Here is a 72,089-nt window from a genome sequence, read left to right as displayed (position 1 = left end):
ACCCGATTTAGCCTTTTTTTCATACCTTATGCAAAAACATATTAGTATATTTTTTGAAAATATTGAGAGGGATTGCTCTTTAAGTTCCGTATCTTTGGTTTGAAAAGTCATATAATCTTCAAAAGTATCCCAAATTAATGTAAATTTGATGTTCTACAACTTTAATGATGCTACAAAATTATGTTTCTATCATAGAGACTGAGAAAAATTAAAAAAACAGAAAAAATAAAACAACATAACCTTAAAAGTGTTGTCCTCGCTGAAAAACAGTGCATGCACAAGAAAAGATATTTATATTACCTACAATTTTGGTTCAGTAACTTATTCGATCAAGCCAATAGTTTGGGAGATATAGACCAATTCGCGTTTTAAAAAATGGCGGATTTTGCCAGGGGGTTGGTGTCCCGAAAACCAGGACTTAAGCTTTTCTAATACCCTTCTTTCAGGTTTGAAAAAATCAGCCTCCCTTTAATTCGTTCCACAAAATGCCTGATTTCTTTACTAACTTTCCTGTACTTAGACTATAGTTTTCAGATCAATAACTTTCGATTTATACATCGCATGACTTTCAAAAATATACCAAATTATTGGAAATTTGATGGTCTATAACTTTTACTGTTTAAAAAATTATGTAACTAGTACTGGGATTGTTATAATCTTAAGAAAACCGAAAAAAAAATAAATTAAAACAACATAACCTCAAAACTATTGCCCGCTGAGAAAAATAATGTACTACAAAGAAAAAGATAATTAAATTTCCAAGAACTTTGGTCTAACAACCATTTCTATAGGACTCATAGTTTTGGAGATATAGAGTGATTCGCGTTTTCCAAAATGGCGGATTTCGCCAGGGGGGTGGCGTCCCGAAAACCAGGACTTAAGCTTTTCTAATACCCCTTTTTCAGATTTGAAAAATTCAGCCGTCCTGTATTTCGTTCCACAAAATGCCTGTTTTTTTACTAACTTTCCTGTACTATTTGTAGTGAAAACAAAATTGATGGGCTACCCTAATGAAATTTGGTAAAAACCTTGTATTAGCTATAGAACGCCGTAACCACTCGGCCACCTCGTCAAGTTGTGGAAAGCCGGCAGATTGTAGTTAAAGTCAAATCAAATTCAAAAATGATTAAAACATTTGTTTGTAAGTTAATTTTGGGGGTAACTCAGTATTAAGCTTCACAATATTTATATAGAAAAAGTGTTAAGTGCAAAAATGCATTTCATCCGTTGGTAAAGAACATGAATATTTTTACCTTCATAGAGGTTGTAAACCGACTTAAAAAAAATCATTTCACAGTTGTAGATTTAGATGTAATTACTGTTACTGGTAGGTACCTTTTATTTTCATAAAAGCAGAGGATTACTCTCGAAGCGAGTTTGATTTTTTTTTTATTTCGAATAGGTAGTTAAAAATTTATTTTGTTTGTTAAAAAAAAGTAAATCACGACCTGATTGAATGAAAAGCCTTGAGGTCATAAGCTGTAAGAAAGGCAGTAAATGAAAAGGACTGTGAAGTTTAAATGAGCCTGCGAAAAAAAAACATCAACATGTAAACAAATGTAAGCAATTTGTACGAGATTTTAAAGGTTTGAATCAAGATATTGTAACCACAAATGCTTATTGTTGTCATATTAGGTACATAGGTACTAGGTATGTTTGAAAAAAAAACTGAGTCAAAATATAGTGTTTTTATAAAAAAAAATTTGGTCAAAGGGAGTTTTTTCGAAGAGATAATAAAATGTGCCAATGATTCATTTACTTTTTGTTTCGATGACAAATTGAACGTTTATACCTACTATCTAGGTACTTAGGTAAGTTCTTAGACGTTATACACGGTTCATTGGCTTTTTGGGACCAATTACTGTCTATTTGCAAAAAACACCCTTTCACACTCAATTTTTTTTTATACTTACTAAAACTCTTTAGTATTGCTATACAAGGTTTTTACCAAATTTCATTAGGGTAGCCCATCAATTTTGTTTTCACTACAAAAAAAAAACACCCTTTTTACCTATTATTATAGGAACTATAGTTTATTGTTTCCAATCTGAAAAGTACCATAATTGCTGAATTTCAATAGAATACCACTATTATATTACTCATTTTTTCAAATAAACCCACATTTTCTCTAGACCTAAAAAAACACCCTATTACATGAAAAAAAAATGTATAGACTTACTTTATTCGGAATTTCCATGAGAAAATGAATTAGTTAGGATAACTACCATTTAAAAAAAATCACCCTTTCACTCAAGATAATTTTTTAGATAGACTGTATAATTTCATAGTTCTTAAAATATCAAACAAAACAAAACCAAGTTTAAAAAATAAAGAAAATTTATGTTAGCTGTTATGCCACCCATCTTTTTATAATGAAATTTATTTTTCTCATAGTCTAACTAACGATTTAAAAATCAGGGCTTAAAATACTTACTTTCTTACTGTTTCCCTTAAGGTATGCAACGATTTTTATCGTAAAGTAAAGAAAAAAAAACTTTCATACTAATATCAACATTTAAAATCCACATGAAATTAAGAAAGACCCTACGAGCTATATCTATGTGTATATGTATGTATATACCTTAGTCATAATATTTTTGACTCGAGAGAACGCAAATCATACTTACCTCAGAGCAGTTCTGAAACCGACTAAAGCACTAAAGAAAGAAACATTTCAGGGTGTAGGCGTGTAGGTATTGCTGATTTGGATAGTGTATTTTCATCAAAGTAGCCGTCGAGGGCGGAGCCAAAATTAAAATCAACGTATACACATGCGATTATTCTTAAGAAAATCAATGTGTGATTTTTTTTATTTAGTATAGGTAGATAAATTTTTATTTTGTTTGTTTAAAAAAAATAGGTAGGGATCTGATTGGATGAAGAGCGTTGAGGGTTTTAGAAATGTAATAGTGGTAGTAAATGAAATTAAATGAATGTGAAATGCATCTCTCCAAAATTAAGGCTATATATAGATAAAATTAGCCGACGGAAATATGCATAAAAATTTTAGGATACAAATACCCACACTATTCACAATTTGTACAAGTTTTTAAAAATTCAAGAAATTGTAACAATAATGCTTATTGTTATCATATTCCTTTGTTTGAAACCCACTGAGTGCTTAATTTTTAAAATTCAATTTCAATTTTGAAAACATTGGGCAATATAAGAGGGGTCAAATGTGGGATTGAGGCCTTTAGGAACTTAGTGAGTAAAGCCAAACATTTTTGAGTGCGCTAATGATGCTTTCCAATTAAAAGTCTCGTCTTCCTAATTTTTTAACTATGATAAATTAAAACCATCTACATCGAATTAAGAAAAGATTGAGCTGTTTTTGCGGCACATTTAAAAATGCGGAGCATCATAGTTAGACCTAATTTTTGTTTTCTTTTTCGCCTTAAGTGGTTATTGGTTGTAGCAAGTAATATCTGTAGGTAGGTATACCTACTCAGATTTTTGAAATTTATACATATTATGGATGTGATATATTTTTGTTAGTTAGGTAGGACCTACCTATATAGGTACGTAATGGAAAAATTTGGTATCTAAATTAGATCTAAACATCACAGGAGAATCAAATTTCTGATTTTTCAGATTTTTGGATTTAATTCGTTGAGGTGCTACTTTTTTTTTGTCGAAGTGACGTCATCAAAAACTAGTTTTTGGCCTATAATACCGGAATGGATTGCGATTTAAAGTTTTAATGTATTTTTTTGCAGAGTATCACATCATGTTTATTATTTGGCATCTTTAGTTTTTTAAAAAAGATCATAGATAAAAAGTCTCCACAAAACTGCATCTGTTGCAGCCGATTTTATGGTCAAATCATGGAGCAACAAATTCAAGATTAGAGCAACTAATTAGCAACAAATTAACACTAAAATTCTGCATACTCAGATTTTGGAAATTTGGGGGTGTGGGTGCTATCTTGACGTCAAGATAGCACCCACACCGCTTTTAGGGGTGAGAGTTGACTAGTTTTTGGACTTTAAGGCTGGAATGAAAAGCGATGGAAAATTTTAAAGTTACTTTTTGCAGTGCATGAAATCATGTTTTTAATTTGGCATTTTTAGTTTTTTGAAAAAAATTATAGATAAAAAGTCTCCACAAAACTGCATCTGTTGCAGTCGATTTGATGGTCAAATCATGGAGCAACAAATTCAAGATTAGAGCAACTAATTAGCAACAAATTATCCCTAAGATTCTGCATACTCAGATTTTTGAAATTAGGGGGTGTGGGTGCTATCTTGACGTCAAGATAGCACCCACACCCTTTCTATCAATTTTAAGGGGGAAGGGGTGGAGCAACAAATTCGAGATTAGAGCAACTAATTAGCAACAAATTAGCAACAAATTATTGCATACTTATTTTTTTAAATTTGTAAGTTTTTCTTGGTGTGGGTGCTATCTTGACGTTTTGATATGTTCCACAAGTTCCACAATGCATTTTGGACATGAAGGAGATGGGTTTAAAAGTTGAATGAGACCTTTTTGAAAAGGTGTTGAGAAGCCCTTTAATTTGACACCTTTTTTGTCGCTGTGCGTTCATTTTTAGGGAATTTAGCTTTTTTGAGAAAACTGTTGAAGTGCATTTCAAGGTCAAATCTTGGAGCAACAAATTCGGGATTAGAGCAACTAATTAGCAACAAATTAGCAACAAATTATTGCGTACTCAGTTTTTTTAAATGTTGAGATTTTAATGGGTGTGGGTGCTATCTTGACGTCAAGATAGCACCCACACCTTTTCCATCAATTTTGAGGGGGAAGGGGTGGAGCAACAAATTCGGGATTAGAGCAACTAATTAGCAACAAATTAGCAACAAATTATTGCATACTCAGATTTTGGAAATTTGGGGGTGTGGGTGCTATCTTGACGGACCTCTGTTTTTATACTTAACTAAGTATACGGGAACTAGGCAACAGGAAACAATATTAGTTTACACTTTTAATGTCTTACACTGTCACAATTGTTTATGGTTTATAATTTTTAACACTTTGGTATAATGATGCAATTTTACAAATAACAATCTTAGAAACTTTTGCAAACAACAATCTTATAAAAATCCAAATAACACTTATAATTTGACTCGAAACGACCGTCCGCTTTGAATATCTGAACTTAAATGAAATCGTCAGAGAGAAATCTTTTCAATTTCAATCAGAATAACAGTTATTATTTTCTGGAATAATGAAAAAATTCATACATTTTAAGAACAAATACATACATTTTAAGAAAAAATACATAAATTTTAAGAAAAAATACTTAAACACCCAAAATGTAAGAAAAGTTTCTTAAATTATATGAATACTTTCATAAAATTGAATGAATTAATTCTTAAACCTTGGAAAAATATGAATTTCGTTCATAAAAAGTATGAACAGATTCTTAGATTTTAAGAATAAGTTCTTAATACCGAATGCAGGATAAGGATAACGGTAAAATGTTCGTTATTTTTCTATTAATGAAAAAATCCATACATTTTATAAATTTCGTACAAATATAATTTGGAAAATTTATTTTTTTTACTTTTTCTTCAGAAAAATTTAAATTTCAAAATAATTTAGTTTAATAGAGTTCGTTACAACGGTCTTATAAATCGTTCATATTTCTTACAAAAAACATGTCTCATACATAATTATGTAGGTATACATATGAATTTTTTGCTTATAAAATATAGAGAATTAATACAATGAATTTTTTAAAACCTGCAAAATATATATTAGAGAAACTAAAGCAAATTTAGGGAACCCTAGCTTAAAGATCCGAATTTCATGATCTTCTTTTTAAACTTCGTCGGTCAGTAGTTAGAAGCTGAACAAAAATTTCAAAAATTTTGTTTAAATTTCATAATCAAAAAGTTTGAATAATTTTGTTAAAATTTTTAAAACTGAATTATATCAAAAGATTGTCTTGATTATTTAAGGAAAAAACTAATGATGGAGAGGTGGGGGACAAATTTCCATCGTTCATGTGGGAGAAGCAATTTTCTCTCGAATCGACTTCAAACATAAAAAAAAAAAAAACAAAACTTGAACACAATGACAGTATTAACAATATTAATATACATACATTTGTTGAAAAAAATGATCCTCAAACTCAGTACCTACCTACCTATTAAAAAAAAAAATCATGCGTTTAATAGCAAATCTCGAAAGTTTTTTACCATTCGCCTTTAAATTTTTACATAACGTTTTTTTTTTGCATTCATGTACCTAAGTTCTTATATATAACGGTGAAATACGGAAAAGCTTGGACGGGTCAGATACCTAGTTATATTAAGCATTATTTTCTAAGGGAAATATTTCAAAATCGAGAAAATGATTTTAATTAGAAATTTGTTTTTCATTTCGACTTTCCAAAATGTACCGTCTTTAGGTATGTGCGTACCTATTTTAAATATACAAAATCGCATGATGTCCATGCACCTATATACATATGTGCATATACATAACATACACATTTATGTGTATATATAACAACAGGCATTCAAACAAAGAGTTCACAGTATGATAACCAATTCATTCATCATTTCAGATTTTCGCAAAAAAAAAAAATAAGTATACCTAACAACTTTTTGTGTTTGGCGCCGGACAAGCGCCAATCTTTTTTTCTGGAAAAACCTATTTACCAAAAACATGTAGATACCTACTCTATTCAAAAATTCTATATAGGTACATACAATCCAGACCTTCAAACAAAGAGTTCACAATACAATAAACATTTCCTGTATCCATTTTACTCATTTTTACAATTTTTGGCATGCGTGATTGGCGCCATCCTTTTTTTATGGAAAAACCTATTTACCAACAACTCTTTTCAAAAATTCTACATACATACACACGTCCAGGCAACACCAGAAACTGAGCGGAATCTTGTTTCTTGTATCAACAAAATAGAAGAGAATAAAGAGATAGATGCAGATCAGCACCATCGGAATTTGTTTGTTTGAGTTACAAAATCCTGTACAAGTGCATGTATGTAGGTACAATTCGTGAATTTCTGAGGAAAAAGTGCAAAGTTGCGCTGACCCGAATTTTTTAATGGTACTTTAAGCCTTAACAAATAAATTCTTAAAACTTGAAAAAAAAAATTAAAACGTTAAACGTTAAAAATGTTTTTCGATTACCTACTGAAAATATTCATACATTTTATATAAAAATACTTAAAACCTTAAGTTTAAGCGTTTGTTCATAATTTGTGTGTATACTACATACATTTAATGCACAAAATCTTAAGCTCCGGCAAAATAAATTTTGTTCATAAAAAAGAATGTATAGATTCTTAGATTAAATGAAATGTTCTTTCAAATTCGGACTAGAAGTTTATGAATTTATTCATAAACCTTTGTATTCGTTCTTAAAAAAAATTCATAAAAATATTTTCCATAGGAATTTTTTTATGAAAACAGATTCTTAAACTTTATGAATTGTTCTTAAAAAAATTTTTTTACTTTTCTAAAGGTTTTCGGTGTGCTGAACTCGAATCCGAAGTCAAAAAAATTCTAGCAGCTCGCGTTTTTGAAATATTACCGTTAGAAAATGCAAAAAAAACGTTTTTTTGACTACTTCGGACGTTTTTTTTTTCATGTAAGAAAATTTTTTTAAATTAAAATTGTAACAGTTCCTAAAAGACCTGTTTTTCTTCTTTCAAAATCTGTTTAAATCTTTCCGATATCTTTCGTATAGGTATAGATATCTTAAGATGAACTAAGTGTGTTTTGCTCAAAAATCATGAGGATGTAATAACTTTATAATACATTGGTAAGCCAAGCAGCACATGTGTTGTCGAAAAAATTTTAGTTGTTGCTTACTACATATTTAATACCCTTTTCAAAAATGTAATTAAAAGACTTTCATCAGCTCTAGTTTCTTAGTTTCAGCAAAGTAGATATAAAACAGAAAAAAACATGTATTTACTTAGAAAAACTTTATTTAAAAAAATAAATTAACCATTAGTTTCCAAAAAACTTCGTTTTAAGGCTCTCCTCTGGTGTGCTGACTTTGGAAAATGACGTATAAGAGACCAACAATAATCGGACATCATATTCGTATCCCAGAAACCCTGGTATAAAGTTATTACATCCTCTATGATTTTTGAGCAAAACACACTTACTTCATCTTAAGATATCTCGACCTATACGAAAGATATCGGAAAGATTTAAACAGAATTTGAAAGAAGAAAAACAGGTCTTTTAGAAACCGTTACAATTTAAATTTAAAAAAATGTTCTTACATGAAAAAAAAACCTCCGAAGTAGTCAAAAAAACGTTTTTTTGCATTTTCTAACGGTAATATTTCAAAAACGCGAGCTGCTAGAATTTTTTTGACTTCGGATTCGAGTTCAGCACACCGAAAACCTTCAGAAAAGTATATTTTGGTTCCGGCAACAAAAAAAAAGTTTAATTTTGTAAACCAGTGTAATTTTTTCAGTGTACATCGAGCAGTTGTGTGGCGCTTTTTCTACATTTAAGGATTTGCATTGCATCCATCGAGCAATTTGTATTTGTTTTACAATTGACTAGCTCAAAATGAACCAGGAGTCGCTTATATGCAGTCTCGAAATGTTTGCATGTAGGGTTATTGTTATTATTTCTTTTTTTATAAAGAAATATCAAAAATTATCCGAAATACCCCTAGATCGTTGAACCTCTGCTTTTTTAACAATTGATTCTTTGCCGCGATAAAAAAATAGATTTAACACCTGAGCATAGCAAGGAATAATATTAACCATTGGAAAAGCATAAAGAACGTTCTATTTCACACCGCCTACTTCCTTTAACGTACCTGCCGCACCATCGTAAGATTCTCCAATTAACTTATCCTTGCTCCTGCATCAAGGATAACACCAAGTATATTTATTAAAATTATGCTTTGTCAGCTAATCTGTATTGTGACACTCACTAACGTAAAACCACGCCACTTAGTTGTTCCCTTATAGCTCACGTCTGGTGTTCATATTGGTGTATCATATTGGATTAAAATCGAGCTTCGCTAACTTGCATTTAAATTTCTAATTTTTTAAACTGAATTCAGTTGAAAACAGTGATCAATAAAAAAAAAATTATTTTTTTAAGATGTGCTTTTATTAATAAATAAAAGGCGAATATAATTTCAATCAATCTTTTCAATTTTATTATTTCACAATGAATGTTACAACACGTCCGACCGAAATGATTCTGAATTTCAAACTGGAGAAACAAGAAACGGAAAGAATCTATCTCGGTAAGCGTGATGTTTGTATTTTGTACTCTCATGTCTACCGGCAGCCCTTTTCATGAATATTATAACTTATTTTTGTCATTTTTACAGTTTGCAATCATTACAGTCTTGCAATCTTAATAGACTTTTCTAGAACTTGCCCAAATTTTTTTTCATAGGCTATTGTTGATTTTTGTTGGTCTCTCTATAAGCAGGTCAAACAATTTATTTATTTTATTTATAAAAACGGATGTTGGAGATGCATATTTTATGCCTCAATACCACAAGGAACTGATCGACTAAGTGTCTGTGCAGCCATAGCAACATTCATTTTTTGAAAATCTGTTGGATCAATGTGGGAAGATGTTTACTTAGGACACATTTTTGTTGTGTTGTTTTTTTGGGCATTGTATAAAATTTCAATAATTTTCCAGCTTATGGATCCATCTAGTGTCACAAGGTCATATATCAAAAGGTTATTGCTAACACTTTTTATTAAATGTGTCATATCATACGTTTTGTATATTATTTTCCTTTATAATTGAAGTGAAAGTTTTGTAAACTAATATTGAATGTCCGGGGGACAAATCTGATGTGCCACCTGTTGCCGCTTTTGCTGCTGCTGGTGCTGATGAGTCCAATTTGGGGGGTTGTTTGTCTTTTGTTAATTGTTTTTTTTTTTTTTTTTTTCTTTTAAATAAAAGAACTTTATATTTTCTTTATGTTAATTGTATAAATTTTATTTAACTTTTAATTTGTTTTAATTTATAATTTTATATTTTGCTTTTTTTTGTTAGAACTTTTTTTTAATAATGGCGAGCTTGTGCCGGAGAAATAATGGAGATGAAAGAATATTTTAGAAGGAATTAGAAGGAAGGGCAGCCAATATCCGGCATAAAAAACTTGACGATATTTAGTGATGCCAAATTTAAGGTTGCGTGAACAAATATATTAAGATGCTTGTATACCTTTCAGTTCGTAGGACCTTGGTCACAACGTATTGCTCTTACATTGAGATTCAGATCATAGCATATAATCCAAACAGTATTTTACTTCTGTTTCAAATTCTAGTGTTCGAATGTTTGAGGGAAAAGCGACATGTGGTGATTATGTCAGCACATCGAAGAAGATATTTTGAGAGCTCCAGTTCTTGCTCCTCCATAAAAACTTTTTTTGTGTGCACATATCTCATGGTTTTTCTCCTTAACCATCTGTATGCGGCGACACTTTTGCCGATTTGATTTTTCTGCTTCTTGCTAATTAATTCCACGGCTCCAAAAGAAATGATGCACGCTTTTTGTTGTTTAATATAAATTCACTTTTTATTTACTTTTATGAGATATAAAACTTTTTATTTTATTATGTTTAAAGATTTGTATTTTTGGTACTTTTTTTACGTAGTTAAAATGTAGTTCAACACCATCCATCTCCATTTTAGTTGGATTTCCGTTTGTCCGTTTGATTTATTTATTTCTTTTGTTTTATATACCAGTAAATATAATTACGTACGCTCGATTTTTATTTAATTTTCTTTTTCACTTCACTTTTTTCATTTTTATTCACTTTCACTTTTTTACTTTTTAATTTATTTCACAAACTCACATTTTCTCGTTTTATTTTATACAATCACTGGCTCGATAACACCGACACTGAACTGGACTCACGGAAAGATCCACTACGAATGCCCTTTAAATTGTCAAGTGCAGAACAATGGCCAATGTTATTGCTTGCCTGTACTTGTATAAATGATCGGTGAGAGCAATCTATCACCTGATATGCATTTGCCTTTTCTCTCTCATTAAGAACATGCACTAACACTACAGTTTGTTACACCTTTCATTTGATTTATGACTTAAACACTCTTTATGTTCGTATGCTTTTTTAACTTTATCATTTTTGGGGCAAAGAAAAGAACGTTCGCAAAACCATTTTAAACATTTATTATGAATATTTTTAATATCGGGATATATATATTTTTTTCAATTAATTCATCCATTGTCTTTACTACAACACACAATGTATTTGGAAATTGTTAGCATGCAATAAGTGTTTTCGATTTTTTAATGCATTCGTTTTTTACGTCATAAGTTTGTGTTCCTCGCATAATCATCGGCAATATTTGACGAAAATCTCCAGTCAATAACACTGTAGTTATATCACCACAGTTTCTAACATCCCTAAGACATCTATCAAGAGCTTCAAGTTCAAGTGCTTTAATCCTATACAACTAAGCATAATTCTTTAAGTATATGCTTCAAATTGCTTTGCATTCTTAATATTAGGTACTGTTCTGCTCAGAATCAAAACGGGGGTTGATTTTGGTGATACGACTTACTTAATTTGGTATTGGTTGCGGCTGCGGCTGTGTCTTTAGTTTTTTTTTTCTTCTTATTGTTCTTGGGTTTTTTTTTTTTGTTGTTGTTTCGTTTTCCTTTGCCTATGTTTATATGGTTTTTGTTCTTCATAATTTTTTTAAAATAAAAACCACTTTTATTTTGTTTTATAAGCTTAAAAGTTTTTTCTTATAAAGATATATATTTAATATATTTGTTTTTGTATTCAAACGGCGCAATTAAAAAAAACATTATACATATTTAAAAAATCTCTAAAAATTCAAATTTCTTCGATTTCTTCCTATATTTTGAGCGAGCCAAAGATATTAATTAAAATGAAAATTGTAAACGCAGTATTTATTTTTGATAAGTAATGCAACTTTTAAAAGCTATTACATTTGAATATTCCATACTTTAGCATTTTGACACACCCTACTATCCATCTCTGAATTCTCACAATCTCTAGGAATGTTATTTCCTGCCAAAATTCTCTCCATCTCTCATATATCTCTCTTGGTAATGTCTCATCCCAACCGACGTTCAAACGCCATATGTCTTGGATAATAATTTTCCCTATGATCGTCACAGGAGCTATAAACCCATTAGGATCATAAAGTTGTGCTACGCTGCTCACTGCGCTTCTCTTTGTCATTGCCTGCTCAATTGCTGGTGTTTTCACCACGAAAGTGAATTGGTCCTTCTCAAGTAGCCACTTAAGGCCTAAAATTGATGCCTTTTCGTCATCTTCAAATAAGATTGACTCCTGCTCTTCATAATTCATATCCTTCACAAGAACCCTGGAATTTGATTTCCATTTTCTAAGCTCAAACCCTGCTCCTCTCAAATCATGATCGATATCTTTTGATAATTCGATCGCCTGCTCTTCGGAATCAGCACCAGTGGTGCAGTCATTCATATAAAAATCTTCCATAATTGCTTTGGCTGTGTGTCACTACTTTCTGTGACCCTTAGTTTCTTTCTTAAGATAAAAAGATAAAAAACCGATCTTTAACAAACTTCGCTTTTATTTAAATAAATAACTTAACTCTTATTTTATACAAAAAGCGTTTTTACAATAAATGATTGTTCACATAGTTGACTTGCCACCTCGTTTCTAGCTCTGCCTTTGAGTGATTGTTGCAGGCGCATTAAATTTTCTTCATTAGAATAGACGCATTCTTTTGTTGATTGTTCAAACATTCGTGTTTAAACACGGGCCATTCTTCTAACTCGCCTGTGAACGTTGGAAGTGCTCTATAGATTTTTCGAGCCGCTATTTGCCTCTGATCGAATGGTGGTTTATATTCACCGCTGATAGTTGGTTCACAGGTGCTCGAATTGAACTGATTAGGTATTTTGTCGATGGGATTGAATTCACGTGCTTGAGGATTCAGTTTGATTTTATTGACGCGGTCTGTAATGTCATCTACCTGGTCATTTTCATCATCTTCAGAGTCGAGATCGCAGACAGATGATTATTCGATTAGATCTTCCTGTTGTTTAAGGACATCGTGCTTTAGTTGAAGGTTAAGACGGTGCTCCTTCAATACTTTACGTTGCTTCTCCAGCAAACGCATCTTGACTCTCGTAGCTGTTGACATAGATGTTGATTTCGACGTTGTTGACCGTCCCTCTGACTCGTTATCATCTTCAGCAATCGTTTCGCGTGCCAGTTCTACCAGTTACTGGTACCATGTGCCCTGCTCTCTCATACTCTCTCATGAATTGTACATACATATGTTTCAATTCAGAATCTCCTACTAATCTTCTCTCTAAAGCGAAAAATCTTCGCTTTGCTGTAAGCTCTGAACTGCCCATTTCCTTCACCGATTCCTTTAGGGGAATTGTCACGACAAACCTGCCAGAGTCATCACGTGAAAACGTTTGGATGAAATTTTGCTCTACCTGCTCCTGCTCCTGTGACCTGCTCGATGACATCTCAATGTCATCCAACTGCCATAAACGCTTAAGCGATTCATGAAGTTGATTATTGTCCATGCACACGACATGTGACACCTGCTCTTGTATCCTGCTATGTATTTTGCTCTCATACCCTCCGAGTATTACCCTGCCAAATACAGTTTCCATCTCTAATATCCTGCTTGGCTGACGCCCTGCAACAGAAACAAACGTTTCTGCTACGAACCTGCACCCCAGTAATAAATCTACCGGCCCTGCTTTCCAATAATATGGATCTGCCAATATTGGCCCTGCTCTGTCTTTCTTTGGCGGTTGCAAATTGTGTTTAGGCACAATTGGCTGCCATTTGCTTTCTTTTGGTAGCACCAAAAAGTCCTACTTTACTGAAACCTGCGAATTGAACCATGGACTCACTAAGAGTGTGGTTTTGTGTTTGATATTGAAGGGCTCGCCTTCAACACCAACCATTCTTCTTGCTATTTGCTCTTTTGGTGAGGCCAATCTCTGGGCAAGCTGATAGCTAACCAGATTGGGCTGTGCACCTGTATCAAAAAGAGCCCTTATTGGACCATATTTCCTGCCATCCATCTCAATTCTTACCTGTGCCGTAGGCATCAAAGTAAAATTTACCTGCTCATTAAAAAATGTCGAATAAATTTTATTTGTATCTTTATTGTTCTGATTTAGTACATTATTATTTCTTTTAAAATCGCCCCAAGACCTACTTTCCTGCTCACTTCCTGCTATCTCCTGCTCCTGCGTCCTGCATTTGTCCAACCGAGGACGTTTCTCAGAATGGACGGTCAGTCAATCTCGCTTTTGCTTATTTTCATTGCTCCTTCTCTTCCTGTTGTTCTCCTGTGCATGAAAGACTGCATCGCCTTTCCTTATTTCCTTCGTAGGGCAAAGTACACTATTGTGCATCTGCTCATGGGCGTAGCTAGAGATTTTATCTAGGGTGGGCCAGATGTTATCATCGACCTGAAGCCATAACCATGAGTGTGCAATTTTTTTTAAAGTTGTTTTTTTTTTTGTTCTTTTTCTACCTTAATTAGAAAGTGTACCCCCATACAAATTCTTCAAGTTATACCAAATAACTGGAAAACGGCTCTAACGATTTTGATTAAATTTTGCAGGCGTAAAACTGCATTTTTAGTTTTTCTCAAAAAAGTCTAATAACAAAAAAAATTATTTAACAAAACTTTGCCCTGAATGTCTATAAAGGAAGCCCTTACAATCTGTAAACTAACATAAGTATTAGTTTACAGCAACTACGTGACACAGTCGTGCATTTTATTTACTTTGCTCCTTTAATTGGCAAATAATTCGCCACTTAATAACTTAAAATAAGCAAAAAGTTTATTTTTAATAATATATTCGATCGGTATTTTTAATAATACATTCGATCGGTAATGTAATCGGTAACTCATTTTTTTTGTTGAAAAATGTGTGTTTTTTGTTCAATGGTATCGTATTTTGTTAATATCTTTCAATATAAAAAGGAATCAACTCCAAATACGCAATATATTTTTGATAGTTACTGGTTTTTCTTTTTATATTGTTTAGTGTAATATGGTACTCCGTTTTTTAAAAGTTTGTTATATCGAAATGCAATTGGATGGAGTTACATCACTTTTATTTTGAGCGACACAAAAGTTGAATCCAGTCGCAATTTATGACAGCGATTGGCTTTAAAAACTGACCTTACCAAGTTTTCAATTTTATTTGCTTTATTTTTTTGTTTAAGGTGCTCTTGAAACTAAAGCCAGAAGTGTAGGTACATATAAAAATAAAAATTTTTAATTAAAAGTTGTTGTATGCGGGTAACTATACTCTAAAGCCATATTTTAAATATTTAGCAGAGGATACATTTTTGACATTTGAATGTCTGGTGAATAAAACATTATCTTTAGCTCAATTTAGCTGTGTGAATTTGGATACATTTTTAACGTAGATAAATATTTTTTTTTTGCAAATCGAAAGAAATAATGATTTAAAAAAAAGTATAAATATTAACAATTTACAAACTTCCAACACGCGTTGTCATGTGAATTTTATTTTTGTGTTGCCATTAATGGGTAACTAACAATTTTTTTCATCATCAATAAAATGAAATATATTGAAAAATATAAATTTTTCCTAATATACACTCATTATTTTTGTACTACTTTTTCAATTTTCTTTCTTTATTTTCAGTTTTTGATTAGTTATTGAAAAAAATACTCAAAAAATTCTGCAAAAATTTTTTCTCTGAAAATAAAAATTAAACCGGCTCCTAGAGCAGGATAAATTTTTGACAACTGAAATTATCCTTTCACCTCAAAAGTGTCAAAAATATATTCTCGGCTTAGTATTTAACCCGATTCACACACGGTCTAAGGCCGTGTGTGAATTGCGTTAAATAGTTAACAACGTGTAAAATTTTTGACACTATTGAGGTTAATAAAAAAAATTTCAGCTGTATGGATTATTATTGTTTAGAATTTTGTCTGCCTTTTTCTGGCATGAACAAAAAAAAAGCATCTGCAAAAAAAATTTAACTCAAATTTAACCAGGTGCCAGAGCCCAATAAATTTTTAACAGCTGAAAATTTTTTATTAACCTCAATAGTGTCAAAAATTTTACATGCTGTTAACTATTTAACACAATTCACACATTGAAAAAGCTAATTATTGAATCCGACCTTTTAGACTGCTCATATAAACGGGGTATTTATAAATATGGCTGACTAAGAAAAATATACATAAACACAAGGCTGGTTAAAAAAAATCGATTTTTTTTTTGATTTTATACTCCGATAGATTGCCAGACATCTCTCGAATATAATCACCAAACATGAAATTTTGGTATTAACGAAAAGGTCCTTCGCTTCGCAATTTTCCATTTTTTATATTATCCTTCTACTAAAAAAAATCATGTTCTTATAAATCGGCTTTTTAGCAGGTTTCTTTACATATTCTTGTAGGAAATTGAATGCTCTACAAAAAAGGCTTTGGACACCATTTTCGTTTATCTAACCGTTTAAAAGATATTTGACGTCCAAAGATCTTAATTTTGTAAAAAATTAAATTTAATTAAAAAATTAATTTTAATTAAAAAATTAATTAAATTATTAAACATACATATAATCCAGTTAAATAAGGGTTTAACCTCGGAATGAATGTTAGTAGAAATTTTTTTTGCTCAATATCTTCCTTTTGCCATTCTATAACATATCTCAAAAGTCTAGAAAAATCTCATGTCCGCTTGTCGCGATTTCAAGGTCATATCGCGAAATGGAGATTTTCAAAATTAGCAAAAATAGGCTATGGTAGTATATACACACATGATACATGATTTCAAGGTATTTTTTAATGCTGATTCCAAAAAATCTAAAATCAAGACAATCTGACGTCTCTGGAAAAAGTTATACCTGTTTTTCATCTGTCAACTCATATTATTATAACAGTTGCAAACTTACTGCCGAAAAACCCTTAAAAGTTATGGTAGATGAACCAAATTTTGCATGAAGATTTAAGAATCCATCATTATTAAAAATCAAAACAATCCATTACAAAAAATATACATACCTACGAAATAATGGTATTTTTTGATGGAGGGGCAAATTTTAGGATATGCACTAAAGAAGATTCTTGTTCATCTTAGGAATAAGTGCAAATAGGCTAATTTTTTCATTTTAATCTTTGTTTGGATATTCTTTAACTACCCTAAAAAATCTAAAAAAATCTCATGTCCGCAAGTCCTAATTTTCTTGGTTTGAAAATAAGGTGCAGATTTTAAAAAATTAATAAGAAAAGTTTAAATTTTTATATGTATACCAACATAAGCGACATGATTTAAAGGTATTTTTTAACACTAATTCCAACAAAACTCACAAACAAGTCAACCTGACCATCCCTGAAAAGTAATGCACCTTATTCATGTTGATCTGACACAAATATCTGAAGTGTAGTTTTCCAATTTTTTAAAATCTGCACCTTATTTTCAAACCAAGAAAATTAGGACTTGCGGACATGAGATTTTTTTAGATTTTTTAGGGTAGTTAAAGAATATCCAAACAAAGATTAAAATGAAAAAATTAGCCTATTTGCACTTATTCCTAAGATGAACAAGAATCTTCTTTAGTGCATATCCTAAAATTTGCCCCTCCATCAAAAAATACCATTATTTCGTAGGTATGTATATTTTTTGTAATGGATTGTTTTGATTTTTAATAATGATGGATTCTTAAATCTTCATGCAAAATTTGGTTCATCTACCATAACTTTTAAGGGTTTTTCGGCAGTAAGTTTGCAACTGTTATAATAATATGAGTTGACAGATGAAAAACAGGTATAACTTTTTCCAGAGACGTCAGATTGTCTTGATTTTAGATTTTTTGGAATCAGCATTAAAAAATACCTTGAAATCATGTATCATGTGTGTATATACTACCATAGCCTATTTTTGCTAATTTTGAAAATCTCCATTTCGCGATATGACCTTGAAATCGCGACAAGCGGACATGAGATTTTTCTAGACTTTTGAGATATGTTATAGAATGGCAAAAGGAAGATATTGAGCAAAAAAAATTTCTACTAACATTCATTCCGAGATTTACCCCTTTTTTCTCCTTATTTTACTGTATTAACAGTAAAATAAGGAGAAAAAAGGGGTAAATCTCGGAATGAATGTTAGTAGAAATTTCTTTTGCTCAATATCTTCCTTTTGCCATTCTATAAAATATCTCAAAAGTGTAGAAAAATCTCATGTCCGCTTGTCGCGATTTCAAGGTCAAATCGCGAAATGGAGATTTTCAAAATTAGCAAAAATAGGCTATGGTATTACATACACATATGATACATGATTTCAAGGTATTTTTTAATGCTGATTCCAAAAAATCTAAAATCAAGACAATCTGACGTCTCTGGAAAAAGTTATACCTGTTTTTCATCTGTCAACTCATATTATTATAACAGTTGCAAACTTACTGCCGAAAAACCCTTAAAAGTTATGGTAGATGAACCAAATTTTGCATGAAGATTTTAGAATCCATCATTATTAAAAATTAAAACAATCTATTATAAAAAATATAAATACCTACGAAATAATGGTATTTTTTGATGGAGGAGCAAATTTTAAGATATGCACTAAAGAAGATTCTTGTTCATCTTAGGAATAAGTGCTAAAAGGCTAACTTTTTCATTTTAATCTTTGTTTGGATATTCTTTAACTACCCTCAAAAATCTAAAAAAATCTCATGTCCGCAAGTCCTAATTTTCTTGGTTTGAAAATAAGGTGCAGATTTTAAAAAATTAATAAGAAAAGTTTAAATTTTTATATGTATACCAACATAAGCGACAAATGTATTCCAACAAAACTCACAAACAAGTCTTATTCATGTTGATCTGACACAAATATCTGAAGTGTTATTTTCAATATTTAAAATCTGCACCTTATTTTCAAACCAAGAAAATTAGGACTTGCGGACATGAGATTTTTTTAGATTTTTGAGATATGTTATAGAATGGCAAAAGGAAGATATTGAGCAAAAAAAATTTCTACTAACATTCATTCCGAGGTTAAACCCTTATTTGACTGGATTAATACAGCCCTATAATTCTCAGCAAGCGATATTAAAAAAAAAAATGTTAGTGGGAGCTAAAACCAGACTAAAAGTTCCGTAGAACTGTCGGTTTTTCTAGGGTGGGCCATTGATTTTCTAGGGTGGGCCTGGCCCACCCAGGACCCCCCCTTCCTAAGCGCATGCATCTGCTTACCAGGTCATCTTATGCACGGCCCCTGGAAACAGTCTCTGGGCACATGTCCGGTCTTCAGACAGTTCGGACAAAGCGCCTTCTCCTTCACAAGGACCTGCTAAGCTCTCAAGTTCAATGCCGCAAACTCTGGGCATCGCCACATCGGATGATCTGTCGAGCTGCACGAGTGACAAGGTAATGGCCCTTTATCGACTCGTGCTCCGCTGCTCGACCCTGCTCCTGCTCGCACATCGCTTCACCGCTCGCGATGTATCTGGCCTGCTCGGTCCTACCCTGGTGTTATCAACCCTGCTTGAGCGGTCTGTTGTGAAGACAACGTATTATCAGCCTTCCTGCTCGCTGTTCCGCCTAGAGATTCTGCCCTTTTGTCAAGGAAGGCACAGAACTCCTTCGCGGTGGGCTCTTCGGAAGTCCGCACTTCTTCCCACCTGCACGCCGTCTCATCGTCCAGCTTCTCATGTAGAACATGGATGACGAACATGTCCCAATGCCAGATAGCGATGCCTTCAAGTAAGAAAATTTATAGGAGGGCGCTATCCTATCGTTTTCGTGGATCGCTGCTACGAAACGGTCCCGGAAACCCTGCCATTTCGTTATATCGCCATCGAAGTAGCCCCAGATGTTCTTAACGTCGTGTGGTGAAAACGGAAGATTCATCCTGCTGATCCTGCTGCCATGTCTACCTTTTCCTTCAAGGCGGCATAGGCGTCAAAGTATTCGCCTCTGCTTCGGCAATTCTACGCTGCATCTCGACATTTATTAGAAGGTCGTCGGCACACGCAATTTTTGCCTCGGACACCTTGACTTGTGCCCAAGTACCTTCGCAGCTGCCACCGAACAATCCTTAAAGGTTGGGGACCGCACGAATGCCAGCATCCTGCTCATCGAAAATAAACCTGCATCAAGCGTATAGCTGTCATTAGATACCTGCTGTTGTTCCATCTCTTATTTATTAATTTATTATTTTTTTTTTTTTAATATCCCTGCTCGCTGCTCTGTAACCTGCTCGCTGCTCTGCTGAATAATTTGATAAAGAAAAAGTTTAATTGTTTATTTGTTAAGTATCGGAAAAGAAAATGATGCACTTATGCGATTGAAAATAAATATTAGAAAAAAACACGACTTGCTCCTGCGACTTGGTTCTTTCGAATGAAATAAATTTTATTTCATTCTCCTGTTTCCTCCTATGAGCTTGCTGTCGCGCTTGCTCTTGTGTGATCGCTGCACATTCGCTCTTGTGTGTCAGTCGCTTTTTCATTTTTCTTCTCCTTTCGCTGCACAAATGAGTGTGTTTTTCTCTTTGATCTATAAAACTCTCTTACCCTGCTCAAATTCTTGATGCAGAGCTTGCAACTGTCGCTTACACACATGTTGAAACATGATTTGTGTGCATAGATAACATTAAAAGTAAAAATAAAAAAAAAATCTTTTCGCTACTTACATATTGTGAGCACATAGTAAATATGAAAAATGTGCTGCCTGCTGTAATTACTTACTCATGTCGAGACATGATTCCTGCTCGTTTTTTGTGCTTGCCTACGTGACTTTTTGTCTACATGACTTTTCGTAGCACTTTTTTCGCAATTTTCGCTCGTTTTTTACCGAGATTTTGCTCCTGCTGCGCTGCACTTTTTAAACACATTGCACTAATATTAATTGCACGCACGCACAAACATTTTTTTTTTGAACAACGCACCCTGCTAATTAAAACCAGCTTCCTTCACGAGTTTCAAATTAGAACTGAACTTTCGTCAAATATAAAAACGAAACGAAAGCTACTCTTTCGTCAAGTTACATAAAAGAAGAATAAAAATATAGATTATAAATTATAGCATCGACTGCAGAGTTACCAGGCTCGTGCAGTTCGATACAAAGTAAGATAAAATTATAAATTATAAAGTATAACATCGACTGCAGAGTTACCAAGCTCATGCAGTTCGATACAATAAGTATGGAGAAGAAGAAAACTTCCCCTATTCTCTCTTCGCTCGCTTCTCGTTACACTTCAAAAAATTATTTCCCCTTTAGGAATAATGCTATAAATCGCTCTTTAAGTAACCCAATTGGACTTTTCCAATAAACCTTTAATTTTTCACAAAAACTCTAGAGCTCGAAAGAAAATCGCAAAAATAAATATTTCATGCTTTGAAACTCTTGCTGGGCTCGTATACCTACTTAAAGTTTGATCCTTGAATTGCTCTACACCGCCTTGTTCGATTTGCTGGTCTGTGAAACTAAATTACCATTCTGAGAATTTTTCTTCGTCCGAATCTTCCTCATTGTTGACTTCTCGAAGAATTTCTTTAAGCTCTTCGTCTCTAACAATGGAGTATTTTGCCCTTTTTTCTTCAATTATTTTAATGTTTTTTAATGTATATTTGTTTATAGTCGGTTCCCTCAACTTCCTTTGACTCGTCTCTGCAAGGGATAAATAGGAGAATTTGTTTTCGATAATAGTTTTTTTGCTTTTCGCTTTAAATTATTGTTTTTATATTTTATATTTATATTATATTGTTTTTTTTGAATTACAATAACTGCACCATCCGGCTTGAAGGACCAAAAAAATATTAAACCGGGAAGTAAATTACTTTTTAGTTCGGTTGTTAATTTAAGACTGAATTTGTATTTCTTATTATTATTATCGACTTTCGTAAGAATTCTCAGCTCCTAAGGAGCTGGAAAAGTACCTATCCCGGGCTATGCCCAGGGATTGGAGCATAGACCATGTTCTAGCCCTTTTCTTATGATTGGCTGGATCACGGTTGTTCCAAAAAGGTTTTGGTTTTTGGTTGAAAGGTAGAATCGATTAATATTAAAGAGCGAGAAATTCCCTTACCAGACGGCAGCTGTCTAGGATAACAGACTTTAACATGCTGTAAACAACTCTTTTAGGGTCACCAAGTCTTTCAAACGCTGAAATTGTGGTTTTCGGGACCAGTCCGGTTGTCGAGATAATAACCGGAATTGTCATGGCAGTATTTGCTCTCCATAGATCCCTGATCTGCCCCATGAGGCAGTAGCAGTATACTTTTGGATCTTTGTACTATAATGTCGATTCAAGATTGTTGTTGTTGACAACAGCGAAATCAACAAGAGTTATGTTTTTTTCCATCTTGTTGTAGTCAACTTCAAACAGGACCCCGCACTATTTGTATGAAAAAGTGGTTTTAGTCAAATGCTCCAATTTTTTGTAGATACGTTGCTTGCTTTTGACATCCCGAACAAAAGTCTCGTAGGTCACAACAAAATCGTAGATTTTGAGTTTTCGGTCAGTAAAAGTGTACCCATTCGTTAACTTATTTTGGTATACCTTTGCTTATGTTAATGATAATTTCTCTGTTAATACTAACAGTAAAAACTTGACAGAGGCCTTTATTTTTAGAAGACATGTTAATCTTTGTAACTGCGTTTACAAATTGTTGATATCTTTTTTGGTTGGTCAGATATTAATTCTTAAAGCTATTCATTTTTTCTTGACCATGATAATTTTTTACTTTGAGGCCAATTTTCTTCGCAAATGTGTGATAAACATAGTGTTTCTTATTATAGCTATATTTTGGTGAAAAAAAAGCATCCTAGGGTAAATAAATATAGTACAGAAAACAGGGAGCTGAAAATGGGTCATCTGAGAATTTTTGGAAAGGATTTGAATTTGATATTTCATATAAAAAGGTGCATTGAGACGAACATAAAAAAATATTTTTCTTGTCTCAAAAACGTGTGGTTTGGCCGCCATTTTGAAAAATGCCTTTTTGTGATTTTCAGGGCTATTGTTTATCGTAGAACAGATTTTTTTGTCTTGTTTTGTAGAAAAACGTATTCTAAATTTGTTTTATTAAATAACTTTTTTTTTGTAATGTTGCTCTATAAAAAGTTGCTCCTCAAAAACAACAAAAATAACGTTTTTTTGCCTTTTATAATTATAGTACTTCTTAAACTAAGGCCAATACATTTTTTCTGACTTCGGATTCAAAATCAGCACCCCAAAAACATTCAGAAAAGCATATTTTGGTTCTTCTGCAAAAAAAAAAGTTAAATTTTTTTGAGCAGTACAATCATTGTAGCCAACCAAAATATTGAATTCGTCACGTTATAACTGAAATAATTTTGGACGTACAAGAAAACTTAATATACCAAAATGTATGAAATTTTGAGTTGTATCAATGTTTTTACACTGAGGAAAAAAACGCAACGTAAAATGTAAAATGTTCAACGTTGATTTAATGTTGAAAAAATTAACATGAAACTTCTTCAAAATAAAATTGAAACAACGTAAGAATTTTTTTATTTTTGTCGGATTTTATCACTCTAATTTTCAACAGTGAAATAGCACGTTGGTAAAGCATTCGCCTAGTAACCCAAGAGTTGTAGGTTCGATCCCCAGCGGCTGCCCATTTTTTCTTCTTTTTTTTTAATAAATTGATGCTTTTTAAGTTGAAACAACTTTGATTTCAAGATGTTTTATAACGGTAAACCACTTAAAACTAACCATGTTTTACTTTGATTTTAAAATTTTCATCTTGAACGCTAAATCATTCCGAAACATAGTTGAATCAACGTGATTTTCGTTGATTTTAAGTTGTTTTTTCCCTCAGTGTATAAGAATTTTTTTGCCCAGATGAACCTAAACTAAAAAAAATGCAAAACTCACGATCATCTTCAAAAATTTTACATGTTTTCGTCATTAACTTTATTTAATACAAAAATTTTAGAGTACGTTTTTCTACACAACAAGACAAGCAGGAGCCGAGAAAATCACAAAAACGCATTTTTCAAAATCCGGTAACAATCACGGATTTGCCCCCGGTAAAAATCAAGGAGTTGCCCCCGGTAAAAATCACGGAGTTGCCCCCGGTAAAAATCACGGCGTTGCCACCGGTAAAAATCACGGAGTTGCCCCCGGTAACAATCACGGAGTTGTCCCCGGTAAAAATCACGGAGTTGCCCCCGGTAAAAATCACGGCGTTGCCACCGGTAAAAATCACGGAGTTGCCCCCGGTAAAAATCACGGAGTTGCCCCCGGTAAAAATCACGGCGTTGCCACCGGTAAAAATCACGGAGTTACCCCCGGTAAAAATCACGGAGTTGCCTCCGGTAATCTGGTACACTGGTCGGTTATATTATTAGACCCCTTACCGCTGGTGGGGGGAAGTCTAATAATTTAATTTTTTTATTTTATTTTCTTACTTAGCTCCGTTCTAACTCCTGGAGTTGCTTCTCCTTACGATGATCACGATTGAATGATGATTTTGTCGTTTGTATGGCGGCTTCTTATATTACTATTGAACTTAACTCAGTGTGAATTATTTAGCACAAAGAGTTATTTTCAATAGTTTTTTTGTCGAACGAAAACATTTGCAAAATGTTCGTATTTTGCTTACATACTTGCACTATAGTGATAATAATAATATTTCCTTTATTATTCACCACACTTCAGCTCATCCATAATATTACATAGCGAAACATATTCTATCCTTATTCACCACACCTCTCCTCATGTATGGTTTTATTTTCATAAAACATATTCACCACCGAGCTCTGTTGTTCGTTTCCAAATCGATACCATCAGTGTAGATCTTACTGATTGATAAGAAAATTTTATCAATTCTCCTTTGTTATCTAAATTCTTCTTTATCATGTGTGGTGGATATCGATTAGGGTGGGTCAAAAAAATCGAAAATTTTTTTTTTGATTTGGTACTCCGAAAAATCGATTGCTAGACCCCTCTAGAATAAACACACCAAATATGAGCTCTTTATATTAATGGGAAGGTCCTCCGCTTTGCAATTTTCCATTTTTACATCAAGCTTCTACTAAAAAAAAATAATTTTTTTATTAATTGACTTTTTAGCAAATTTCTTTTCATATTCTTGTAGGAAATTGAACGCTCTACAAAAAAGGCCTTATACACTTTTTTCGTTTATCTAACCTTTGAATAGATATTTGAGGTCCAAATATCGAGAAAATCTTTAAAAATTCGTTTTTTGTTCTTAATTTTGTAACAAATTGAAAAGTTATAATGATCAAACGCGTAAGACATATTCTTGTTGGAAATTGATTGCTCCACAAAAAAGGTCTTATTAACTTTTTTCATTAATCTAACCATTCTAAAGATATTCGAGGTCAAAGTTAAAAAAAAATATAAAAACATTTTATATTTTTAAAAAATTTCTAATTCATTGAAACTTTATTATTTTCAAATTAGCAAGATATATTCTTGTAGGGGCTTAAACGTTCTACAAAAAATTCCTTGGAATAAAATTGATTGCTTTAACCGTTTAGAAGATATTCGTAGATATTCGTATCCAAATCGCAATGCATACGGGTTATAAGAAAACTATTGAAATCAGTGAGCATTGGTTTGGATACGAATATCGTCTAAACGGTTAAAGCAATCAATTTCATTCCAAGGAATTTTTTGTAGAACGTTTAAGCCCCTACAAGAATATATCTTGCTAATTTGAAAATAATAAAGTTTCAGTGAATTAGAAATTTTTTAAAAATATAAAATGTTTTTATATTTTTTTTTAACTTTGACCTCGAATATCTTTAGAATGGTTAGATTAATGAAAAAAGTTAATAAGACCTTTTTTGTGGAGCAATCAATTTCCAACAAGAATATGTCTTGCGCGTTTGATCATTATAATTTTTCAATTTGTTACAAAATTAAGAACAAAAAACGAATTTTTAAAGATTTTCTCGATATTTGGACCTCAAATATCTATTCAACGGTTAGATAAACGAAAAAAGTGTGTAAGGCCTTTTTTGTAGAGCGTTCAATTTCCTACAAGAATATTAAAAGAAATTTGCTAAAAAGTCAATTAATAAAAAAATAATTTTTTTTTAGTAGAAGCTTGATGTAAAAATGGAAAATTGCAAAGCGGAGGACCTTCCCATTAATATAAAGAGCTCATATTTGGTGTGTATATTCTAGAGGGGTCTAGCAATCGATTTTTCGGAGTACCAATTCAAAAAAAAGAATTTCGATTTTTTTGACCCACCCTAATATCGATGCAGCGTTGTTGGCTGCTTTAGATGATCGTTAGATGGGATTTGCTCTTCATGCAGGGCACATCGTGGGAACATCGTATGTTATTTTACATTACCCTTTTTTTTATTGAATTGAATTCAAGGTTAGGTTAAATATATCAGGTAAAGGGCAGCAAATGTTAAAGCAAATTGTAATGCTTCATTACAAGTGTGAATGAGTGATCATTTAAAATATGTCTCATCTCCTTCAATCAATTCTTCTCAATTCTTTAAACATCACAGTTGTCACAACCTTCCTTGAACAAAACCACTAGAATGCTTTGTCTTTAAGTTAAAGAGATAAGAGCACCCTGAATTTGTTATGACTTAAATCAAATGCTCAAAGAAATCAGCCGTGGCTCCAAAATGACCAACGAGCTCTTTAATCTGACCTACCTTTTCTGTTTGTTTTTTTTTTTTTTTTTTCGTAAAAATAAACTTGAAAGAATGTGTTTTGTTTTAATGTTATTTGCGGTTATTCTACTTGCCCCTTAGCCAAACTAACCCCGGTTTCTCCTATGCTGCACCATTTTGGAAGTACTGACAAGTTCAAGATCTTAAACTTTTTAGAATTAAGGATGTTTGAATTTGCTCTGGCGTCGAAGTTTTTAACAGTATTACATCCATCGTTTCCAAATGGAGAATCTCTCCGAAAAATAAAACGGACACCATAATACTTAAAAATTTTGATTCCATAGTCATTCATGTTTTTAACGCATTCATTTGACATACAAAAAACTTTTTACTTTTATGAATTAATAAAAAAAAATAAATTATTTATTTACTTCGTCGAATGATTTTTTTCCTTATTTATAAGGTCGCACAACCCCATTTACTCAGTTTAAGATCAGAACAATTTTCTCACTTTTATTAGATCGGATTTTGATTTAACCGATATTATTTGTTTTCGAGCGAGCGGATACTGGGTATCCTACCGACTGCGCCAGTTAAGTAACAGATCCTCCGGGATCTTAAAAAAATATAAAACTTCTCCTGACGTGGAGACAAAATGAAAACGCACAACTTTTAGTTTTAAGAATCAGATCAAGACGATCTTTCTTTATTCACGGTATGTTAAGAACTAACTTAAAACTAAGATACATTTGATAACTTAACCTACGGTGCCGAATATTGTCTTTGAAATTATATTGGATTAAATTTATATGTTTATGTTGAAATGAGATGTTGTTCTGTTTATCTTATCCTTTGTTTAGTCTACGATTATTGTTTAGGCATTGGTATCTGAATAGGTACCAACTGTGGTGTGGCCATGGGAATGGGTACCTTTGTAACTCGCGCGCACTTTTTTACATTATCAAAACGATATTTTTTTACAGCATTTTTGCAGAATTTTGATTTACAGAATTTTGATGTACAGAATTTTGAAATACAGTATTTTGACCAACCAGAATTTTGCTACACAGAATTTTGACTTTCAGAATTTTGTTTTTACAGAATTTTGATTTACAGAATTTTGATGTACAGAATTTTGAAATACAGTATTTTGACCAACCAGAATTTTGCTACACAGAATTTTGACTTTCAGAATTTTGTTCCTACAGCATTTTGCACTTGCACATACAGAATTTTGACATACAGTATTTTTTCATACAGTATTTTGAATACAGAATTTTGCAACATACAGAATTTCGACCCCAACCCTCCAAAATGACCAACGAGCTCTTTAATCTGACCTACCTTTTCTGTTTGTTTTTTTTTTTTCGTAAAAATAAACTTGAAAGAATGTGTTTTGTTTTAATGTTATTTGCGGTTAGTCTACTTGCCCCTTAGCCAAACTAACCCCGGTTTCTCCTATGCTGCACCATTTTGGAAGTACTGACAAGTTCAAGATCTTAAACTTTTTAGAATTAAGGATGTTTGAATTTGCTCTGGCGTCGAAATTTTTAACAGTATTACATACATCCATCGTTTCCAAATGGAGAATCTCTCCGAAAAAAAAAAACGGACACCATAATACTTAAAAATTTTGATTCCATAGCCATTCATGTTTTTAACGCATTCATTTGACATACAAAAAACTTTTTACTTTTATGAATTAATAAAAAAAATTATTATTTATTTACTTCGTCAAATGATTTTTTTCACGCAAAATCATCCTATATCTTAATTAAATGCCTTCCAAACTTAAAATCACGTATTTTTTACATTTAAAACTTCATAACATGCTTACCTTACAATATAAAACATCTAACTAAATAAATATCTTTTAAGAAAACTAGTCATTTAAAATTAAGTAGATAATCACAAGTTAAAATAAAAAAAAAATCTAAAATTTGTTGAAATTTTAATTTAACTATTGTTAAATTTGTTTTTAAACAAAAATTTATCTATTTACATAAATGTAAAGATTCTTAAAAATATAAAAAGAAAGTACGTATCTGTTCGATTTTGAATAAGTCTGAAATGTGCATTAATTAAGTTCTTCCAGTATAAATACAAAAAATATTTACACTATATATTTCTTGTCTAAATGTTGTTTTATAGAAAACTATTATAGTTAAAAAAAAAATAGTTTGTAAAAGAAAGCATATCTCTTCAAAAAAAAAAATTGTTCATGTTAAATCAATCAAAATCAAAGTTATTTTATTTTAAATTTATAAAAATTGAATTACATAATCAAGAAAAAAAATATTATATTTAAGAATTAATGCTTGACAATACTATTTATTATATCATATCTTTATATAAATGTATTTAATGTTGCTGTAATTGCTAAATAAATAGAAAAAAAATAAAAATAAAAGAAATGTTTTATACACTCTTTGTGAAAATAAATATTTAAATATTTTAAATATGGCTTTGAAATTATTGCGTTTTAATTGTGGAAATATTAATGTGCAGAAAAAAGGTTCGTATATCGTATCTTCTTCTTTCCACTTAATTGTTTTGTGGAATAAATAAATAAATAAAGGTACAATTAAGCGTTTCTCCCATTTCTAGATCATAAAAAATAAACAAATCACGTTTTGCATTGAGTGCAGATCCTTTTTTGCCATTTTCAGTTGGCTCTTTAAATTATATATTGTATTGTATAAATACAAATTTCCCGCGGAATTAATTGGTATCGGTAATAAATTTTCGAGCTCAATTAAGCTGCCATTACGTAGCATTTTTTTTTTTTTTTGGAGAGCTTAAGAATACAATACAAGATTAAGCATTAAGGGAACGATGATATTCCAAGAAGACAAAGATAATTTGAGCGCAAGCTAATCTGTGGTCAGAGGCGTACGTTGAACTGATGGAGCCCCGGGGCATGTGAGACATCAAACGGCCTTTAAGCTCTGTTTGTAACTGCAACCAAATGTTTCTTTGAGGTTTGGTTACTGAGTTATTTGCATCAAAACTTTTCTATTTTACATTCCGGAGCAGATATCTGCGGGTCGCCGAGTGTCCCGCAATTTCGGGAATATCAAAACGAAACAAAAGTCAACGGTTTTAAAACAAAATGGTTTTACAAATTTCAGAACCTTTCAGAATACAAAAACTTAAATAATATGGAGAAATTACCTCATAAAAAAGTCGGATTTCTTAAGAAAAAAAAATTTTATCTCGGTTATTTATGGAATATTCTCAAGAGAATTGAACACACCAACTTTTAAGGTAACTTGCCGAAACATCGTAGTGCATTTTTTTTTACACTACGGTTCATTGAATTAGAGCCATGTAAAATTTTTTAGTATATTCAAGGTTCTGTAACAAAAGAAAAAAATGAGAAAAATCAAGATTTGTAGTCACGGCACATGAAAAACCGTCAAAGGGTGACCACTTTTTCTACTTTTTTTCAAATGCCCATAACTCACAAAATACATATATGGCTGCGATTTTTTTTATTATTTTTCTGATAACTGTCACCACCTACCCTATCTACCGTTTTCGTTTCGACGTTAACTTTTGGGACACCCTGTATTAAAACAACTTAAATGCCGAAATTAAATTCTTCGTAATTTAAATTTTTTCTACTCTTGTTTTTTTTTTCACAATTCTAAAATTAATCTTTTCTCTGAGCTTGCCAGTTTAAAAGTGATCGCCAGAAATTTTCTTTCTATTGCGCTCTCATTAGCCCCAGTGCTTTCGGCCAATTCGGAGCAGCCGATTCCGATCACGTCATTTTCAGCAACTCTTAGATCATTGGTTGCGAGAGCCCATGTCGGAATCAAACGGTCTTGCTTACTCGCACTCCCGCTCTCCCAGACTTTTGCGTTATCATCATGAAATATGTACGTCGTCAACTGGAATCTTCCAGTGGCGGGAATTCCATGAACGCATTCAGCCATTCATCTCCGTTTTTCAACAGATACAAAGAAAGAAAAGCATTTAAGTAAAAACAATCTAGATTATATAATTTCAGAAATAATGATTTTTGTCTACTGACTACACACAACTTAAATGATAGTTTTCAAGAAATAAAATGCTTGTTTTGTGAATGTCCTTTCATTATTCTTTTATTTAGTTTTTGCGAACTGCAGCAATACAAGTAAATGTGTTATAACAGTCACAATCATCTGAAATCAATTATACAATCAAATTAACAACTAATATGATCTCTTTCTATACTTACTGCTGCAAAAGTTTTCAAGTTTAAGGAAAAAAATCCTTTAGCTGAAAATTTAACTGGATCGTGCATTATTTGTAATGAAAAATCTTCAATGCTATATTTGTATTCATAGATTTGACCTTCTGCCTTGGCAACAATGTGAATTATTTCTTTAATCTATAAGAAAAAAAGAGTAATGAGAATAAAATAAAAAAAAATTGTTAGATTTGTAAGAACACAGATATTTAGGTGCCTAGAAGAATAAAAACTGGGAAAATTGCTTGGAACTTAATTTTTTGGTAATTCTTTGGGCACCAAGAATTAATAACTGTTTTTTATAGGGTTCAATACAGTAATTTGTTACTATTGAAATGGGTCTATTATCCCCCGTTAAGACGTGAAGGGCCAAAATAATTACTTAAACATTTTTATAAAACAACGGCAACACTAACAGTTTTGAATGACACCTTTTTCAAAAGCCAGAATATTATGTCGTTTTCGATTGGAAACACTCAAGGATTCACTCATTCTTAAATCCAATAAAACAGTGCGCCCATCTGTACATGAAGCTGCAGCCTAAAGGGGTGGACGGATTTTCTTGAAACTTATTACAGATGATTTTTGGGATCGGGTCAAAATTCTGGCTTCAAAATTCTGCTTTTCAAAATTCTGCTTTTTCAGCGAAAATTCTGTTTTTCAAAATTCTGCTTTTTTTCTATTCTGTTTTTCAAAATACTGCTTTTCAAAATTCTGCCAGCATTTTATTTGAACAAAAAAATTCTGCTAATTCTGTTTTTTTTTTTTTTTTTTAGCATATGCGCTGGCTAAAGAAAAATACACCTCATTAATGTAATTCAACATAGGTACTTTCCTAAAAATTTTTTTCTTTCAAATAAAATATGTATACTAAATGGAACCGATTTTGTATATTCCTTTTCTTATTCAAATTTTTGAATATTCATCTTTATTTGATAAATTAATAAATTTTTAGTTATTTTCGGAAATGTTTAATATTAAAAATCTTTTCTTAATATTTTCAAATTTATTCATTTATAAAAAAAAAAATTAATTCGCATTTAAATAATGACAAATTGTGTAGGTAAGTAATCAAATAAGCAGATAATTTTTCAAAAAGATGATTTTACAGAATTCTGCAAAAAATTAAGAAAGAAAACCCTTTTTTCCAGAGACGTCAGATTGTCTTAATTTTAGATTTTTTGGAATCAGCATTAAAAAATACCTTGAAATCATGTATCATATGTGTATATACTACCATAGCCTATTTTTGCTAATTTTGAAAATCTCCATTTCGCGATTTGACCTTGAAATCGCGACAAGCGGACATGAGATTTTTCAAGACTTTTGAGATATGTTATAGAATGGCAAAAGGAAGATATTGAGCAAAAAAAATTTCAACTAACATTCATTCCGAGATTTACCCCTTTTTTCTCCTTATTTTACTGTATTATAAGCGGAGCAACGAAGTTGCGTGAGTGGGACAAAAGATCTGAAAATGGAATTAAAATCCAGAGAAAACGCGAAGTGGACCAGACAATGTAATTTTTAGTTAAAAATCTGTTGACATTGGCCCCTGTTTGGTACTAAGCTGAGAAATGGGGTTGGGGTCGAAATTCTGTATGTTGCAAAATTCTGTATTCAAAATACTGTATGCCAAAATACTGTATGTCAAAATTCTGTATGTGCAAAATGCTGTAGGAACAAAATTCTGAAAGTCAAAATTCTGTATAGCAAAATTCTGGTTGGTCAAAATACTGTATTTCAAAATTCTGTACATCAAAATTCATTATCAAAACGATATTTTTTTACAGCATTTTTACAGAATTTTGATATACAGTATTTTGCCGTACAGAATTTTACAAAACAGAATTTTGCATGTCAGTATTTAGTTGATACAGTATTTTGACGTACAGAATTTTGTATTTACAGTATAATGACGTGCAGAATTATGGTATTACAGTATTTTGACCCCACAGAATTTTGTCGTACAGAATTTTGACAAGCAGAATTATGACCCGCTCCCTGAGAAATGAAGTTGTGTGAGCGGGACTGAGGATTCAAAAAGGTAGTAAATTGTGAGAACTGAGTGAGAACCAAGTCTCTCTGTGGATTTAGTTACTGTTGACTTATTTCTTTAACTCCCAACTCAATTTGTATTAAATGAAGATCTTTTTTGTTAGTGGTATAGGTTCTTTTTGCAAAATATATCGAAAACAACCTTTAAAATAAAAATCTAATAGGAAAGCAGTTGCCAACAAAACTTTTTAAGAGGTCTAAATTAGAAAACGATATCATTAAATGATATTGTTTTTTCACTAAAATTTTAAGAAAAATAATATTTACTTACAGTGTCTTCACAGTCTTGGCCAACCTTACAAATACTGGCCAACGAAATTAGTTCCGGCAAAACAACCACACACAATCTAAATAAAACATATCCCGCTTCATAAGGCTCATCAGTGCCTTCCAATACTAGAACAACCCAATTCAAAACCCAAACAATTTGTGCCACAGACGTCATAACCATAAAAAGTATTGACCATCCAAATAAACAATTTACATCATTTTGAACATCTCCAATTTTATGAAAAACACTTCTCAAAATATTAACTTTTTCAATATTTGCTGTTCGCGAAAATGTTACCAAGCAACTCAATTTCAGTAATTTTAACTTTTCGCCAACTATTGAAATTACATAAGTAAATTGTATATATCGAATACGAATCAATTGACTTGTGCCAATCCATAACCAAGGTATTTTAATCTTTTCCGAAGAAATTAATACTCCAATAAATATTAAAATTACACAAGCAATATTTGTAATAATCGAAGGAAGACTCTTCATGATAACTGTTCGATTTGATTTGCCAAAATCAATCCATTGATAGAGTTTCGAAATGAAGAGGTCATCAATGCTTGTGAGTCCTTGGAAAATGGTCGCTTCATTTTTGCGATGGATAAGTGATTGCCAAGCTGTGATTACATGAACCAATTTTAAACTGATGAATATTAGAAATGCAGCGTCAGAATTGTGTTGCAAGTTTAAAATGTTGCCTTTGATAAAAGTTACAATCATTTCAAATTGAAGAAGTATTACATAGCTGCAACTCCAGAGATATAAATATTTGTTCAATTTAACATTTGCTGAATACGAAGAAATACCAAGCAAATAAAAAAGTATGGAGAAAATTGATATTTTATTGCGATCCATTGTTGGAAAGGACTAATTGTTAACTGAGGGGTCAGTTTCAGTGGGTGACGCCTTGTTTTATTAATTAAATTAGGTAACAACATGCAAGGATGTACTTTAACTTGTAATGCAACAGAGTTTATAAATTCTTAATTTATGATTAATTTCAAAGCGATAGCAGATGTTTATTAGATAGCTCTTTGTATAATTTCATGGCATTAAGGATTAAGGAGTATTTCAATAAAAAACAACTAAATCTTTTAACTCCACGACTCCAGCTCAATACTTGACTTTTGAAATTTAAAGGACATTTACGGAAATATATGTATTTGAGTTGGTCAGAAAAAACTCCCACAGAAAAACATTTCTCATATCCTTTTTTTGGACATTCCAGTATTCCACTGCCTTTTCTGTTGTTCCGAAATTATAAGAATTTTACACATTTTTTTTTACTTTATACCATGGCCCGGCCAGGAATCGATATCCCACGTATTTCCGCATACCAGCCCATCTCTCTTCCAGTAGACCATGCTCCACCACTAAAGATGAGTGGAAAATAGTGAGGTACTTGATACAACAATTATTATTATTATTAGAAACGACTTTCCTCAGTTTGCTTTATTTAACATTTTTAAGGTAGTCTACCTTGTAAGTATGCATTTTTTTTCTAAAAAGGTTTCAAAAAGTTTCTTGTAAGTATGCAATGTTTCTAATGCAAGAGATTTATTGTAAGTATGCAATGTTATTTCTCTTGAATTAGAAACATTGCATACTTACAATAGATCTCTTGGAACGGGGCTTAAGGCGAGGCGATCTCTTACTTGAAAATACAAGGCTTCCCTAGAACGGTTCAAACACTTCTAGGTAGTATAATGGAGAAATTCCTTTTTTGAAAATAGTTGTCTTAAATTAAACCTATAAAAAATATAGCTTGCCGAATCGAAAAAAAGAAATTATCGAAGCCAAATTATTACTTGTTATGTAAGTCTATTCCAAACTAATGGAAAATCGCAGAAATTATAATTATTGACTTGAAATTATGAAAACTATCTTCCTGTATTATCGAAAGTATTGGAAAGAACACACCAGTTCGGTCTTAGAAACGAGCTCTCGACGATTGTACGTAGCGACCATGGTGCATTGTTCAGTGCTATGTAGTATGAGATCTGAGAGAGGGGTCTGGGCTCGAATCCAGACCTCCATAACCTAAAAACATTTTTTCCAGGAGTATTGCCTCTTGTAAGGAATTCGCAGTCTCCAAGAGTGTCATTTTCACACTAGGAAAAAATACTATCTAAAAACAAGCGGATTCCACATTAAATTAAGCGGATTTCTGTATGGTTTTCGGCCAAGATGACTTCCGTTTTAAATTAAGGGGTTATATCTAGTTGTAAGTGCGAAAAAACGTTCTTTTTTGCGGATTTTTTGTGAAGAGGCATTTCATTAGGGTAAAAGCGGGTGAGATGGCGCGGTGGGGGAGATGGCGCACTTTAAATATCTTTTACATTTATTGCTCTAAAAATGTATGAAAAATATTTTCAGCTGTCTTTAAATATTTTAAATCGAAGTAGCCAGTATTCGTTTTTTTTATCTATGATACAAAAAATAAAAAAAAATTTCAAAGCAAATCGTGTGATGATTTTTTTCAAATTTTGTTTCGCCCTTTTTTTTTTGTTCTGATATTTTGTGAGTCGTTGGGATCTTGATGTCCTTGATACACCAATACATACAAGATAGTATAAGTTATGCATTGCGTGTGAAATCTGAGCTCTAGTTCTATCTGCTTTTTATGGGTGCTTACGAATATGAATTACGCGCAAAAAGGTGAGATGGCGCAGTTTTTTGCGGGTGAAATGGCGCATTCCCTACTAGAATTTTTTAATTGAGTATAGTGTTAGCATGTGCCATATCACCCTACAAATATTTTTTTAAGTAATTCAGCCAAGTTCAAATTTTATAAAAAAGACGACTAGTTGCAATCTATTATACGGCATGCATTGGTGCTTGACTCCTTCACATCGTTCAACCATTTGTGCAATGAATTTGGCAATAGAAATCTAAAACAAACTCATGCGCCATCTCACCCACCCTATAGGGGGAGATGGTTTTTTTTAAACTTTTTTTCTATATTAATTTAAAAATATAAATTTAAAATATAAAATTCTGTAAAACAAACAATACGTTGGATATTGAATATAGAACATTTTTGCATTGTTAGAAATATGAAATGTGGTTTGCTTTGAAAAAAAAGACATAAACAAAAAAGGTATGCCATCTCACCCGCTTTTACCCTATACAAACATAAAGAATACATGTACATATAGCAAATTTAATGTATAAAAATAATTCGCTGTGTATTTAGAAAAATATTGGGTTCCGTTATTTTTGTAGTAGATCTCCTAGACGACCTCCAAAAAAAGCTGTCTGGCGGTGAGCAAGATATCTCTGATACAAATCACCCAAAATTGAAAAATCCAAAATATTCATTTTCAGGATAGACAAATGCAGGTTATGAACGAAGGAATAGTCAAAATTTTGATTTTTGACAAAATGGCGGCCTCTCAAAGACAGAAATCGTTTTTTTCACAAAAATTTACACTTTAAAATGGCATACAAAATCCAATTATTGTCAAAAACATTTTTCCTTCGTTCATTACCTGACAAAAGTATCAAAGAAAATTCAGTAAAAATTTCAAGCTGATCGGTCCAGCCGTTCCGGAGTAATCGTGCTCACCGCCAGACACATTTTTTTTGGAGGTCGTCTAGGAGATCTACTACAAAAATAACGGAACCCAATATTTTTTTAAATACACAGCGAATTCTTTTTATACATTAAATTTGCTATAGGGATATGTATTCTTTAGGTTTATATAACTAAATGCCTCTTTACAAAAAATCCACAAAAAAGAAGGTTTTTTTTGCACTTACAACTAGATATAACCCCTTAAGCGGACACAAAATTTTTTGAATGTGCAAATTTGAAAGAAATCCACTTAATTGAAATGGAAAATCATCTTCTTTTCATGCGAAAAAATTTTAATGTAAAAGAAAAACAACTATTGGGTCACTTAGTGAGCGCTTTATCATCAGCCTATCTCACTGTTGGAAAAAATTATGATAAACTGCAACTAAAGCTAAAGTCTGACCATAATTTTTAAATTTTTATTTTTTGTCGACTTTTTAAGAGGAAATTTCATATTAATATAAAACGAATTTTGCCTTAAATTTAATAGAATATAAGCGGATTCCACTAATTTCAAGCAGAAATCAAATTTTTTTAAGAGGGTGCTATTTAAGAATGACTTTTTTTCTCCGAGTAAGACTCTGCGGTAAATTGGTCCCTTCCATTCTTGTATTTGTAAGATAGGTTATAACATAAGAATGGTTGAGAGTTGTTATAGTCACTAGGCCTTGCTCTTTCATAGGGTGTTGTGCCACAAATTTATTTTTATAGAATCACAGAAGCGTCATTAAAAAAGCTTTTAAAAAAAATGTGTAAACTTGCTATGCAAGCAGAAGGGTATTTAAGTTACCTTGTTAAATGGTGCCTTTCTCTAGTTTGGCCTTCTCTTACTTGTGGTCGAACAAAAGACGCAAAAGTTTGTCAAAGATTGAAGTGGAATACACCTTCCAATAAACTATCTAAGCCGACTCTGTTTAAGAGTACCGGGGGGTATTCTCAGCCCCAGAGAGTCGGTATGGTTGGATAGGACAATACATCTGAGAAGGGCCTTCGGGAGTCCATGATCTTTCATAGAAGGATATGGTACTCAGAAGTCAGAAGCCGTTAATAGAGGGTCTCTGGATGCAAGGTGTAACCGCTAACAATCATAACTAATGGATTTGACTCACGATCTTCTTCCACAGGACCGACAAGGTTATACTGCGGGCTAGTAAGCTCACTTCCGTAGTTGTCTTATTTCTATGATTTCATGAATACTAAAGAATAAAGACCTCAGAGTTTTTATATTTAAAAATCAATAAATCAAAATTCAATAAAAAAATTTATTTAAAAAAAAATAGTCATCATGTTACCTATCAAGCCTACATTAAAACTCGATATTATTGGAAATCTTGGATTGCAACCTGAAAAGGCTACCGATTACTTTGTGGAATCTGTTCAACAAAACAAATTATTTGTGTGAGTACATAATTTTCCAATATTCTACATCTGGTAAATGTTTATGATTAGAAAACCACCCAATTGGGATTCGCCTGGAAATGGTGTCGAATTGTTAGCTCTCCAAAATGAACGGGAACACGTGAAAATGCTTCAACTTCAAGAAGAAATGCTTGACAATGCAAGACGTCAAGGCATAATTAATTCAAATCGAATTGATGAGCTTTTTAGCTTACAAGATCAAACTCGAAAACGTTTTATTGAGGCAAATAATTTTTTCAAAGATTGTGACGAAAAGAAAAAATTCGCAGAGTCTAAGGTTTCTGAAGAGAAGCAACTTCATGTTGAGTTGAAGAAATCTATAAATGCTTACAAGAATAATAATTGTATTTTGTCTAAATTTCGTGAGGTTCTTCAAAAAGTAGTTAAAGATTTTGAACCATTTGAGGTTGTTATCCAAGAAGTTGTTTCTTCGCCAGATAATAATTGGTCCTCAATCAAGGATTGTATGGATGGATGTGATGCATTGAGTAGGTTTGAATTGTGTTTTTAGTTTTTTTTTTTTTTTTGTAAGAATCTTTATTTATTCAGTGATGACACAAGTCGAAGTATCCGAACTTCAAAAGAATAAACTTCAAGAAATCGAAGAAATACGGCTTCAAATGATAAAAATAACAAACGAAGCTATGCTCACAGTTCTAGGTCTTAATAATGAACTCTCTGAGCTCGAAAGGGCTTACGCACAGACCCGATCTGAATGCTTGAAGCTAGAAAATATAATCGCAAATACAAAAGATTGTATAATTGAGAATACATTCACAAAGACTAGAATAGTTGATGAAATTTATATCATGTACAGATTGCTGTGCAAACGTAGAGGTAAGCAGATTTTGTTTTGAGTTATATCTTGAAGTCAAAGACTTACTTATGTATTTTATTTTTAAAAGGTCTTAGTACAGTGATAAACAAAGATGAAATTGAAAAGCTATGCGACTTCATAAAAGACGAAATCGGAATCATTCAAGGTGTCATAAAAGAATGTGTAAAAACGTAAGAATTTATATATTTTACTTCATGGTAAAAATTGAAAGTTATAGTTGAAAAATAAAAAAAAAAAATTGACTGTGCTTTTTAATATAGTAATTAAAACTGAAAGCTTTGACTCAGTATTACAAAATATCGACGACTTTTTAGCAGATTTGGCCAAGTAGGTAACATTGTAAAAAGACCCTTTTTTACTGTGACTATTCTATAAGCAAATGTGTCAAAATCAGAACTACTAGATTTGAAAAACGGTCTTTCTCTACAGAATCTACAAGGCTGCTGAAGTACCTACTCGGAAGTTAACATTGCTTTCGCGCTAAAAATGAACATCTATAATGGAAGTTATTAAGTTATTAAAACTTTTACCAATATACATTATATAAATCCTGCCAATAATTTCGTCTTCCGCAGTGCCATAAACATTTTTACTTTTTTCAATTTTCTTAGGGCCATATTATTCACTAGTTTAAAAAATACATCTGGATGTAAAAAAATTGAAATCTCAAAAATTAATCCAAATCCATGATTCACTATCGCACAGACAAAAAAATAGTCATTTTTAACTATTTTTAAACTATTTTCATAGTTAAAATCGGGATAACTATTTTGGATTTGGATTTATTTTTGACATTTGACAATTTTCCATCCAGATGTATTTTTTAAACTATAGTTAATAATATGGCTGTTAGTTACAAGGTTTTATTTTTCACGCCTTTGACTATAGAAACAAAACAAGACGGTGCGGTGGAGACTTTTTTTTTTGAAAAGCTTTCTCTTTGAGCTTTTTGAGTAAACATTAGACTTTCCTCATTCAAAAGCTGTATTTTAAATAATAATGATGAATTCCAATAATTAAGAAGGTGGAAAACAAGAAAATTCTTGAGGTAAAAAGCTGATTTTTGTGTTTCAAAAGCTAACTTGCGAAATAATTATAACTTTTCAACATAACTTGAAGGTTGAAGCTCTTTAATGTATTAGTTCAAAAAGCGGTTGATTTGAACGATTGTTGCATTAACCCTTTCGGACCAGCGTTACTCTCATGTAACATTTTTTAAAAAATTCGTAAAAAATATTAAATTAAACAATTTTTTAGGTTTCGATGGCTTAATTTAAAGATAATAATGCCTAGTTTCTGGATTATTACAAAAAGTTAGTCAAGTATAATACCTTTAATTTTTTTGTATCGAAAAAAGGACTGAAATTGACATTTTTTTTTTGCAAAAAAAAATTTTTTATATATTGTCATAATTTTGAAAAAAAGATACAAAAAATGTTAATGCAGAAAGTGTTTTGTTTTTTTGCAGTGGCATACATTATAGTTTCAGAAAAAGTTATTTTCTCAGTTCTCCGACTTTTTTGGTGGTCATAGGCAGTGCATGTGACATGAAAATAACACATTAGTTTTGCTATTTATTATTTTGGAAAATAACTTTTTGCTATTCATATTTCTTAGTTTTGACCCGATAATACAGAAAAAACATTTTTTAATATTGATTTTCATAACTTGGGTTCGAAATGGTTAATAAATTTACAGCAGCAAAATATATTTTTTTAAATAATGTCGAATTCCTTTCAAAAGAAGAATGCTCGCCACATTGTTTGCGACACGTAAAACGCATTGAGATCGATTTCAATTCGATTTTTTTTGTTGAAAGGAATTCGACATAAGATATTTTTTTGATGAAAAAAAAAACAAGATTGGTATCTCAAACTTTTAAATAACACTGGCCAACAAGGTTTTTGCCACAAGAACCAAAATATACTTTTCTAAAGGTTTTTGATGTGCTGAACTCGAATCTGAAGTCAGACATTTTTTATTGGCCTCCGTTTTTGAAATATTACCTTTAAAAAATCCCAAAAAACGTCATTTTGGCTGTTTTCGAGGATATGTTTTTAGTTTTTTTTAAAGAAAACTATAACATTTCAATTGAATTTCTAGAATAAGAAAAATGTGAGAAAACGAATTTTTCGTACGAAAAAACTTTTATTCGTAACGACCAATTTGGTTTTTCATATTTTTCTAATTTTAGATATTAAAATTAAATTTTTTTTTTTGAAAATTTTAACTTTAGTTTACTTACTGTAAATCCAATTTAAATTTAAAACTATAAGTTGAATTTACGTGAAATTCCTTCGTAAATAGAACCTAGTTATGTATGTTCGAGATCCCCACATAAGGGATACCTTTTTGGATGAAACAGGATGACTAATTACACTGGTCAACAAAATTGAACTTTTTTTTCCACAAGAACCAAAATATACTTTTCCATAGATTTTTGATGTGCTGTGTGGCCTCCGTTTTTTGATAAAAAGTGCTCAAAACTTTAAAATTGTCATTTTTTCGTTTTTTTTTTTTACTTTTTTGGCTTGTAACTTTTTTAATATTCAGAATATTAAAAAAATGTTCTTAACATAAAAGACGCGAAATTTAATTGCCTACGTTTCTCGCATACACAACTTTTATGTAGGATAAATAGAAATCGAGATATTCAACAAAAACTAAAATTCAAGATGGCGGCCGAAAGGTGAACTTCGCGAGTGCGAAAAATCGGGGTAATGATATTCAGCCAATACTCTATCGAATGAGCAAAAAAATTTGGGGTGGTACAAACTGCTGGGTCAAATTATAAATGCACTGGACTATAACTCCTTTTTTCGAAATTGAGCCTTTCAAAGGAAAAGGAAAAATAGTTTGGGTAATAAGTTTGTGCATAAAAGAAAAGAATGTTCAAAGTTTTGTTAATGTGCATTTTTAGATTAAAAAAAAATCAAAATCATTAATAACCGTTTTTTTCAAAAAAAAGTTACCCAAAAGATATATATTTTTTTTTTATGATATAATGCAAATAATGTACGTTTATATTAAATTTTAGTTGTTTGGGAAAAAGTCAGAAATTACAATTTAATTAATGGATAAAAGACGTCAGTAATTTTCATTTTACTATAAATGAACGTACGTATTTGCTCATGCATTTAAAAGCACTTTTATGTTAGTTTATTTGTAAATTTTGAGAACTGGCTCTATATTATGACATTTAGGGCAATTATTTTGTTAAATGAATAAAAAAAATTGTATTTTACCTTTTTTGGAAAAAAATAAAAATGCAGTTTTGTTGCATTCGCTTTAAATATTACGTCTGCAGAGTTTAATCAAAATCCGTTTTCGAGGTATTTGGTATAAATTGACAAATTTGTATGGGAGATACACTTTCTAAGCGAGATATAGAAAAAAAAAAAACTTTCAGAATTCCATAAAAATCATCTGTAAAAAATTTGATGAAAACCCGTCCAACCGTTTAGGCTGTGGAAATGTGTACAGATGGACAAACGGAATTGTGAAACCCACTTTTTGGGAGTTCTCCATCATCGTAATGTTGGTTTTAATTAAAACCACAATTTTTTTTCGACACGAAAACAATACTTGCTCTATCTATATAGAGCAAGAAAAAAAAAAAAACATAATAGTCTTTAAGACATCATAGCACAAAGTTTTATAGATTTGCATTACATTTACTCTTCGACTATACATATACAACTTCTTGTTTGACTTTGCCTCTATGTGCGTGAAGTTAATTTTGTCAGCATCCACTTAGTTTTGTTTATAGAAACATACTCATAACTTCTGCTGTCAACAGCCCAGCTGGACACAATGTAACAATTTCACATCAAAACTGACTTCACAATTTCACATAGATCCACAGGTGGCGACAGTATTGTGACGAACTTCTAAATGAACAATTTCCAAGGCTACACTTTCCAATAGCTTCACCTAACTTAAGCGAAGTATCCGATGTCACAGTCGAAGAAGTTAGTGAGGCTGTAAAATACTCCAAAAAGGGAAAAGCTGTTGGGCCAGACGAAATACCCTCAGAGTTTTGGAAAAAGATGGGAGACATCGGGTCTAGATGGCTCATGGTTCTTGTTTCCAAGCTTATACGAGGTGATCGAATGCCTAATCAATGGAGGGAAAGTTATCTTCTTCCAATATACAAAGGGAAGGGTGATACTCGAAGCTGTGATAATTACCGTTCGATTAAGCTGATGTCACACACCATGAAGATCGTTGAGCGAGTCTTGGGTAGCCGACTGCGAAAAATAATAAGGCTATCTGATGACCAGTGCGGGTTTGTTGCGGGTAAATCAACCACAGGTGCAATCCAGAGTATCAGAATCATTATGGAAAAACATCGAGATTCCTTGGAGGATTTGCATGTGGTATTGGTTGATTTTGAAAAAGCATTCGATCGACAACCACGAGATCTGATATGGGTGGCCCTCAGACAACGAGGAGTTCCGGAAACCTATGTGCGGATAATTATGGACATGTATGATGGAGCAGTTACTAAAGTAAGATGTGCAGCTGGAGTCACCGAAGAATTCGAAATCACAGTAGGTGTACACCAGGGAAGCGTCTTGAGTCCTCTGCTCTTTATTACCGTTCTTGATTACCTGCTTCAAGGCAAAGTGACGGACCCAAAAGTGCATCAGTTATTCTTTGCTGACGATGGAGCCATCATAAGTGAAGACCCGATATCCCTGCAACGAGCACTTGATGTATGGGTGGATGTTCTAGAAGGTAGTGGGTACCGCATAAGCGCGAAAAAGACAGAATACCTATGCTGCCCATTTTCTGATCCACACAGGCCTATTCCTGACATTTATTTGAATGGTGTAGTGCTTCCCAAGTGTGAAAAGTTTAAATATCTGGGGTCTATGATAAATAACGAAGGTACTTGTGATGACGATATCAATCATCGCGTAAGCGTAGGGTGGATGAAGTGGCGGGAAAATTCTGCTATCTTCTGTGATCGAAAAATGCCCCCTAAGCTGAAAGGAAGGCTCTACACCGCAGTTGTGCGTCCAGCACTCACATACGGTTCACAATGTTGGACAATGTACAAAAAGTATGAGAGTAAGTTAACGGCAGCTGAGATGAAGATGCTTCGCATGACAGCAGGAGTAACAAAGCTTGATAGAATTAGAAGTACGAAGATCCGAGGAAGCCTTCATGTTAAAAATACCATCTCCCAAAAAATTGAACACGACCGACTCAGTTGGTATTGCCATGTTCAAAGGAGAGATCCTGAGAACCCCGTCAAAAAAGCAATATCATATAACGTTCCAACACGAAATAAAAAGAAAGGTAGGCCTAAAAACTCCTGGTACAAGCAAATGCAAAAACACCAGCATTCAGTTGGCCTCAGAAACGGAACAATACAAAACCGGGAGGCTTGCCGCCGATTTCTGAGGTCAACCCGGCGAACCCCACAGGCGGATCACTAGTGTGAAGCAGTAACGTGGGAAGGTTATGATCCCCTCGACATCGAGATCATAACAGCGCCGAGAAAAAAGGAAGAAGAAGATTGATTGAATCAATTTAAGTGAAAAATGAGTCTCTATCAAAAATGTTAGGCAGTTCTGACAGGGTTGGCAATCCAAAATCCAAAATAAACAACCTCTTAAATTTTCTCCTGATATTTAGAAAAAAAAAAATGGTACCTACTTAAATAAACCTACATAATTATATTGTATAAGGTATAACTTCAACCCTGTTTGAAAGCATAAGTCTAGTCTACTCCTTATAACTTTATCGATGTTCATTTCGCTTCCCTGCTCACACTGTGGTCATCAAATAAATAAATTGTCCTCGATATTTGTTTTTTTTTTTTCTTTGCATTTGGAATATATTGTCTTAATTGAAGCCAATAAGTAAAAAAAAAAAACAAGAATATTTAGTGACCTTATGAGCTAAAACGACACATTGTTTTTGGTTCTTTGCTAGATTTTCCAAGTGAATTTAATTTTTTTAGGATTAAGTCTTCCATTTGGCAAAAAAGCTGTACGCTTTAGCCTTTGAAAATAATACATTTTTGGTAGGAGAAGCAAAATACTATTAATTAAAGGGTATTTGAAATACTTTTAATTTAAGGTTTTTTGAAATTTTACGAAAACTATATTTTTATTGAATTGAAAATCATAGAGATTCTGGATGAATGAGTTACCAATTTCTAAGAGCCTTTAAGATGATTGTCACAAAATTCTTTTTATACCATTACTTTTGTCTTATCTATGTATATATAAGAAAAATAAGAAAAAAGTTTCAGCTTATCAAATTGTTTTTAGTTTTGACAATCAAATAACGATATGGTTTTGTTTACCGTGTCTGATGTTTGTTTAAAATAAAAATACGTGGTTATTTATAAAAAATTTTTTTTTTTTTTTTTTTTGTTAATTAATTTTTAAAAAAACTAAAAGACGTTTGTGCAACTGGTCTTAAATTTTTGACAAAAAATTAATTAGTGAAATGAATTCATAAACAAAAATAAACAAAAAATTAGTTTAAACAAAAAATTTTAATTTTTCATAATTTTAAGTTTGAAAACTTATTACCTATTCAGAAACTAAAAATAGTCCAGAAAACCAAAAGTTTTTCTAATACCCTTTTTTCAGATTTGAAATAATACAAATAAAATACAAATACAAATAATTTTTAAATTGGTTTTTTAATCTAAGGCCCACAACCTGTTTTCTAATGACGTTATCACGTAAAATTATAGACCGTAAACCGCCTTTTTTTTCAACATATCTTATTTTTAACACAAGTGGCCCAGTCAGTAGGGAATTTCATTCTTCAAAAGACGAATTCAGTCCAATTTCATTGCATAGTGTTTGGATAATGACTCTAATAAAAACTTCACTTTTTTTTTTGTTAAGACCCCATTTTATACATCAAATCTTTAAGATCTGACGAAACTGAGCCGTAGCTGGGTTTAATAACTCAACTCAATAGCAATCTATTTTCAAAAATCATAAGGCAATGGGCAGGTTCAGAAACGTTAGGCACTAAATATTTAGGTAATTTCTTGGTCTCTGATTGGTCAGCTGTCAAGAAAAAGCTTTCCAATTTAGGTAATTTTATTGGAAAGCTAACTGGAAAGTTAGGCAAGAAAATTTTCCCTAAACATTTAGGAAAGTTTTTTTTGTCAACATGACAGCAGATTGTTTTTAATTAAAGAATAAATTTAGCAAAATTAAATTTATTTGTGGGAAAAGCGAGTGAAAAGTGCATTATCGGTTATAATTAATATTATTTATTCAGTAAAGTTAAGTGAAATTTGTTGTCTTCCCGGTAAAATCGGTAAAATACGAAATTTGACAATAGCATCATATCAAAACTAATTTAGTCAATTTGCTCAAATTTCCGTTCAGAAAATGACGTTGCCTAAATATCTAGTCCCTAATATTTCCTGAACGTGCCCAATGTAAAAAATTATTTTGTCAACCCCACTGTTGTTTTCAACGTTATAAATAATTGATAAGTACTTACTTAGAAGATAAGATTAAGTTGCCTAAATTTAAATATAAAGATAATCAAATATGAAACATTCTATTGAAACAGAAAATATAATTGGACCAGAAGTAAAAGTATGTCGGAAATATCTGGTCATTGCGCCCAACAAAGTTTGAGCATTGGAAATACTTTGGTGTCAACTCTTTTGCATACTCTACTCGCTGCTCAATGTTCTATATCACCGCCTGAACTCTGGCCAAAAGATTATGGCCCAACGTACATTGAAAATGGCAGCGTAGATACTTATGACTTTGTAGTAATTGGAGCTGGAACAGCTGGTTCTATAGTTGCAAGTCGTCTAAGTGAGAATCCGAAATGGAAAGTCTTGGTACTGGAAGCGGGTGGAGATCCTCCAATCGAAACAATGGTAAGTTGTAGGTAATTCCTATTCTGATAACCATCATTGGTTGATTTTTTATACTTTTTAGATACCGGCTGTGTATTTTAATGTTCAACATTCAAAGTATAATTGGAATTATTACACCGAACCGGATGGTAAAAGCTGTATGGGTTATAAAAATCAAGTCTGTTACTGGCCAAGAGGCAAAATGATTGGTGGCAGTGGGGCTATCAATGCCATGATGTATGTGCAAGGAACAAAAGAAGATTACGATAATTGGGAGCGCCAGGGAAATCAAAATTGGGCGTGGAAAGATGTTCGTCCAGTATTTGAGAAGTTTCTTCAGAGCAATGATTCCGAGTCAAAAGGTTCAGCCTGTGTTAACGATTTCGGAGTAAACTATTCCGAAATTCGAGAGATGTTATTCAATGGAGCTGAAGAATTGGGTGTTCCCAAACTTGAAACTCTAAAAGAAGGTGCTTTTATTGGATACACTGCATTAAAGGGAAACACTAAAAATGGGGTTCGAGGAAGTACTGGTAAAAGTTATCTAGCAAAGGGCAAAGATAGACAAAATCTTCATGTGATTAAGAATGCTATAGTTACGAAGATTAATTTTGATGGTGAGGGAAATCAAGTTACAGGGGTAACATTTGTGTACAATGATCAACAAGAACTATCAGTAAAGATTGATAAAGAAGTTATTTTATCGGCTGGAGCTATAGATTCTCCAAAAATTCTTATGCTCTCCGGAATTGGACCAGTAGAACATCTCGAAAGTATTGGTATACCAGTTTTAAGAAACCTTCAAGTCGGTGATAATCTTCAAGATCATGTTATGGTTCCTATATTCTTCAAAGTTGATGAAAGCAAAGTAAAAGCCGAAACATTGCGAGACCAACTTGATGCTACTTATTTGTATCTTGTTAATCAAACAGGACCATTGGCTACCACCGGGACTGTTCCCGTAACTGGATTTATAAATTCAAATGAAACTTCCAACAGTCCATATCCTGATATCTTATTTCACAATATGTTTGCACAACGTGGAACTTCTGTAATGGAAACATGGCTTCAGGCTACTGAGGTAAACGATAGAGTTGTTGATCAAATTCGTGAAATCCACAAAGTCAGTCATTTGTTTGTGGCTTTTGTAAAGCTTTTGAGACCAAAATCATTTGGATATATTCATTTGCATAGTGCTGATCCAAAGGATCATCCGAAATTATTTGCAAATTACTTGGACCATTCCGAAGATATTGAAACAATTATGAGAGGAATTAAATTCCAAATGAAAATGGAACAAACGGCAGCGTTCAAGGAACAAAATGCTGAAATGATACAAATAGATCTACCTGAATGCGATAAGTTTGAGTTTAAAAGTGATAACTATTGGAAGTGTTATATGAAATATATGTCAAATACAGTTTATCATATGGCAGGAACTGTCAAAATGGGTCCAGATTCAGATTCTAGTGCTGTCTTAGACTGGAGATTGAGAGTTAAGGGAGTAAAGGGATTGAGAGTTGCTGATACCAGTATTATGCCAAATATTGTTAGTGGAAATACAAATGGTCCAACAATGATGATTGGAGAGAGAGCAGCTGAGTTTATAAATGAAGATTGGAGTAAAACAAATAATGTCCATACCGAGTTGTAAAGTCTTAAAATAAGAAAAAAAAATTGCTTTAATTTTTTTTCATTTATTTAATTTTTAATTCAGGGAGAACCATGTTCCTAATTGTTAAAAAAATCCAACTGTGTTCTTTTAAGTTGTCAAAATAAAAAAAATCTTTAAAACAAACATGTAGCTGCATACATATGTTATGTACCTACTTCTGAAAAAGTTTGTGCAAAACTACGGATCATTGGATCGCCTGATATGAAGTTGCTTGTGAAAGTGATGCTATCGAATGTTTACAAAATAACTCGGCTGATAGGCAGGATTTTTAGGTAGAAGATTAATCATTTAATGGAAATTTTAGTGTATAAAGAATCATATATTTTTGTTGACAAAAGGTTTTTGTAAGGCTACATTCCTTAAATTAGTTTAATGATATTTTCAATATTTTGGCTTTTGTTTGGCGTTATGAAAACTTTCTTATTTAGATAACTACTAAAATATGACAAAATTAATTCGTTGAAAATTTTTCTTTTAAAATAGAATTTCATGTTTAAAAGTGGTATTCCTAATTTTTTTCTTTTTTAATATCAACTTATCCATTATTTAAAACCAATTTTAATATCTAATTTTATGAGCTACATAAGTTAGTCGACAGTCACCGCTTTCATATTCATAGTTATAATTTTATCACAAATTCCTCAACTTCAGGATGATCAGAAAATTAAATTTTGAATATGTTTAAAACACCCATCGATATCAAAAAACGTGTTCCCGATTTAACAAAAAGTACTGTAGTAAAATAAATAAAAAAATTAGTTAATTATATAACTTTGAATTAAATATACATTTTCATACATACTACGCTTATTTGTGAATAAAAATGTATGTTTTTAATTTTTTGGCATTAAACGTGTAAAAGGCGATTTTTTGAAAAAGTCTGAAAAAATGATTTTCTTTACCAAGCTAAATCTCTAAAATTATAACAATTACAAATCTGAACACTCATAAAGTTTGAGTCTGTAAAGTTGTACATTTTTTGAACAAATGGTTTGGCTGGAATTTAAAATTGATCGAAAAAGGTCCAAGAATCCATGTTATTCCCATAAGAAACTTCAACCGCTTCGCGGCACCACGGGTTAGAATTAAGTTAGAAACTTGAAACATGGGGAATATTTTTTTAGTTTATTTTTAACCATATATAAGATCTTAGGAGCACACAAATTCTAATTATTTTAAAATAACGAGCACCCTATTGTGCACCTTGAAATTCACATCATGATATGCCATATTTTCTAGTTACGAAAAAGTAGCATAGTTTCCGCAGTTTTGGTCAAATTCAACAAAACACTTTTTCAAGATTTATGGGATAAAAACCTACACTTAATTTGTTTAAACAATATACTTATATACATCATTTAAAAGGTCTGAGAATCCTCTTTTCAAAAACATATAACATATTAAGAATTGTTAAAAAAATAACTCAAATATTGATAGAGAACCTCGTAAAGTCTGTAAAAATGTTTTTTTTTTTGTAAATAAAAAAAATGGAGAGTTCTTAAAATATAACAAAAATATTTGTATGCATTATTCGACCATACAAACATTACAATTTTACTATTTGGTCTAACATAAACTATTTCAACTATAATATTGACATAGCTAATGGAAGTCCAAATATTCAAAATTATAAAAAAATCGATGAATGTTAAAAAAAAAAAAAAAATTTAACGCCCACATTTTGCATTGATTTTTTTAGTGCGAAAATTTATATTTTCAATAAAATTTTTATTTTTAATGCAATGTTTTTTATTTCCAATGAAAAATATTTTAATGCAGAAAATGTTTAGTCTGATTTAATACAGAATCCACGAGAAGTTGCAGTAATTCACTACGTTAAAATAAAAGGTGAAGTAGAAAGGAAAGCATTAACATCTCCATATGATTTTTTTAAATATTTCATTCCCGCCGAAATCGTTTATATGAAATCGTTATAATGGAATATGTCCAAAATGGACATTCACATACATATACTTATTTCATCAAAAAAATGAACCCTGTCATGAGGCAGCTCTTCTAATAAGTATGATTTGTCGAAAACGATATTGAATCAAATAGAAAGAATAACTGCACTTCAACATCTAAACCTTTAGAAAAAGTGTTTTAGTGATTTCATAAACAAGTTTGTTTTTTTCTTGTACATTTCTTATAAAACCCCTTAAAATTAAATTCTATTTGCTTCATCGTTCTGTGCGTCCTTTAGTAGACATTGCCAATGCGTCAACTGGTGGGTGGATTTTCTTCAAATTAAGTAGGAGATGATTTTTATGGAATTTTAAAAGTTTTTTTTTTCCTTTTTGTGATTTTTTTTAAATCTCGCATGTGGTGGCAACTGACAATACCATATACATATATTTCAAGCGTTTTTCAAACTTTGTATTTTAGGAAAATGCTTTTTAACAGACCTACAAACTTGGAACCAAATCTTGATTTTATAATTTTACTTGAATTTTAATAAATTTTAGAGCTCATTATGAACATTCATTACTTTCCAATCTTCACTTATGAACTCAGCTGCTCTCTCTCCAATCATAATAGTTGGAGCATTTGTATTTCCACTTACAATATTCGGCATAATACTAGTATCAGCAACTCTTAATCCCTTAACACTTTTCACTCTCAATCGCCAGTCCAAAACAGCACTTGAATCTTTGTCTGGACCCATTTTAACAGTTCCAGCCATATGATAAACTGTATTTGACATATATTTCATATAACAATTCCAATAGTTGTCACTTTTAAATGGAAATTCATCGCATTCAGGTAAATCAATCTGTATAATTTTGGCATTTTGTTCCTTGAACGCTGCCGTTTCTTCCAATTTCATTTGGAATTTTATTCCTCTCAGAAGTGTTTCGGCATCCTCAGGGTTGTCTAAGTAATTGGCATACATTTTTGGTGAATCTTTTGGATGAGAACTATTTAAACGAATTCTGCCTTTAGACTTCGGTCTAAGAAGCTTAACAAAAGTCAAAAGTAAGTGGAAATCTTTGTGAATTTCACGAATACTTTCAGCTATGCTATTTTTAACCCCAGTAGCTTGAAGCCAAGTTTCTAATCCCAAAGTTCCACGACGCATAAATCTATGATGAAATAAAATATCAGGATATGGGCTATTAGATTTATTATTGGCATTTAAGAAACCAGTAATAGCACCAATACCTGTAGAAGCCAAAGACCCTGTTTGGTTGATAAGATAGGAATAAGTTGCATCAAATTGGTCTCTCAATGTTGCTGATTTAATTTTACTTTCATCTAATTTGAAGAACAAAGGAGTCATCAAGTGGTCCTGAAGATTATCACCAACTCTTAAATTCCTTAAAACTGGCACACCAATATTTTCGAGATGTTCTGCTGGTCCAATTCCGGAGAGCATAAGAATCTTTGGAGAATCTATAGCTCCAGCCGATAAAATAATTTCTTTATCAATCTTTACTGATAGTTCTTGTTGATCATTGTACACAAATGTTACCCCAGTGACTTGCTTTCCCTGATCATCGAAATTAATCTTCTTAACTATAGCATTCTTAATCACATGAAGATTTGGTCTATCTTTTGCTTTTGCTAGATAACTTTTGCCAGTACTTCCTCGAATACCGTTGCGAATGGTTCCCTTTATCGTAGCATATCCTATATTTGCTTTGCCAATATCAATTTTAGGTAGTCCCAATTCTTGAGCTCCACTAAACAACATTTCTCGAATTTCTGTAAACTGTACATCGAAATCATTGACACAGGCTGAACCCTTTAACTCAGAATCATTGCTCTGAAGTGACTTTTCAAAAACTGGTAGAACATCTTTCCAACCCCAATGTGGATTTCCGTCTCGCTCCCAATTATCGTAGTCTTGACTTAATCCTCGAACATACAGCATGGCGTTGATAGCTCCACTGCCACCAATCATTTTGCCCCTTGGCCAGTAGCAGACTTGATTGTTATATCCCAAACAACTTTTACCATCTGGTTCAGTGTAATAATTCCAAGTGTGGTTTGTGTGTTGAACAGAAAAAAATAAACTAGGGACCTGCAGTTAAAAAAAATTAATATAAATGTCAAAGTTATAGTTATTTTGCTGTTTACCTCTGATTCAATTGGCGGATCTCCACCAGCTTCCAATACCAATACTTTCCATTTTGGATTCTCACTAAGTCGACTTGCGACCACAGAACCTGCAGTTCCAGCTCCAATAACTACAAAATCATAAGTGTCCACACCTTTTTCAATGTAAGTTGGACCATAGTCTTTTGGCCAAATGTCTGGGGCCGAGATAGCACATTGAGCAGCAAGTAAATTGTGCAGAAGAGTTGACACTAAAGGGTTTCCAAAGTCTAAGTTTTGTTGCATGCAATTATTAGACATCATTTGAAAATCTGTCTTACGGACTGTCTAAATATTAAATTGATTTTAGATTCATTTGTAGTTACTTTTATTTATATTTTTTTTAAATTAGTTTATAAAGTATAATATACGCAGTCTTCGTTCAAGGATAAACTAACACGTCCAATACACGTACATATTCAACTATGTGTAATCTATGAATCTTAATTTACGGACATTAGAAAACAAAAATATATTTTTCTTGTGGAGTAATATTTCTTTTCACCTTAATTTTTGATACTGTGCTATCGAACTGATTAATATATTTAATTAATATTTATTTAAATAATAAAGGTGAAGAACTGACCTTTATTAGTTAAATATGTTAATTAACGTAATTTTGTTCATTGATTGGATATAATTTAGCCTTAAATCAATTAAGTGTCGTGTAATTAGGTTCTTACGTGGACAAATTTATTTAGATAATAGCTACAATTTAAGTATTGAAAATAATTGTTGACAGTGATGTCATTATAAAATTTTAAGACCGAAAAAAAATCCTATGAGGGGGGTCATTTCATCCCGGAACAATTTTCCAAAAAGATGACAAACAAATAAAAAAATTAAAAAAAGATCTACTACCTATCTATTTTTTTTCCAAATTAATTTTTTTTTTAATTACGTTTCAAGCGTTTCAAAATTTTCAGACAAGTGCGCTGTTTACTGTTCCCCCATATTTCGGATCTTAGAAATCGATTGGCATCATTAGTTTTTCGATTTATCGGTATGACTTCGAACAAAATTTTTTTCGGAAGTTTTTTCAATAACTTTAAGCATTTTGCTTGGTTTAAAGTCATTTTTCTTGTTTTTATTGCTATTTATTCGACTCAAACGTTATTTACTACCAGCATAAAACAAATAAACAATTTTATGCAATTTATTTAACAATTTAGCAAGTTTTTGTTGAAAAAATTCAAAAAATTTGGATTTTTTTGCATTGTTGTTTATTATGTTTTAGTGGAGTAACTTAAGCAAATTACAGATAATTTTGTCGGTAATAAAAAATACTTTAAAATCTATATGTGTTAAAAATTTCCGGTGTTGCTGTTTTGTTTTTTAAACTAAAAATATGTACATTATTTTTCAAAACTTTTTTTTTTTAATTTCATAAATAAAATGATGGTTAAGGATTATTTAGATTATTTACAGAAAAAATTTTGCTGGAGTGAATTATGAGATTATATCGTTTAGGCGGTAGAAGCAATTTTCTCACAAATCGGCTTCAAATGTAAAAAAAAATGTATTAAAAAACAACGGCAACACATTCGTTACTAAGATATACATTTTCACAAAGCCAGGAGTTTATGCTAGTAGAAAATAACTTTTGAGCAGAAAAAATAGCAATATAAACAAGAAAAATTACTTTAAATCGGGCAAAATGCTTTAAATTATTGAAAAAACTTCCGAAAAAATTTTGTTCGAATCGAAAAACTAATGATACCAATCGATTTCTCAGGTCCGAAATAGGGGGAAACAGTCAACAGCGCACTTGTCCAAGATTTCGATTTGCACAGTGTTATTAAAAAAAATAACCCACACATAATAACAAATCTTCATCGACCGGTTTTCAAAAAATTCAAAAATGTGGTTTTTGAAAACTTTTATATTGTGATTTCTTATATATACCCTTCTATTCCAAAAAATTTATTTGAAATCGGTTAAGTGGTTAACGATTTAATCAGGAATCAACCGTTCAAAGAAATTGTTTTTTTTTTTTTTGTTTATTTAAAAGTTAGCAACTTTAGTAGAGTAACTAAGGCTCAAAAAATGACAATATTAGCGAACCCGGCCGAACAGCTTTTTGATGATCTTTTTTTTCAAACGTCGTTTTTGAAAAAAAAAATTATTGAAAAAATTTTAACATGATCTTTAAAACTTTTTCGTAACATAAAATGCATTTATTTTTCCAATTTTTTAGTAAACATTTACTATTTTTTGAAATTATAAAAAAAATGTCAATATGTATTACAATTTATGAAAAAAATTAAAAAGTATTTCATTTTCAAAGAACTTTTTTCATAGAAGTTTTGAAAAAAAAAATTAACTAATTTTTTTTTTAAGCTCAGCATTTAAATATAAAGTTATTTTTTCTTTATTCAATAGCCCTTATTGTTGAAAGTAAAATTATTTGCCAAAGTCTTTGATTAAATCAATTATTTCAATGCAAAAATTCGCCATTTGAGCTGTTTGAAATTTTATAGGAATTTTACACGAGTAAATTAATCATGACAAGAAGCTTCTCTACATCATGACAGAAGCAAAACTGTTTTAGTTGGTAGGAACCATAAACAAAAAATACCAAGACTGGAAAATTTCGTACGTCTTTCCCCGCAAAACCCTTTTGTGTACAGTGCTGTCTGTGAATATATGTGAAAGCCACCACGTTGGTAAATGACGTTAACACGCACACATTTATAGATTCACGACATTCACCACACAGCGGACACGAACACAACGATAGGTTCACGACATTCACCATACCTCGCAGCTTGTAGGCAAACGTCAGTTGACCGCCGAGTTTCCAGTCTTGGTATTTTTTGTTTATGGTAGGAACCAGCTTCGAAAATTAGCCCACATACCAAGATAAACTATTAAAATATTTTTTAATCCGGACACTACCCCCTGCCGCAAGGGTTTGTACTCTCATGGGCGGTCGTCGTCGTCGCAAACACATAACGAAAAATTCACAGGTTAGTTTTCAGGGGTTATTAATGAAAAAATAAGGGATTAATTCAGGGTTAATCCAATAACTTATCACTTTATTGTATCTTCATACAACCCTGAATGTTTCAAAAATAAAAGGAGAAATATTAATTATAATTAATAATTAATATTACCAACAATTCCAGCCACGTAACACAAAAAATAAAGAGTTTATTTTTACAAAAAAGTATGATTTCTCGAAATCGCCAAGATGTTTTTGCATACCTAAAGTTTTCTATTTTTTTATTAAAAACAAATAAGAGCATCGAGTTTTAAAAGCTAAATTAGTATTTAATTACATGAAATTTTGAAAAAAAAAATTTGTTCGAAATTTTTTTTTTAATTTTGATTTTGAAAATTAATTAAGTCAATCCCCTCCCAAAGGATTTTTTTCTTCTTTCGGCCCAACCTACACGTTCTAGCTTTTTGGCACATTCCTTCTGAATCACCTTGTATGTGCGCAGGGAAAACACGCTCTGATAAAATATTTTTAAATACAATATTTCTAGAATCGAAATTTTAGTGGAGACTTTTTAGTAATGTAGAACATTTTTTTTTTAGAAAGATTTCCTTTACATATCTCCAAAAAAATATGCTTTTTTCTTAATTCCTGCTTTTGAACGTATCCTCTGTATACAACTCAGACTCGCCACCTCCTCCCCATAAAACCTATTTAACATTATTATGCTCATAGAAGATTATTATCTAGAATCATGAATATTATTCAGTATCTTATTTTTCTCTATCAACGTTATGTTAGGTACTTCTGATTGTAATGTCTTAACTTGCTCTATTAGCCCCTTTATCGCAATTAAAAGATGTAGAATACTGCTAATACAATTGTAGGAACTAAATTTCAACTTCAATGAGCAAGTGCAACTATACTTAAGTTTGAACTGGAACTTCAACTTCCACTATGATGTTTTTACACTAGTTTTTTTCACACCAAACAAGTTGCATTCAATACCGGTACAATGGTAGGTATAGGTACGCAAGTTATAATGATGTTATATTCCACTACTCTATCATTTAAATAACACTGGTCTGCAAGGAAATCCCCCTTTAAATAAAATTATACTTTTCTAAAGGATTTTTGTATGCTGATTCCGAAGTCAGAATTGATCTAGCACGTCACGTTTTTTAGATATTCCCGTTAGAAAATCTCAAAAACCCATTTTTTTGCTGTTTTCGAAGAAATATTTTGGCATAATGTAATATTTTTCAATTAAAATTGTTACGGTTTATAAAAGAACTAATTTTTTCTTTCAAATTCAGTTTCAATCTTCTCAATATCTCTTTTCTTCTCCGAGATATCTTAATTTAAGTAAGTTTAGTAGGTTTGGCATATCTTATCATAAAAAAAAACTGACCTCTAAAAATTAATATATCTTTCTCCCTAGAACAAAAGTATACTTTTCTAATGGACTTTAGTGTGCTGATTTTGAATCCGAACTCAAAAAATTTAGGTCAGCTCTGGTTCGTGAGATATAGTAGTTTTTATTGAGATTTTCTAAGAAAAAACTTGATTTTGTGATAATGCGAATATCTTAAAATCCTCACGTGATAGAATTTTTTTGACTTCGGATTCTCAGCCTATCAAAAACTATAAGAAAAGTATACTTTTGTTTCTAGGAGAAACAAATTACAAAACACGTAAAAATTTTGTTTAATGTATTTTATTATGGTTTTCTTTACATATTTGACTTTTTAAATATAATGGGCGTTGGTATTTTACATTTTCTATAATTAAGGTGTTTTTGTTCATGTTGGATTTACTAAAAAGTAAACATTACCTAATGTACAAGGACATATTTGAAGTCAATCGACAGGCCATATTACGAGGAATAAGTCCTCCAAATTTGAGCTCAATGCTACAAATAGTTTTAATTTTGCACAAGTTCAAATAAATCTAAAAGGTTGATTTTTTAGAAACTACCCACATTTTTCAAAAATCATTTTTACAAAAATGGTACCTGATAGAATTTTTCTGAAACCAGATTTAGATTCAGGAAAGTCTAATCTTTCATAATATCAAAAAATTATTTGAAGGAGAAAAAAGAAGTTAAATTTTGCAGACCAGTGTAATAATTGCATTTTAATTCATCACTCACATTCATGTGACTCGTTCGCCGGAGTTGTTGATAAAGTTTTCACGATTGCGTCGTTATTTAGGTTTATTGATCAACATGCCTCTCAATTAAAGCTTGCAATAAACTCCATAAGTGTGTACCATAAAGTGTAAACAAAACACACTTAAATCGAAAGTCTGACAGTGTTCAGAAAAAATATTCGCAAGAAAAAGCAAATCTTTTCTGTTTTTTATTTTTTTTTTTTCTGTAGAGGCACCTCCCGCCCAAATGGGGAAGACAGAATACCCTCTCCTATACAAAATACCGATATCAATTTTTAGCTCCAAGCTTATCGTACTCGCGTGCCCACCATTTGGTACAAAAGAAACACCTAAAATACACTTCACATTTTCCAAAGGTCAAATATTTTTTGGTAGCCGCTGTAAACAACTTGTTTACTGCCATTTGATAAGAAGGTGCATGTGTACAGATAAGACTAAAATTAGAATGAAAATTTTAAAAAAGGCCTCTAATACTTGTTAATTCATTTGTAATTCAGTCATCCGCAAAAACACAAGTGGAAACGATGTCAGAATTTGGACATTGTGTACAGCAAAGTTTAGGCCTTGGGAACACTTTGGTATCAACTCTTCTGCACACTCTTCTCGCTGCTCAATGTGCAATATCACCACCTGATCTCTGGCCAAAAGACTATGGTCCAACTTACATTGAAAAAGGTTTGGACACTTATGACTTTGTAGTTATTGGAGCTGGAACTGCAGGTTCTGTGGTAGCAAGTCGACTAAGTGAGAATCCAAAATGGAAAGTCTTAGTTTGGAAGCTGGTGGTGATCCACCAGTTGAATCAATGGTAAGAGACAAGTTAAAAGTTTGGACAAATATTTATCAAAAATATATTTCTTATAGATACCTGCTGTATTTTTTGCGATTCAACATTCAAAGTATACTTGGGATTATTACACTGAACCGGATGGTAAAAGCTGTTTGGGTTATAAGAATCAAGTCTGTTACTGGCCAAGAGGGAAAATGATTGGTGGCAGTGGAGCTATTAACGCTATGTTGTATGTTCGCGGTTTAAGTGAAGACTACGATAATTGGGAACGAAGTGGAAATCCAAATTGGGGTTGGAAAGAAGTTTTACAAGCTTTTGAAAAATCTCTTCAGAGCAATGGCTCGGATTCAAAAGGTTCAGCCTGTGTCAATGATTTCGATGTTCATTATCCTGAACTTCGAGAAATGTTGTTTAGAGGAGCTGAAGAACTGGGTCTGCCTAGAATTGATGTAAATAAAGAAAATATTGGATATACTACGATAAAGGGAAGCATTAATAAAGGCACTCGAGGAAGTACTGGTAAAAGTTTTTTGGCAAAAGCCAAAGATAGACCAAATCTTCATGTAATTAAGCATGCCAAAGTTACGAAGATTAATTTTGATAAGAAGGGGGAACAAGTAACTGGAGTGACTTTTGTGTACAACGATCAGCAAGAACTATCAGTTAACATCGGAAATGAGGTCATTCTCTCTGCTGGTGCTATAGACTCTCCGAAAATTCTAATGCTCTCTGGAATAGGTCCGGAAAAGCATCTGAATAGCATTGGTATTCCTGTTGTAAAAAATTTAAGAGTCGGTGATAATCTTCAAGATCACTTGATGACTCCATTGTTCTTCAAAGTAGATGAAAGTAAAATCAAAGCCGAGACATTGAGAGATCAACTCGATGCAACTTACACGTACCTTCTTAATCAAACAGGACCGTTAGCTGGTGTTGGAACTGTTCCCGTTACTGGTTTTTTGAATTCTAACGAAAATTCTTCCAGTTTATATCCTGATATTTTATTTCACAACTTGTTTAATCAACGTGGGACTTCAGCATTAGAAATTTACCTTCGAGTTCTAGAGGTAGAAGATGAAATAGCTGAGAGTATTCTAAAAGAACATCAAGACGGTCACATACTATTGGTGTTTGTTAAGCTTTTGAGACCCAAATCGATTGGAAATATTCGTTTACAAAGTTCGGATCCAAAAGATCCTCCGAAAATGTTTGCAAATTACTTGGATCATCCTGATGATGTGGATACACTTCTGAGAGGTATAAAATTCCAAATGAATATGGAAGAAACAGTTGCGTTTAAGGAACAAAATGCAAAACTTATACAGATTAATTTACCTGAATGCGATAAATTTTTGTTTAAAAGTGACAACTATTGGAAGTGTTATATGAAATATATGTCAAATACAGTTTATCATATGGCAGGAACTGTTAAAATGGGTCCTGATACAGATTCTACTGCTGTTTTAGACTGGAGATTGAGAGTCAAAGGTGTTAAGGGATTAAGAGTTGCTGATGCCAGTATTATGCCAAATATTGTTAGTGGAAATACAAATGCTCCAACTATGATGATTGCCGAAAGAGCTGCTGAGTTCGTTGCTGAAGATTGGAAGATATTGAGTGAACATACTGAATTGTAGATAATGTTAGAAATATTGACTGATCATGAGTTTTTATGTTTTTTAATATGTAAATAATTTTGATGGAAGATAAAATAAAAAAAATATTGTTGTTTTAAAGTTAAAGACAATGATAAACTATTTGAGTTTGTGTGTCTTCAGACATTAAATAATTTTTATATGAAATTTGAGTTATGTTGTTGTTCTACGGATAGAGAGCAAGAAAAAACGATTTTGTATCTTTGCTGTTCATACGATTAACTTGCTCCTTGCTTTTGAAATGATAGCAATGGCAGGGGCGTATACAGGTTTTCTTCTTGGGGGGGGGTCATGCCAATTTTTTTTTTACAAAAGTTTTGGTAGTAGGCATAAACTTGAAAATGTGCTATTTAAATTAAAAATATTAAAAATATTAAAATTTGTTTGTTTTGCATTTCGAATCGAACAGTTCCGAAGAGTTCTAAGAATAACCAAACAAAAACGTTGTGTGATTCGTTTGCTTTTATTTGTTTAGCCTTAAATCTTCACCAATTAAGACCATCCTGTCCTTAAAATACAGTGTAATGTACAAGTACTTCGATTGAATAATTTGCCTTTAAACAACTCTGCATTGTTTTCCGATAGTCCAGACTTATTTTACAAGTTTAAATAAAATCTTTTTAGTTTAATAACACTGATAACTTTCGAATTAATTGTCTTCCTAACCTCAGGCAAACGAATCGCAAGGTTTTGCAAAAAAAAAAAATTGCATTTGAAAATACATTTTTTTTTTAAATTTTGATTTTTTTTTCTTTTAAGACGATACAGGATTCAAGTACCTCTGTCAAAATAGTAAGGACAAAAAAATATTTTTGGCTTAACAGAAAATATTAAACAAAATTATGCTATACTCTGTCCGATAAAAATTGGCAGTACAGGGAAGGTAGGGTATTTGCATCTCACTTTGCTTCACGCCTTCTGGATATGTCTATCACATAAAAAAGCTCACTTAGCGATGCCGTATTATCAAAAAAAAAATGTTTCGAAAAGGTACCAGCGTTACCATTTTGTCAGTAAAATTTCACAAAAACGAAAAAAAAATAAATTTTTCGTTTAACACCAAAATAACAAATAAAAAATTCACTCATTTAACCCTCTACTGCATACGAAGCCAAATATGGTTTTGTCTGTTTGTATGCACTTTTCTCTTCTCTGTCACAAAAAAATGTTAAAGATTCAATACAATCCCCTTCTTTGTGTTTCTGAGCACCCATAGAGATAGTTTTTTCGTGTGTCTTGCCCAAAATAAAGGTGTATTTTATGATCACAGGTGAGTCGATCAGTCGTGTGCATTGAAATCGAAAGTGTAGAATATATTCATACTTTAAGTGTTAATTACTGCGTTTGTTTGGTAAGTAAAGTGGAATTAAAAATTTACTTTTGATGGATTGTCTAATTGTGTATGATATGAACCAATTTTGAATGAAAAAAAATTATTGGCCTGGTCTTGGGAGGGCAAAAAGTACGGAAGCCATATTTGGCTTCGTATGCATTAAGGGGTTGTAAATCTACACAATTTGTAAAATTTTTTTTTGGAAAATTTTGTTCCTTTACATTATTATTTTGCTTGGATGCTATGTTTTACTTCAGAAATGGAACCCCTTCGCTTTTAGAGACATTTTTCTCATGTTAACCCCATTTTCAGCGGCGTAACCACAAAAATTTTAGGGGGAGGGGTGCTCACCTATAATATTTTTCAATCATTGTATTACCTTTTAGCTTTTGTAAGATCTGGGAGTGGGTGAAAATGTTTGAGCAAGACTTACTTCGACAGTGAAAAGAATGTGAACCAGAAAAAATGTATATAACGGCAAAAACAAATAGCTTTTCTCGGTTCTATGGCTTAAAATGAGCCAAATTTGAATTAATTCTTAACCTTTTGTAATGCAATGTATTTATTTTACTTTATTTTGTTTTTAAATGATAAATATTTATCTTTTGATAATTTAAATTGTATTCTTTACATAATCTGAACAAATAAAATTAGTAACTTTTCTTACCCCTTAATGCACACGAAGCCAAATTTGGCTTATAAACAAATTTTTTAAACAAATTAATTTAAACAAATTTTTTTAATGAAAACCGTTTTGAAACAACCCAAAGAACCCATGTAAAGCATTTTTTAATTTTTTCGTCCGCTAATATTAATTCATGCAGTAGAGGGTTAAGACGCAGGCCGACCCCACGCATGGGTACAAAATTTTGCCTGTTGAAATCTTAAAATGCATGTTAAAATGTTGACATTAACTGTTTTCCTACATACACAAAAGAAAAATCAAATAGCCACCAACACCACGACAACACATATGCTTTTTTTCGTTCAAAAAGCTTGAAAAAAGCATTAATCCTGAAAGCTCTTTCAGAAAAATAATAGAAAAAGGAGTAGTTTATGAAGGAAGTTTACCAATGGTAACTCTTATGTATTGTGAATACTTTTAATAAACAGCTTTTATGATTGAGTTTCATTCTGCCACAGATCGTGAGGCAGATCGGTCATAGGAGGGTGTACTTCGCTTAATAAAGAAATAACAACAACAATGCCATGGCACGTCTGTGGCGTTCTGTGTGTTTCAGGGGCATATTTTTCGTAAATTGCTTTTTAGCAATCGTTAGGTCCCATTGTTTTTGAAAAAGCTCTCCCATAAGGCCTGTACTGCCAATATTTATCGGACAGAGTGTAGTTTAGATATTTTTTCGAAATTTCAAACGGCATTACTAATTAAAGAAATGCTTTAGATCACTTACGAAGGATTTCATAATATTCGGCTCTGATTTAATCAGCTTTCAGGTGTTTATCAGCGGTTTAAAATATAAAACATATTCAGTTATATTTATTAGTTTTTCTTAAATCGATTTTCGAGATTATTTTAAGTGACCTAAGCTTGCTTAAATATTTAATTTGCCTTTAGAAGAGGTTGCCTATATTCTTATCTATTCTCGGTTTAGTCAAAATTAAAAAAATTATTTGGATTTTAAATCCATACAAAGCTCTACAGCACAGCTTAACTTGTAGCCTATCAATGCCTTATATTATCGAACGAATTAAAATAATCCTAATCCAGCATAGCGTTCGCTAAAAATATGACCACATCCCCAGATATGGCAAAAATATTCGGTTGAATACCAACAAATTTTTTGACTTTTCATTTTCGTTCTTGTTCTAAAACTTCGACATTTTGAAAATCATCGTACTCAAAAGAATTAAGTAGAACACAACAATTTCTTGTTTAAGTTTTGAGTTCTTGGGAGGGGGGGGGGGGGGGGGGGGGGCATGACCCCGTGACCCCCCCCCCCCCCCTGTATACGCCGTTGAGCAATGGGCATATTTTTGAAGTTTTACCTCTTTTCCGTCGTTTGCATCCGAATGTAAATACAAATGTCATAAAATTTCGTTTTTCATAATCCCGCTTTTAAAAATCCCGGTTTTTGTAATCCCGTTTCTTTTAATCCCGATTTTAATAATCCCGTTTTTTACTATCCCGATTTTGCAATCAAAACTAGTTGTTTTATTTTATAAAATCGCGCTATTTTTTTAAAATAAAACAACTAGTTTTGATTGTAATATCGGGATAATAAAACAAGAGAAATTTTTCTAAAAGCATTTAATTAAATTCTTTAACAAAAAATATAATATATAAAAAAAAAAATAAGAAAAAGTAAGGAATGTAATATTAAAAAGAAATCAATTAGGTATCAAACAAAAGAAATTTCATTTATTAAAATATCAAAATTGTTGAAATGCATCCAAATATAAGTCGAAATTTCGTTTGAATGTTTGGTGTGTACTGAATTTAAGGTGTTGTGATCATTTTATGTTGTTATAAATCTATGGGATTATCACGATTTGATTGTTCTTCTGCAATTTTAAAAAAATTTTAGTTTGTTAATTGATTTATTTTTAATATTACATTCCTTACTTTTTCTTATTTTTTGTATATATTATATTTTTTGTTAAAGAATTTAATTAAATGCTTTTAGAAAAATCTCTCTTGTTTTATTATTCCGATATTACAATCAAAACTAGTTGTTTTATTTAAAAAAAATCGCGCGATTTTTTAAAATAAATAACGGGATTATTTCGAAACGGGATTACAAAAACCGGGATTTTTAAAAGCGGGATTATATAAAGCGGGATTATGAAAAACGAAATTTTAAAAGCGGGATTTAAAAAAACGGGAATATAAAAATCGGGATATCGAACCCAACCCAAAGTGAATAGAACTCGTTCATGTCCTATTTGTCATTAAGTTAAGAGCAAAACCCATGGAATCCGTTTACATCAGAGCTTCCTTATTACACACTCAGCGAGAAAAAAAAATCAAACAAACCTACCAATTTGAGGGGACTGTAAAGAACATACATTTCTATGCTGATCAATATCGTGACTGAAAGCACTGTTCAATAATAAAAAAAAATCTTAAATCATAAAAAAGACCGATTAAAACTTTTATTTTTATGATTTCCGTTAGTCGATTTTTGTACAACATATTTCGAAATAAAAGATTTTATCCAATTGAATTGTTGATAATTATTTTAATTTTTCATTTTTCTTATCATTCAAAACATTGTAATCAATATTTTATCTGATCGAATATTTTGGAAAAAATCGTTTTCCTTATCATGTTTTTTTTTTACTGCTGATACATTATTTAGCACGTTACAGGAACATAACATTTATCTATTCAACAAATATACCAACGTTAGTTAATTATTGATTTGTTATCAATTTGCTTTAATCTACAACTCAGTATGTGTATTTAGTTTATTCCAATCTTCAGCTATGAATTCAGCAGCTCTTTCCCCAATCATAATAGCTGGAGCATTTGGATTTCCACTAACAATGTTCGGCATAATACTGGTATCAGCAACTCTCAGCCCCTTAATACCCTTGACTCTCAATCGCCAGTCTAACACAGCACTCGAATCTGTATCGGGACCCATTTTAACAGTTCCTGACATATGGTAAACTGTATTTGACATATATTTCATATAACACTTCCAATAGTTGTCACTTTTAAACGGAAATTTATCACATTCTGGTAAATTCATTTGAGCAATTTTAGCATTTTGTTCCTTAAATGCAGCTGTTTCTTCTAATTTCATTTGGAATTTGATTCCTCTCAAGAAAGTATCAACGTCCTCAGGATCGTCCAAGTAATTTGCAAACATTTTCGGAGGATCTTTTGGATCAGAACTATGCAAACGAACATTTCCAATTGATTTTGGTCTAAGAAGTTTCACCAAAACCATAAGCAAGTGGCTATCTTTGTGTATTTCGTGAATACTTTGTGCTATTTCATCGTTTAACCCAGTAGCTTTAACCCATGTTTCAAATGCTGGGGTTCCACGCTGCAAAAACATATTATGAAATAAAATATCAGGAAATGGACTGGAAGAATCCTCCTTGGAATTCAAAAATCCAGTAACGGCAACAGTTCCAATACCAGCCAAAGACCCTGTTTGATTAAGAAGGTATGAATAAGTTGCATCGAGTTGATCTCTCAATGACTCAGCTTTGATTTTACTTTCATCTATTTTGAAGAATAATGGAGTCATCAAATGATCTTGAAGGTTATCACCGACTCTTAAATTACTTAAAACAGGAACACCAATACTTTCGAGGTGTTCTTCGGGACCTATTCCGGAGAGCATTAGAATTTTCGGAGAGTCTAATGCACCAGCTGATACAATAACCTCTTTAGCAATATTTACTGATAGTTGTTGTTGATCGTTGTAGACAAAAGTTACTCCTGTTACCTCTTGACCCTTCTTATCAAAATTAATCTTCGTAACTATGGCATTTTTTATTACATGAAGGTTTGGTCTATGCTTGGATTTTGCCAAATAACTTTTACCAGTACTCGCTCGAACACCATTATCAATGTTTCCCTTTATTGTAGCATATCCAATATATTCCTTTGTAATGTCAATTTTATGTAGACCCAGTTCTTCAGCTCCACTAAACAACATTTCTCGAATTTCTGGATATTGTACATCGAAATCTTTAACACAAGCAGAACCGTTTGACTCAGATTCATTGTTCTGTTGAGATTTTTCAAAAACTGGAAGAACATCTTTCCAGGCCCAATTAGGATTCCCACTGCGCTCCCAGTTATCGTAATCTTGACTTATTCCTCGAACATGCAACATGGCATTGATAGCTCCAGTTCCACCAATCATTTTTCCTCTGGGCCAGTAACATGTTTGATTATTATAACCTAAGCAGCTTTTGCCATCCGGTTCGGTGTAATAATTCCAATTGAATTTTGAGTGTTGAACAGTAAAAAATATACCAGGGATCTATAAACAAAAAAAAATGTCATTGAAACTCCTTAATTTCTTGTATCAATCCCGTACCTCTGTTTCAACTGGGGGATCTCCACCAGCTTCCAATACCAAAACTTTCCATTTTGGATTCTCACTTAGTCGACTTGCTACCACAGAACCTGCAGTTCCAGCTCCAATAACCACAAAATCGTATGTGTCCAAACCGTTTTGTATGTAAGTTGGACCGAAGTCTTTTGGCCAGAGATCTGGTGGAGATACTGCACATTGAGCAGCGAGAAGAGTGTGCAAAAGGGTTGACACTAAAGTGTTTCCAATGCCTAAACTTTGATGTGCGCAATGACCAGTTATTTCCGACATTGTATTAAACTTGTGTCTGCAGGGATAGTCCAATACTCACTGATGGAACTAATGAGGATTTATAGTCGTTTTCATTTGAATTTATGTTTTTATTATCTAATCCTTATCGAATATCTGTTGACAAATTGTTGATAAACCGAAACTATGACCAGAACCATAAGCTAGTATTTTTATTTATCAATGGAAATGGAAGTGATTAAATTAATTTGTGAAATTCAAATTATGAAAATAATAAAAAAAAACAATACATTTTTCTTCCTTATTTGTTAAAAAAAAAACAATCAGTCATCAGTCTTGAAAATCTTGTTTTTTAAAGTCATGACTGATTACTGATTAGACACAGCCATTAAGTAGAAGTGTGGAAGATGATATAGCAACTTTTTTTTTTGGGTGTAGAGCTGCGATAGGGAAAGAATTTTTTACATTTTTTCGCCAATAACTTTAAGTAAACACTTCCGGTGACGTAATTAGACCGTGAATTGTACAAATTTATCATTGATTTATTAATGTTGCTGAGATCAAATATTGACTAGGATTACTTATTTATTAATCGTATAATACGTATAATCGGAAATAGTACATTTAATATTAAGATCTAACTAAACTTGAAAATTAAGTCGTGTCGGATTAGCAAAAAAACTGGGACTTAAAACTTTATTTTTTGTATTAATACAGTCAAATAAGGAGAAAAAAGGGGTAAATCTCGGAATGAATGTTAGTAGAAATTTTTTTTGCTCAATATCTTCCTTTTGCCATTCCATAACATATCTCAAAAGTCTAGAAAAATCTCATGTCCGCTTGTCGCGATTTCAAGGTCAAATCGCGAAATGGAGATTTTCAAAATTAGCAAAAATAGGCTATGTTATTATATACACCTATGATACATTATTTCAAGGTATTTTTTAATGCTGATTCCAAAAAATCTAAAATCAAGACAATCTGACGTCTCTGGAAAAAGTTATACCTGTTTTTCATCTGTCAACTCATATTATTATAACAGTTGCAAAATTTACTGCCGAAAAACCCTTAAAAGTTATGGTAGATGAACCAAATTTTGCATGAAGATTTTAGAATCCATCATTATTAAAAATCAAGACAATCCATTACAAAAAATATATATACCTACGAAATAATGGTATTTTTTGATGGAGGGACAAATTTTAGGCACTAAAGAAGATTCTTGTTCATCGTAGGAATAAGTGCTTATAGGCTAATTTTTTCATTTTAATCTTTGTTTGAATATTCTTTAACTACCCTCAAAAATCTAAAAAAAAATCTCATGTCCGCAAGTCCTAATTTTCTTGGTTTGAAGATAAGGTGCAGATTTGAAAAAATTGAAAAACTACTCTTCAGATATTTGTGTCAGATCAACATGAATAAGGTACATTACTTTTCAGGGATGGTCATATTGATTTGTTTGTGGGTTTTGTTGGAATCAGCGTTAAAAAAATACCTTGAAATGATATGGGTTAGGTATGTTGGTATAGATATAAGAATCTAAAGTTTTCTTATTATTTTTTTTAAATCTGCACCTAACTTAGTTTAACCTGGAAAATTAGAACTTGCGGACATGAGATTTTTTAGATTTTTGACATAAATTATAGAATATCCAAACAAACATAGAAACCAAAAAATTAGCCTATTAGCACTAATTCCAAGATTGTACCTGGATGTTTTTTAGTGCACATCCCAAAATTTCCCCTTTTCTCAAAAATACCATTTTGTCATAGATATGAATGTTTTTTGCATTGCATGGTTTTGATTCTGAATGATAATGTATCTTAAAACCTTCATGCAAAATTTGGTTCCGCTACCATAACTTTTAAGGGTTTTTCGGTAGTAAGTTAGCAACTGTTATAATAATATGGGTTGACAGATGAAAAACAGGTATAACTTTTTTCAGAGACGTCAGATTGCCTTGATTTTAGATTTTTTGGAATCAGCATTAAAAAATACCTTGAAATCATGTATCATATGTGTATATAATACCATAGCCTATTTTTGCTAATTTTGAAAATCTCCATTTCGCGATTTGACCTTGAAATCGCGACAAGCGGACATGAGATTTTTCTAGACTTTTGAGATATGTTATAGAATGGCAAAAGGAAGATATTGAGCAAAAAAAATTTCTACTAACATTCATTCCGAGGTTAAACCCTTATTTGACTGGATTATATTTATTTCGAGGTTTTTGATCCCAGATGCGGATCAATGGTGTTGAAAATAAAACGGACACCCTGTGCAGGTCGTGCTGCAACAAAATCATAAAAAATTTATCACGCTTGTTAACGAAACAGTGGAGTAGCTAGCTCTTTAGGGGCCCTGTATCCAAAATTTTTTTGGGGCCATCTCCATCTCCTACAAAAAGTGAAAATTTCCAAACGCATTTTTGTATAGTTTTCCGGGCTGTTTTGCAGAAATTTGAAGCTACCCATATCCAAATTAAATGCAAAAACCTCGATTTTGTAGCTCGATTAGTTTTCTACAATTTCAGGAATCTAAGCGATTTATTTTGGTCAAGGTTACTTTAAAATATGCAACAAAATTTAGAATTTTGCATATATTTTCGTATTTTGAAAGCAAAATCTTAAATATTTCAAAAATAAGTGAGCTACAAATTTGGGGTTTGCACCGTAAAAGCCTACTTTCCTACACCGAAAAAAAAAACCAATATCAATATAACATTTTTTAATTATCAAATTAACATTTTTTAAATATCAGCCAAAAATGCTCTATAAAATGTGTTTTATGATATTTAAAATGTTAAAACAATATTTTTATTATCAGGATGATATTTAAATGTCACATTTTGGAAATTTTTTTTGATATTTTATTATCATTTTTTCATATCAATTTCTCATTCCAAATTATTGAAAAAAATTAAATAAAAAATTTTTAATGTGTACTAATTTAAAGGCGCTTTGTGTTTTTTCGAAGTAAAATGTATGATTTACTGAGAAAATTTGATCGGCAATAAGATTTTACTTCACATACTTTGGGAGAAAATAACAAAACAATTATATCACCTATAATAGAAAAAATAATATCACCTCTATTTTGTAAAGAATATTAATTTTCAGTAATGTTTTGAAAAAAGAAAGAAAATACTTAAAATAATAAAAACAATAAAAAAGAAAAAGAAAGAAATAGGTTTCATTATAATAAACTAAAACGTCAAATCTAGTCAACATTGATATTTTAACTGTCAAAGTGAAATTTTCAATATCCACTTAAACTTAAAAAAATGTCAAAATGATATTTTAATTGTCAAAGTGAAATTTTCACTATCCCACCTGAAATTAAAAAATGTCAAAATGATATGATAGAATATCAAAATTGATATTTTAATTGTTGGACGACTTTTGTCACTGAAAAATGTTAATTTGATAGCTGTTATTATCAATTTTTTTTTTCGGTGTACTAACAAAAAAAAAAAAATTAAAAACAGAAAAATTAATTCTTTCTTGTTTATTCATTCACGAAATTGATCTCATACAATTTTTTTTGACAGATCAACAAAATGTATTAGTTGTTCCTAAACAAAAGTTGAAATTTTCTAAAAAAAAAAAAAAAACAACAATGATTTTTTGGCACAACAACCAAAGTTAACTTTATTATAATAAAAGAACGGGCCACAGGTATTTTTAAAAAGTTTTAAACTGCCCGAGCTAACCGGAAGTGTATTTTTTAAATTTAAAATTGAAATACATATGAAACTACCCATAGAATCTACAAAATTGATTTTTGGACAAGAAATCAGCATTTAACTATCGAAATTATCTGAGATTAGTTTTTCTTTGATTCCGCCAAAGTAAAGAAAGGACGTTATAATTTAGCAAGTTCTTTAATGGAATTATTTTACCTATGGATTTTCGATCTAAGCACATTTTTAAAGCAACTAGTTCTTCGTAGAAACCAACAGGAGATTCTTTATTCTAGTTTTCTACCAGTTTTGTTGATCCCTATTTTACTACATCATTTGAAAATGGATATATGTAGTTTATCTGGTTCTAAGGTGTCGAACATATTATTCAGACCATGGAGCATGAAAATGAAGACTTTTAAAGCCTTGTTGAATTTAAATATCAATTTTTTTCTTGTCTTTACTCAACCTACACGCTCTAGCTTTTTGGTACTTACCTCTTATACCTACATTATATCGTTCTTCTCAATGATTGCCAACCCAAAAACCACGTTGCATTTTGCATATAGGTTCGGTGTTCATACATAGGTTTGGTCTTTCATCACTTCGGTTTTTCATAACTTTGACGCGCATAACTTTGTCGCGCATAACTCTCGTATTCATAACTTCGATTTCTATTTCGGCAAGAAGGGAACAAAAAGTCTTAACAGGAGCAAATATAAGAGAATGCAGAGTATGAAACTTTTTTCTCAATTTAATACACACGGTGTCCCGAAATAATATAACAAGTTTTAAAGGGCTGTTCTTGGTTAAGTTTTAAGAAAAAAATTGTAACACAGTAGCGTGCTATTTGTAAACTTTATACAATTAATCGATGATTTAAGAAAACCCTTACTTAAGTATGCCTTTACTCATTTTAATGACAATTGCTCTGTTAATAATCGTGGTAGAAACTTGGTTTAGATTTTTGTTTAAAAAAAAATGTTATTTTTTGTAAATGTGTCTAAAAAGTTTATATACCACTTGTGGTTACTCAGATATAAATTTTCAAAGGCTGTTCATTTTTATTATCCATGATAATTTTTTACTTTGATGCTGATTTTTTTCTATAAGTGTGTCATAAACATGGGAGGAAAAAAGTTATTTGCAAATTTACCAGACAAATTATACATTTTATGATTTTTGGGAAAACATGCAGCAGGCAGTGTTGCCAGGATCGGCTATTTATAGCCAAACCGGCTCCTTAAAGTTTTCTCCGGCTGCTTCAAATTCTTATTTCTGATTTATAAAAATTGGGCTCCTTAAGTTTTCAATTTGGCGATTTTTGGATCTTCAAAATTAAAAACTTTTATAATAAAAGAACTTGATTATTATGATCACGCCTTAAAAGCCTTCGAAGTAGAACTAAAATTCTTCGAAGCAGTGTTGCCAGAGCCGGCTATTTATCGCCAAAAAGGCGCCTTGAACTTTTAACCCGCTCCTTAAAATTTTGATTTTCGATTTATCGGATTTTGGCTCTTTTAATTTTGAACTTGGCGATTTCAGGCTCCTTTAAAATTAAAGCATTTTACAGCACAAATCCACCAAAAATGTGAATGTGACAACCA

General features: G+C 31.7%; 4 protein-coding genes across 4 annotated transcripts; 2 read left to right on the top strand and 2 right to left on the bottom strand.

Annotated features, from left to right (window-relative positions):
* Positions 1 to 37,948: 37,948 nt before the first annotated feature.
* Positions 37,949 to 48,517, top strand: LOC129909512 (glucose dehydrogenase [FAD, quinone]-like). The gene is made up of 6 exons (XM_055986587.1): positions 37,949 to 38,143; positions 38,195 to 38,652; positions 38,714 to 39,001; positions 39,070 to 39,172; positions 46,566 to 46,884; positions 46,946 to 48,517. Exons 1-6 carry the CDS (start codon positions 38,031 to 38,033, stop codon positions 48,515 to 48,517), a joined length of 2,853 nt encoding a protein of 950 aa, XP_055842562.1. The 5' UTR covers positions 37,949 to 38,030.
* A 2,482-nt stretch (positions 48,518 to 50,999) lies between these two features.
* On the bottom strand, positions 51,000 to 53,134 carry LOC129909511 (glucose dehydrogenase [FAD, quinone]-like). Its single transcript, XM_055986586.1, has 2 exons — positions 52,619 to 53,134; positions 51,000 to 52,562 (listed from the first exon to the last, which is right to left on the bottom strand). Exons 1-2 carry the CDS (start codon positions 52,898 to 52,900, stop codon positions 51,000 to 51,002), a joined length of 1,845 nt encoding a protein of 614 aa, XP_055842561.1. The 5' UTR covers positions 52,901 to 53,134.
* A 5,238-nt stretch (positions 53,135 to 58,372) lies between these two features.
* LOC129911527 (glucose dehydrogenase [FAD, quinone]-like) lies at positions 58,373 to 60,296 on the top strand. The gene is made up of 2 exons (XM_055989349.1): positions 58,373 to 58,557; positions 58,614 to 60,296. Exons 1-2 carry the CDS (start codon positions 58,507 to 58,509, stop codon positions 60,174 to 60,176), a joined length of 1,614 nt encoding a protein of 537 aa, XP_055845324.1. The 5' UTR covers positions 58,373 to 58,506; the 3' UTR covers positions 60,177 to 60,296.
* A 4,600-nt stretch (positions 60,297 to 64,896) lies between these two features.
* On the bottom strand, positions 64,897 to 66,995 carry LOC129911525 (glucose dehydrogenase [FAD, quinone]-like). The gene is made up of 2 exons (XM_055989347.1): positions 66,552 to 66,995; positions 64,897 to 66,494 (listed from the first exon to the last, which is right to left on the bottom strand). Exons 1-2 carry the CDS (start codon positions 66,837 to 66,839, stop codon positions 64,932 to 64,934), a joined length of 1,851 nt encoding a protein of 616 aa, XP_055845322.1. The 5' UTR covers positions 66,840 to 66,995; the 3' UTR covers positions 64,897 to 64,931.
* Between the last annotated feature and the right edge of the window lie 5,094 nt (positions 66,996 to 72,089).

Source organism: Episyrphus balteatus, chromosome 2 (assembly GCF_945859705.1).
Source record: "Episyrphus balteatus chromosome 2, idEpiBalt1.1, whole genome shotgun sequence".
Classification (NCBI taxonomy): Eukaryota; Metazoa; Arthropoda; class Insecta; order Diptera; family Syrphidae; genus Episyrphus; species Episyrphus balteatus.
The sequence above is the reverse complement of the archived record's forward strand: the minus strand, read 5'-3'. Positions and strand labels throughout refer to the sequence as shown.

What these genes read in the sequence shown, in the direction of transcription:
- LOC129909512 (XM_055986587.1), top strand. Translation starts at nt 38,031, where the DNA reads ATGTTACCTATCAAGCCTACATTAAAACTCGATATTATTGGAAATCTT. An exon ending in GGATGGATGTGATGCATTGA is followed by an intron (nt 38,653 to 38,713) that starts GTAGGTTTGAAT and finishes TTATTTATTCAG; the next exon opens with TGATGACACAAGTCGAAGTA. An exon ending in ATAAAAGAATGTGTAAAAAC is followed by an intron (nt 39,173 to 46,565) that starts GTAAGAATTTAT and finishes CTATTGAAACAG; the next exon opens with AAAATATAATTGGACCAGAA.
- LOC129911525 (XM_055989347.1), bottom strand. Translation starts at nt 66,839, where the DNA reads ATGTCGGAAATAACTGGTCATTGCGCACATCAAAGTTTAGGCATTGGA. An exon ending in ATCCCCCAGTTGAAACAGAG is followed by an intron (nt 66,495 to 66,551) that starts GTACGGGATTGA and finishes TTTTGTTTATAG; the next exon opens with ATCCCTGGTATATTTTTTAC.
- LOC129909511 (XM_055986586.1), bottom strand. Translation starts at nt 52,900, where the DNA reads ATGATGTCTAATAATTGCATGCAACAAAACTTAGACTTTGGAAACCCT. An exon ending in ATCCGCCAATTGAATCAGAG is followed by an intron (nt 52,563 to 52,618) that starts GTAAACAGCAAA and finishes TTTTAACTGCAG; the next exon opens with GTCCCTAGTTTATTTTTTTC.
- LOC129911527 (XM_055989349.1), top strand. Translation starts at nt 58,507, where the DNA reads ATGGAAAGTCTTAGTTTGGAAGCTGGTGGTGATCCACCAGTTGAATCA. An exon ending in ATCCACCAGTTGAATCAATG is followed by an intron (nt 58,558 to 58,613) that starts GTAAGAGACAAG and finishes TATTTCTTATAG; the next exon opens with ATACCTGCTGTATTTTTTGC.